This window comes from Grammomys surdaster, unplaced genomic scaffold (assembly GCF_004785775.1).
Source record: "Grammomys surdaster isolate TR1022 unplaced genomic scaffold, NIH_TR_1.0 243, whole genome shotgun sequence".
NCBI lineage: Eukaryota > Metazoa > Chordata > Mammalia > Rodentia > Muridae > Grammomys > Grammomys surdaster.
In genome coordinates, this window is record NW_021604688.1 from 1,470,063 (window position 1) to 1,542,151 (window position 72,089).

General features: G+C 43.2%; 1 protein-coding gene across 1 annotated transcript; it reads left to right on the forward strand.

Moving 5' to 3' along the window:
- The first annotated feature begins 13,203 nt into the window (after nucleotides 1–13,203).
- Nucleotides 13,204–56,739, forward strand: Dsg2 (desmoglein 2). The gene is made up of 15 exons (XM_028774846.1): nucleotides 13,204–13,263; nucleotides 27,256–27,291; nucleotides 28,614–28,748; nucleotides 33,538–33,699; nucleotides 33,831–33,975; nucleotides 35,568–35,734; nucleotides 37,882–38,019; nucleotides 38,110–38,295; nucleotides 42,389–42,654; nucleotides 44,931–45,073; nucleotides 45,349–45,576; nucleotides 47,657–47,884; nucleotides 48,677–48,798; nucleotides 50,640–50,975; nucleotides 53,634–56,739. Exons 1-15 carry the CDS (start codon nucleotides 13,204–13,206, stop codon nucleotides 54,648–54,650), a joined length of 3,369 nt encoding a protein of 1,122 aa, XP_028630679.1. The 3' UTR covers nucleotides 54,651–56,739.
- Nucleotides 56,740–72,089: the final 15,350 nt, after the last annotated feature.

Genomic DNA, 72,089 nt, shown 5'->3' on the forward strand with positions numbered 1-72,089 from the left:
CCTGAGCTTGACTCCTGGGGCCTACATGGTGGAATGAGAGAACCAGCTCCCAAAAGTTTTCCTCTGATCTCTACATGCACACTATGGAACATACATGCCCTCACAATAGATGATAGACAGACAGACAGACAGACAGACAGATGATAGATAGATAGATAGATAGATAGATAGATAGATAGATAGATAGAGCAAGCAAATAGTGTAACAATTGTTGCAATAAAACTGTCAATAAACAATCACTCTGTGAAAGTGAGACTCTCTGTAACAGTAATTAAGAAATGTACTGTAAAAGTATATGTGACTCTTTTAACAGTATGTCACTTTTTGTTTCTAGACAGTACCTCTTCCTCATTCTCCCAAGCAACGAGGAAGCATGTAGGTGTTCAGGATTGTATTGGGCAGATGTGATACCCAATGAATTCAAAGCAGAAAGCTGATAGAAACTGGATGTTTTTAATCACACACAGTGTGTTTGGATGACAAGAGTAGTCTCACAGGTAAAAGCCCAATCTGCTATGATGACATGAAAAGAGAAGCTGGCATAAGGAAGTGACAGTGTTTTTTGTGCTGTGACAGAAATCAGTAACGGTGACACAGAAGGAAGCGTGGCTTTGTCACTAAATAAATGCCATGCTATTATGTCTCCTAAGAGGTGCCAAGACATTGGCTCTTGCTTCTGGATGGATCTTGCCTTTCTCCTTCGTAAATCTGGACAATGGGGTTTAGATGAAGATAATGGAGAGAGGAAAAAAAAAAACAAGATAAAGATGCATGTGAGGTGAAGATTCTTGAAGGATGGTGGATGACTTGACCTGAACATTGGGAATCAACGCCAGAAGAGTGGCTTAGGTAAATTACACAACCATTACTAGATTCTATTCATAGCAAGTGCAAGACATAAAACTGACAAAATTGGAGATGGGGAGATGGCTCAGCTGATAAAGCTTTGTTATACTTTCTCCCCCAAACACTCAGTCTCCAAAGCCTACATAATAACTGGAGCCAGTGGAGAGACTGGTCCAGGCCGGTCCCCGGGTTCACTGTCCAGCCAGATTACCCTTACCAGTGACCCCAGGCAAATGCACCGATCCTGTGTCAAACAGTATGGATGCACCTGAGACGCTACATCCGCATTTGACTTCTAGCTTCCACACATATGCACACACTTGTGCATGTAACCTTTGAACATCACTGCACACACACACACACAGAGAGAGAGAGAGAGAGAGAGAGCGCAAAACAAGGCAAAATTGGTTTAATTTTGTGACCTCAAAGGCAAAGTCAGAGTGTGACAGGCATATGTGCCACTGTTAGCTTCACAGACATTAACAGTTAGAAAACAAAGTAAGTCAAGGAGACTCCTTACTGCTGGTTGGTTTGGGTCGGTTTTGTTTTGTTTTGTTTTGTTTTGTTTTGTTTTGTTTTGTTTTGTTTTGTTTCACATCTTCTGCCTGCTCTACAAAGAAGGAATTCCAAATCAGAAATTACATGGCTTAACATTTACTCAGGAACACAGTCTAAGATGCTTTTATGGAAGAGGGACAACTGATAAGTAAAGAAAACTAACAGTCATTTACATTTCAGGTGCCAGAATCCACAGAGCCCCCTCCACAGATCCAGGCTCTGCTGCTTTGCCTGGTTCACAATGAGCTGAGATTTGTCCACAGCCAATACGTCAGCAATGCTCAGGTTTGTGTCTTTCTTTCTCTTGAAATTTTGTGGCACAAATATAAAACAAAGAAATATAGATATAGTGGTAGTATGAATTAAAATCAAGACAACAGCATTGGGGGGAAATGTACCAATGTTGCAGTCACCAGAACAGGATCTAAAGACACTGCTGAGAGTTACCTGTGACTGCAGAAGACCCATATTCTAATTAACATCTTAAAGTGAACCTTGAACTGTAATCACAGATAAAGAGACTTGGAAAAGCAGACTCTCCCAGGTTACACAACAAAGCAGAACAAATACATAAGTATATCTAAAGTATACTCCCTCTAGTTACTACTCCAGATATGCTCGTCATTGGTCACTTTAAGACTTGAGCAACACCTGAAAAAATTAGAAAGTGTGTAGAGAAAATAAGTAAGAAAGATTAGAACTATACGCATACAGCCTAGAGATTAAAGCATCTGGGACTGTTAGCACAGTTCGGTCACCATAGCTACTCCAGTGGTTGAGGCAGGACGACTGCCAGCTCAAAACCAGCCTGAACAACTTAGTGAAAGCCTGTCTCAAAGTAAGCACTAAACCTCTCTGAGGGAACATCTCAGTGATAGAGTAGTGGCTTCATCTGGGAAAGGTCCTAGGGTCAATTGCAATTATTAAAAAACTAAAACAAAAAAAAATGTTTTAAAGTGTAGGCCATAATGGCTCACATTATAATCCTAGCACTCAGAAGACTGAGGCCAGAGATCAGGCATGATTGTTGAAGCCAGTCTGGGCTATATAACAAAACTGTATATTAAACACACACATGCATAATATAACATAATCATAGATATACAGATAAATAGCTAGGTGGACAGTAGCTTGGTAGATGATAGACAGGAAGACAGACACACACACACACACAGACACACAGAGAGACAGACAGAGACAGACAGATGATACAAAAATGATAGGAGATAGATGATTGGTACATAAATGATGGATGGATAGATGGGTGGGTGGATGGATGGATGGATGGATGGATGGATAAATTAATAGAAAGTAGATAGATAGGCAGTCATATGGGGGAAGATAGGGGCTTTTAAATTGCAGAACCAAGTCTTTAAGCTAAACTTGACCACAGTCCTTGTTGATAGATATCATAAGCACCAAAACAAAGTACTTGGAAGTCACAGACTCTTTTCCAGGTAAGAATCATCTAGATAACTAGTGACAGACCACATGGAAGAGCTTGAGCGTAGTGGTGTAATGTTCTCTATGTAAAGACGATATCCTCAAGAGAATCCTCTCAACCTAAGTCCCATGAGAAACGGCACATTCAACAGCTACATCTGCCTTACTCCTTGAAGTCACCTCCATTTTACTTTTATTCTGGCCAAATTTTCTCATCATATTCTCAGTCTTACACCTCACAAAACTATGACTTTACGGTGCACGGAATCTGTCATTATCAACTGAGTAAACATGAATTGTATGTTTACATACACAGTGTATGAATACATTGTGAATACAAGGTTCAGTCTTCTTGCCAATCTGATTGGATTTACAGTCACCAAAAAAACGTATCTGAGGGTGTTTCCAGAAAGTTTCAACTAAGGAAGGAAAACACACCCGAGATGGGTGGCGTCATCACATGGGATGGGACCCCAGATTGAGGCAAATGAAGAAGAGTGAGCTTACAACAGCCCTCATCTCTGTCGGACTCCTGGCTAAAGATGTGATATGCACAGCCGCCTCAAGATCCATCTGGCTACTGTGATTTGCCACGGTGATAACTACTCTCAAACTGTGGGGGAAAGTATACCCTTCCCTCCTTAAGTTGCTATTGTCAAGAACTCTGCACAGCAGTGAGAAAAGGAACTGATGGAAACAGAGTATCAAAAAATAACATAAACAAAACACCAACACTGAATGAGTCTATAGAAGCCTCAAGACTTCTCAAAGAGGACTTCTAAACCTTCCTAAATTATAAAAACCAAAAGAACAATTTTATACTTACTTAAATGGCATGATGACATGGTCTCCAGTCCTGTTTCTAAAACTGAAAAGACACAAAATGCAAGAGAGAGATAAAAAAATATAAACAAAGTATAATCTTGACTTCTGTCATATTGTCTCATGTTAACTGACCTGTACTGAAGTATGATTCATGTGATCCAACCTCCAGGGCAAAACACAGGCTTATACACACACAAACACATGCACACACACACATGGCCCTGCCTCAAATAACCTTATCTTGAAGTAGCTAAAACAAATCTTTTCACTGTCAAACCCATGGGCCAGACAGTAATGTTCAGCATGTACCTACTGTTTCTAAATTCAAGAAGTTTGCTTTCTAGTCTTGATAATGAAAAATAAGAATGGTCTAGATTTTTCCACATAACTCCATTTAAATAGCTATAATCAAGAATCTTTGTTTGACCAGACTTTATGCTTAACAAAGAAGACATTCTCCAGTTCCTTTAAAAACTATCAATTTTAATCTATCAGGTTCTAAAGTATGTTCTCTTTGCATCTTCCTTCTTCCTCTTCTTCTTCACAACTCCCATAAACTCTTCCAGATTTTTTCCTCAGAAGCTACTTCCTGACTATAAGGTAATATCTAAGTTATTTCTAAGGTTTTATTTTTATTCTAATTATGTATCTGTGTGTACATACATGCACATGAGTACTGTGCCATCAGAAGCCAGAAGTGCTGTCCAATTCCCTGCAACTATGGCTACAGGCAGTCATGGGCTCCCCATCGTAGGTGCTGGGAACTAAACAGGGGTCCTCTACAGGAGCAGCAAGTGCTTCTAAACACAGCAATTTTTACACCCCCTAAACTGACTTTAAAAACAAAACAAACAAAACTCCTTTCAGATCTAAGACAATCTTAGATCCCGGGAACTGTGCTCTTTTATGCTGGTCTTTGAGTAGTCTCTCTATGAAGCAAACAATGATTATGTTGCCAAAGTAACAGCAGACTTTATCAGCCAAAGCTCTCCCAGGGCTTCCCCAACACGCCAAAACCTACAATGACCGTCTTTGCCAATAGCCAAAGATCTCTCCACTATAATAGAAAGCCATAAGGATAGGAGACAGTGAGTTGCTAAGCAAAGAAAATGCACTAAATTTTTCAGAAAGTCAAATTTCTATGGGAAGAATTAGAAGAAAAGTCTGAACTCTTATCTCATCTACCAATCAATAAGAAATAACTATGTTTTAATGATTAACAAAAGTTAAACTTAAAAAAGTTTCATTCTGTTTCTGTCCATGTGTGTTCTGAGTTTCTCATTAAAAACAGTTTAGACTCCGGAAACAACCTACTAGCACTCAAAATCACAGCAAGTTGTTTAAGCTCTGTGGATATAATAACCAATAGCAATAATAACCATCTCTACCTCAGCAGATCCCTATAGTCGTAAAATAGATTTGGGACATAGTAAGTACTTAGACAATATTGTATTTGCATATTCAATATTTTAAATGAACTCTAAGGCCTGTAGACTGCCTACCCTACAGATTTCTAACCATTGATCCACAGCCTTTGGTTTGGTTGGCTGTTTTTTGTTTTTCAAAACAGGGTTTCTCTGTGTAGCTCTGGCTGTCCCAGAACTTGATCTGTAGGCCAGGTTGATGTCATAGAGATCCACCTGCCTCTGTTGCCCAAGTGCTGAGATTAAAGCCAAGTGCCGCCGCCACCACCACCACCCAGCCATGGATTATATATCATATATATGGGTGTGTGTGTGTGTATGTATGTGTTTTCAAAATAAGACTGAGGGACAACTTGCTGGTCAATGGCTGATTTAAGAACTGGTCATCCTCAGATACATATTGAATTTGAGTCCAATCTGAGCTACAAAAGATCCTGCCTCAAAATAAAATCCTATGCTGGGAGTGATGGCTACACCTTTGATTGAGTGCTCAGGAGGCAGAGACAGGTGATCTCTGTGAGTTGGAGACAAGGCTGATCTATGTAGCTTACACAGTTTCAGGATAGCCAGGGCTATATAGTAGAGTATTTCAAAAATTAAAAACAAAAGAACAAATAAAGCATATACTTGATATCTGTCCGTATAGGATCACCACTATGTAAAAAAAAAACAAAACAAAACAAAAACCACCCGTAACTTGGCTCTCATATTCTAACCAGCTGGCTAAACGCTACCAGGGTTTGGGACATAAAGACTTCACTATCTTCTGTCAGGATAAGCAGGTCATTTGGTCATTTTTGATGTCTCACCCAAATTATGGAGTGAAATCCCAAGGTGTGTATTCTAGGACAACTATGTCTTCTGTTACACACCCTTACCTTGTTCTCAAGACAGCATCTATTGAAAATCTGAGACAGGCTGACTGTCTTGCAACGCTAACCAATGGAAACGCCTCTTGTTGCTCTTAGCGACCACAGAGAAGTCCTTCACAAACAGGCTCAAGTAGATTTCAGTCTGTTCAACTCCAAGGCTTCCCTGGAGTACCACTCTGCCTAACCTGTTCACTTGATATCAATTAATTTAGATGACAGTTCTAATCCCAATGTTAAGAAATAAAAAACAGTGGCAGACTTTCTTCCTCCTACATAACCATTGGAAAATTAATCACAAGAGGGTTTTGCTGATGGGCTCAGGTTTATCGTGGCTGAATTTGCATGCAACTGCTGGGACTCGATCCAAAGGTCGGCCATCACTTAGATAATGCTTCAGCGGAAGTTAGGAGAGGCAGAGTGGTGGTGGTGGGGTTGACAAGTATGCAGAAAATTAACAGACAATTACGCAGCTAAATGACTGGGCACATTTCAGGGGATTCAGTCATGTTTGGAGTAAGCATTACATATTGTATTGAAAAATAAGCACAATATCCTCACATGTGACTGTTAAGTGCAAATCACTGAAAGCAAGCTGTCCCATTTATTTCTTTTGTATCAGACATTTTTAGAAAAGTTTCATGTATTCCAAGCTAGCTTCTCACTTTGTTCAAGGATGACCTTGAACTTCTGGTCCCCTGATGCTACCACCGAAGTGCACACCAAGGCACTGGGCTTGTGTGGTTCCAGAGATCCAACCTGGGGCTCTGTGCATGTTAGGCAAACAATCCACCAACAGCTACATCTCTGGGCCCTGAATCAAATTTTTCTTTCACTGGTTGCTTTACATTTGAATGTATTTCCTTTTAATAAAATCTCTACCTTGAGAAAGAAATAGAGGTGATGAAAACCAAACTAGCTCAAAAAAAAAAAAGCCATGACAATGCAAACAAACTTGTTTATAAACACTTAAAATGCTGGACAGGTTCTGATGTCCTCCTTAACGGTACATGAAAGGCTGGTTCTGTGGTCCCATTCCCTGTTTGTTACAGAGGTGGATTTGACTAAATTACTACTTCCCTGCTCTGAGGTTTTTCAAATACCTTTGCTTGCTGAATCGGGATAATTTGCCATTCACAATATCTAACTGGAATCAAGAATATCGTTTCCGTCAGAACAGCTCATGCACATGACCTCTGCAGCGATGCCTTCTACTGTCGTCCCTGTAGAAACACAAGCTCTTGCTTCTCAAGGACAAGATCACACAGAGGCTCCACACACATTTTCTGGTGGAGTCCACCTCCTACCTCTACCCAAGTATGCAAGCCAGTGACATTTTTGTTTTCAGTGCCCAGACTCAAACCTGGAGCATACAAGTCACACAGTCTGGAATTGTTAGGCTCCCAGAAGAAACATCAGTGTTGCATGACCTTAGCTGCACTCAAAATATCTTAGCAAAGAGTCTAACCAACTTCTGAACTTGAGTGTCAACAAATCATTATATGAACTCAGATGGCATTAAAATTATTAAACGATCATATTCATTTTTGCGTACTTTTAAACTGTCTTTAAAGTGGATTAAAATAAGCATTTTAAGTCCTTGGGTGGATTACTTTTGAGATTCTGCATGTCTGCTGTATTGTTTTGGTTTCTTGTTTTTGTTCTTTATGTTTTGTGGTTGATGGTTGATTGATTACTTTGTATTTCATTATACTTGTTTCTGTGAAGTAAATAAAATAGCCAAGAAATGTCTTTTCTGTCCTCTAGGGGTTTCTTTCTGTGTTTCTATGGTCCCATTAGTCATCTTCAGTCAGTGTGGTTTCTGTTTGGTGCTTTCTGTAAACACTGCAGTTGGCTTCCCACAACACCCTGCACACCCTGTCACTTCACAGAAGGATTCCAGGCTCCTGTCAGCAGTCAAGGACACCGTCCTCTCATGTCATTCCTGACCGTGGCTGGTGCGTTTATCTTTCTAAGAATTCCCATAAACAATCCCAGGACAAAATGAAGGCCGCAGATTCCCCAAGAGTGGATCAACCTTCCTAGTATTCCTGTAATAAAATTCTGTTCTGCTTGGCCCCAGAGGGAAGGGGGCTTTTCCAGATTGTTCCTGTTTTCTCACTCTTTCCTCCTAGGTATTAGTTACCATTCTCTTTGCTGTAAAAAAATATCTGACAGACACAACTTAAGGGACGGATTGTTTTGGCTCACAGTGTAAGAGTGTGGTCTCTCCAGTGGGGAAGGCACTGCAGCAGGTGTGGAAGTGAGGCAGCTGGCCAGACGGTCGGTCGTCCCCAGGAGGGGAGCAGAGGTAACAGTTCAGTCCAGGACCCCAGCCTGTAAAGAGGTGCTGCTCACGTTCAGGGGGAGGCTTCCTTCCTCAGTGAAATCTTTCTGGAAACACTCATATGCACACTCAGAGGTGTGTTTCCATGGTGATACTAAGTCTTGTTAAGTGGGCAATGTCGATTAAGGGTCATATTTGGAGGACATAGAGATGCTCTCTGGTGGCCTCTATGTGTTCCAGTATCATAAGCATTTTTGAAAAAATGGAGACATCAGAGAATTTTGACAAAGGGAACTAGGTTCAATCACAACCCCTCCCCCATTTGGAGAGCTTACCCATAAGATCCAGGAAGCCAATACCCTCCTACTCTTTCCCATTTTGTCCTTACTACACACACACACACACACACACACACACACACACACACACACACACACCTTCCGCACATTTACCTAATATTTACTGAGTGAGTGGGCCTATTTAATTTTTTATTAAGCTGGTTATTTTTTCATTTTTGTGGATGCATTCAATGGCTCTCATTACTGCTGACCCCTCTGGACTGTCTCCCTGCACCTCCCCTCCTCTCTATAAATCCCTTTTCCATACAGTCTGCTAGGATGTGATGACCAAGGAGAAACATGACACAGGCAGCATGAGGAGGGGCAGTGACAACTGTCAAACCATGGATCAGGGAAGGACTTCATCAAGAAGAGAAAGTATGAGAACAAAGAAAGTCAAGAATGAATAAATAAACTTTGCACAGAATTATTCAAAGGATACGGGGACACTGAGGGTGAAGCTCTGAGGTGGAGCACAGGGGCCACGTTTGTGGTGGCAGAGCCACAGGCAGACCATGGACAATGGATCACCGTGACATAACGCTCTCATAACACTCAGTGGAAGTCAAGGTCAGCCAAATGCTTTCCGGTATGACTCAGTGGGAGGGAGTGCCAGACTGGGAGGGTACCAACACCTTGCTGGGCTTTCCCAGGCCTTTTTCAACACCTCAAAACAACAGGGTCACATTTGGATCACAGTGGAAACTCTACTCTGACCCAAGAGTAGACTCTGCCCCTCCACACACACCCCACTGCACAAACCCCTCTTTGCCTTTTTTGGTTGTTGTTGTTGTTGTTGCACTTTTTTCTATTTCTTCTCTACTTCATGACCAACATTAACAATTTTCTTAAACCATCTAAGCTCAGGGACTCTGTACCGACAGTCATGGGTCCTAGGTAGTGCAATGACTCACACAGAAGAAGGTGTGGGTAATTGTCCAGTGAGACACTGACTCATTGCGGTAGGCTATATCACTCCTCTCAAATGATAGTGTCTTCAACTGTACTCAGGGCTGTGCCTGCCTCCAGGGTACAGGGACACCCTGCTGGCTAAACCACTCTGTGATACTAACTCAGAAAGGCAAACAGTACTTGCCCAGCTTGCCATTGCAGGCTATTCCCTTAGCCTGTGTTTTCTTCTCACTCCTTAACCTGCATTTGGTTGTTGTCCAACAAACTAGAGAATCCAGATGCTTCAGGGTCCAGCTATCAATGTCTGACATGCACACCTTGGCCTCCAGTGCAGAGGACATGGCTCCTTCACCAGAACTGAGAGAAAGGGCAATTCTGTCTAACTTCTCTACCTTCCGGGTGATGAACTCTGTTCTCAGTTGGCTCCTAGACTCTTCCAGCTTCACCCTCTCCCTCCCCTCCCAGTCACACTCAGTTCCATAGATGTACTGGATACTTAGAGCTCTTAACCATCAGCCTGGACACTCCACAGCCTGACTCACACCTGCTATCTCTGTTTGGCTGCAGGGTTACTAAGGAAACACACATACACAAATCACATGCATATACATGTGAATGCATTCTCTCTCTTCCTCATCTCTCTCTCTCTCTCTCTCTCTCTCACACACACACACACACACACACACACACACACACAAGAAACACAAATCACAGACCAGCATTTCCTCACTAGATCTATCAATTCATTCACAATGAATTTTCCTCTATTATATTCATTTTTCATTTATAATTAATTCCTTCTGGTATGTAGGTTTGGTCCAACAAATGTTTATTAGTCATCCAGTATGAATCTGAGACTAGGGCTGAGCCTACTACAAATATCAAATGGTCCTTGCATGTATGCAACTTACATTCTTGAGACAGAGCAATGGGTACAGCAGTTGACCTGGATGAAATCACAGGACTTGCTACTGCATACAAGGCATGGGATTCCTTGTGATTACAACCACCGAGGACATGGAAAGACCTGAAAACGGGACCTTAAGGATGATACCTTGGGTCCGGCTTGGGTGGCCAAGTGACAAGGCCACCATTCGCTATGGCATGCATGTGACATGTGAGGAATGAACACACTTGCTCTAGAGAAGTGGAATCAAGACAGGGAAATCCTTCTCTGTCAGTGAAATGGGGGCAGGGGGCTCAGGAGACTGAGATGGACCCCTGGGAGTTGGAATTAAAAATGGTCGTGATCCAGCATGCAGGTGCTGGGAAACAGAGGCAGGTCCTCTGCAGGAACCACAAGCAATCTTAGCCACTGAGTCATTTCTCCAACCCAACTCTAATGTATTTGAATACAGTTACTTGAACAAAATATGTTTTGAATTAATGTGTTATAGGCATCTAAAGAAAATAATGTGTGTATCCTAATCTTAAACTACTTTAGGTAGGGAGTCTGGAAAGTAAAATGTTCACATCTTATCAACATTTCCATTTATCAAAAAACCATTTTCACTGCTTCATTGGAAATGACCACACTTGGTTTTATTTGCAGAGATTTATTAAATAAGTTTAACCCCATTCCAGCATAAGGAAATAAGGGGCAACAGAGGCAGATATGAATTATCTGATTCTCAGAAAGTCCCTTCAGCTGATCCCTGTGCTTAGAGTTGGTAAAGTGGAAATTAATTATACAAGGATGAAACTTGATGGCTTCATGTGGTGAGGGTACTGACTGACACCTTTGCTCAAGTCCTGGGACAGATGCCTTATAGAAGGAATACTGCCTGAAGCTGACTTTGACGGTCCCCAGAGGCTGGTGAATAATTCAACAGAAATAAAATCTTATTAGCTATTTCTTACACTGGAAGCTACAATTATCTTCATTACGAAACAGCTCCTGCAGTTTTGATAATGAAGTATAAATACGTGTCTTCAGGGCTCAAAGGCAAGAGCACTCTTTTACACGGAACACAGAGAAAGCTTCCTGAGAAGGTTTGCAAACACACTTTGGTAAATCCTGCTGTCTTGAATAAGGAGTTCTTCCAGCATTTTGAGGAATGGGAATTACCAACAGGTTATGCTAGCACCCATATCTAGTTCAAAGGGAAGGAGTAAAATCTAAAAGACAATCTTCCCTCTGCATGGGAGTGAGCAGAGTGGGTCCATCCACTGCTGAGGACCCCAAGCAGTGTAGGTAGCCAAACCTAGTCCCCAGTTCATTTACCAACCAGCTACTATGTAAAAAACAGAGAAAGATTGCCAGTGACTAAACTCTAAATAAGAGGATATGCTTCTCAGCTCAAAGCAGACGCAGAGAGAAAAGGACTAACAACATCAGCAATGATGATGGTACTGAATTATAAAAATGTGTCAGCTTGAAATTCAGACACAACTCAGCTAGTTGAGCTAAATTTAGTGATAAATTGGTCTTGCCTGTTTCCTGTAAGCCCTCTATGGCACAGAGGGTCTTCCACTATTGTAATATCAACCTGAAATAAGCAGAAATGTTAATAGGATGTAAAATTTAAAACTTACAAAGATCACCCCCCATTAGCTAACAATTATGGAAAACACATTTCTTTAGATGCTATAATGTGTTCATTTCAAATATATTTGTGCAGATAACTAACATTAATTAGTTTTAATTCACATATGTTAAAATGTACCTGAGTGTTTTCCATAATATTTTTCTTTTTACATGCAACAAAGGACTTTTCCAACCTGGGTTAACTCCAGCGTCTGGACACCCACATTCAGTGTCTACTTTTCAAGAGTTCGTTTAAACAGGCCTGGTAACACACCTGTAATCACAGAGCTAGGCAATGAAGCAGGAGGATCTCACGTCTGAGGTCGGCCTTGGTTACCAAGAGAGACTACGTCTAAATAATAGTAACAACAACAATAACAGAGTTCAATTTAATAACGTTTACTCACTCCTGCAAAAATAGTGTTTTAATTTCAACAACTATCACTGAGTCCTTAAGTGCTGGCCACTGCTGAAAGATTCATACAAATTTTCTAATTTTATTCGTACAGTAATCCAATGTTTGGACATCTCTAACCTCTGATCTCTGACAGATCAAAAACCTGTCACCTCTTGGCCCTGCTGTGAGTCTTCTACTGTCTCCTCGCTAAGCCAGAAAAGTTACAAACCTGCTGAAAAGAGCCACAGAGAAGAGGCGAGGGGCCTTTAAAAAGACACTACTGAGGCCTCGCTCGCAACAGCAGGCCCCACGCCGCGTGGCCCGAGTGTCCCTAAGTCGTCACGTGCGCTCATTCCCGCAACACCAGCCCTTTATCACAGCAGCCTTTCCATCGCGGGCTCCCTGAGCCCCGCTCCTTAGATCCTCTGTCTTGGGGTCTGGACAGTAACTAGAAGGCTCTCCAGTCGAGGTGATCCCAGAGGAGGAAGGGACACGACGGGGCGGGGCCAGCCACCCAAGGTCCCCTGCGGGGGACGTCACCGGCCCCAGGTGCGGAGGGCGGGAACTGCCTCGAACCTCCCCGCGGAGTGAGCGCATTCCCCTCCTCCATCCAGGCTGCGGCCGAGCCCACGGCTACCCTTTCGGACCCGGCCACACCTGGAACCGCACCCCGGGCCGGGCAGAGGCGGAGAAGGGTGGCCCCGGGAGGGAACCTGGCCAGGAGGATCCGCGGGGCGCCGGCGAGGCCCGGAGGCGAGGGCGCGGCGGAACCAGGCGATGGCGCGGAGCCCGGGCGGCCGGTGCGCCCTGCTGCTACTGCTGCAGCTGCTAGCGGTGGTAAGTGCAGTGACCCCCGCGCCCCGGCCAGGAAGGCGCCGCTGTCCCCACGGCAGGGACAGCAACCTGCGGCGGGCGAGCAGGGTGGGCAGAACCCACGCGCGCGCTCACTCTATCCCCATGACCGTCACACTCAGGTCCCAATGACCTTTCTTAACTGGGATCTGTGGGTGCAGTGAGCCCCTGGCCAGGGAACCCTCTTCCGAGGGGCCCAAGGCTTTGTTCGGAGCCTTCTGAGAAACACCGAGGCACTAGGAAGCCCCACGGGCACCCTCTAGCAAGTTCGCTAAAGTTACAGCAGCCTCCAGCTCCTGTAGCTACTGATAGTCAGTGAACCGGGAAACCAGGAAGGACCCGAGTTCCTAGAGTGAACAATGACAACTAAAAACGCCTACTCTAAAAGTATTGTTTACAGAGCTTAAAGTTCTACTTCTAAGATGCTTTGGTTACCTTCCTGAGCTGTTAGTACTTCCCCGGTATTTAAATAAACGTATGTAAAATTGTTTATAATTTAGGAGGGAAATCGAAGCCACAATCAACAAAGGGATGGTCTACTTAAAGAAAGGGTTTTCCATGCTAGACACAAGGTTCAGATCAAAGGTCTAGATTTCTTTCTGTACGTTTGGTTTCTATGCTTTACTTGGATTTTAAATGGCTATGTTTGTTTGCTAACGAAATTGCATATAATTCAGGAATGCCTGTTGAGACTTACTGAGATTTGCCAACTTGGTTTTGATAAATTGTGGGATCATATCGCAGAAACTTTATAAATAGGTTCAAAGAGATTAGATACAAAATGATACCCTGTTTTCTTACATCATGATTGAAATTTAAAAGGTAAGCATATTCCCTCTATTGGGGGGGGGAGGAAGAAGAAGAGGAGGAGGGGGAGAGGGAGAGAGAGAGAGAGAGAGAGAGAGAGAGAGAGAGAGAGAGAGAGAGAGAGAGAGAGAGGAGTTAAGGTAGGAGAAAGAGAAAAGAAATGGGGACTGAGATCCTGGAGTCGGGTGGTACAGGTGGAGAAAAACAGTAAGTTTGTTTTAAAGGAAACACAGAAGAAAGATGAGTAAATTCAACCCAAAGATTTCCATTCTTTCCACAGTCAGCTTGGTAACGAGGAACTACAGGCCACTGATCCAGCCTGTTTAATGCTGTTTGGTTTTGCTTTGCCCATGTTGTTGAAGTCATTTTTCATGAGATATTTCTATGACATAATCTTGGGCTTTGTTTTTGACCTGAGGATTAACTTCATCCCCTCCTCTTGTTGCTTCCTAGCTAAGGGGAATACCAAGCCAACAGCCCTTGGCTTGCCTAGAAGGTTCAGTATAAATTCTCTCCATGTAAGAAAAGAAACTCCCTTTAATTTCCACATATATAGCAAATAAGCGAATTCATAGACTCCCGAAGGAACGGTGAGTCTGGGCTTTCCGTTTTAGCATTTTATGTGTGTTTTCTTAATTAGGCGGTGATGGGCTACTCCTCTAAAATGAAGCAGAATCCTTAGGCGATTCTCTAAGTATCTGTACAGTGCTTTTCCTGATACAGTCTGAAAGGGTGTGGTGACCTATTGAGAAGAGTAGGCATTTCAGCGTTCTGCTCCCAGTTTGTGGTTGATGGCGGTGCTTTGTGTAAAAGATGGGAAGTGGTGGGTCCTTCACAGGAAAGAATGTAAATTGTACCAGTTTGGTCAGTTCAGCCCCATGTAACAGCATTTACTCTAGCCTGTTCCAGAAGGGGGAAAAAATTCAGGACTAGAGAGCTCAGCTGCTGAAACATTTACCCTGCAGACAGGAGGACCTGAGGTCGATTCCCACAACCCACGTAAAATGTTCACGTGGAGGTGCACCCTTGTAGTCCTAGTGCTGAGGAGGCAGAGACAGGAAGAGTCCCTGGGGCTAGATGGCTGGGTGGCCTAGCCTGCTTGGCAAGCTCCAGGCTTAGGACCCTGTCTCTGGGGACAAAGTGGGCGGCGCCTAAGGAACAGTGAGTTTAACTTCTTGCCTCCATACCTGCACAAGTGTACACACAGTCACCAACGCACGTGTATGCATATGTACGTGCTTGCACGAGCGAGCAAGTGCAAGCGAGCACGCACACACAAATACACACACAGGAACACACATTAAAAGGGATTTATTTCAGAACATTATAGTTTGACTGTACATGGAGTAAAAGAGTTGAGGAAATCTACACCACTTTGAGCTGTTGGAAATTCAAAGCCACAATTCTAGCCACTGAGGGAGCTCTGCCTTACCTGTGGTCACAGGACAGGAGCCACAGTAACCCTTCCACAGTCTAGAGAGTGCTGTGACTGGAATGCATAAGAAGACTCGTCTGTACCTCACCCCTGGCCATCCATACAGATCTAGAAACTAAACACCAGAGACTGAATATGACTGACTGTGACAAAATCCCTGTGCCACAGGGAAAGTAGCGGAGACATGGGCTCCTTCAAGTGTCATGAGTATAGGTGGTGCTAACGTGCTCTCAGATCCTAAACTTCTTGAGCATGGTGGAGCCCACGAAGTTAGGATTTCAGGCTGGAGTTTTAGATTGGAGATGCTTTGTCAATAAAGTCTGCACATATGTTGGTTTTGTAAAACTGCCGAAGCCTGTGTGTCCCAAACCTTTCAGTTAAGGGTGCTCAGCTGAGAGTGGCTGAACCCACGTGTTGAGCACTGTGCCTGCAGAGGAGCTGCTAATGGTCTTGGCTTGTCCCCTCCGTAGCACACCACAAAGTAACTGTTTAATGTCTCTTACATTTATTTACCTGTCAAAATGACAAAAGGTTTTCTGAATAAAACCCGAGAGTCTTCCGTTTCAAGTGTTCTTCATCTAGATCCCTCCGCCATAAAGTCAGCCGCAGACAGAGTTCAGGTGGTTTCTAGAAATGCAGGGACTTAGACACACATGTATTCCCAAATGCAAGGACTTACGTACATGCGTCTTCTCACTATTCTCTACCTGAGATTTCCCATTTCCTTAAGTTGTGGCGGTGTGACTACATTAGCAGAACCCGTGGTATTCTCACAGTATGGGTCAATATTTTAATATATTTGGTATTTCAAAATACCATTTATTTTAAATAGACTTTAGTAGACACTAAGCATTTCAATAGCAAAATATGTGAAGTTACTGTAACATCTTTAGTTCTTAAATTCTAAAAGAACTTCAGATTATTTAATATACTTGGGCTTGTAATGCAATGCATTGTATATATTTTAAGCCATTCTAAGGATAGGTTTCTGTGGATGGTAGGAGGAAGAGAAATTTTCTGATCATATCTCAATTTTGCCTTAAATAAAAAATCAAACTTCATGTTATGGATTGAAATTCAGCCTATAGTCCTGAGGTAATATATTTAATAGATGTTCCTTTACCATCTCCCAGTTCTAGAGCTGGGATAGCCGGACGGTGGGCCCTGCTCCCTGCATCCATCCATGCCTCTCTCTAGCTTCTGACAGCTGGGAGACTGTCCCTGACACCCTGTGCACGTGTCACTCTAGTCTCCCATCTTCACATGGCAGCTTCTCTTTTGTTACCTATGGCTATCATCCCCCTCTGTGTGTCTGTGTCCTGGCTTTTGAGGACACCAGTTACACTGAGTAAGGTCCAGCCTCAGCTAGGCTTGGCTAAATCTGCAGAGACCCGTGTTTCCAATAACTTTGTTTCAGAATCATTACCTTTCAACACTTCCTCTTAGGGGATGCAGTGTAACAACTGGGCTGCACACATGACCAGCAATTAGATAATTGTGCACAGTATGCCACAAAGTTGTACAGATTTAAGAATAAAGTACAAACTGAAACTGCATGCTAAACCTTGGCACTCAGAAGAATAATCAGATATTTGTGGATTAAAGGATATCTCATGTGTTTTGGTTTCTAAAAATTAATAGATGGAAAAATAACAATTGTAACAGTTTTCTTTAGCTGTAAATTTAAGTCAAAGTACTTTACCTGAGAAATGAGGCTGTCAGTCTAAATTCTCCCTTATGGTGAGGGATTCTGAAGCTAAACTCGAGTTTTTAAGGCTGAAGTCAAAAGATACTTTTACAGAAACTCCAGTTGACCCTAGTGTAAGAATGAGATTAGTGGTCTACATTTTCCAAATCATTTGAAAGTACACACATGTCTACATGGGGGAAACACAATAGAGCCAGGCAAGGAGGTACACACCCACACTCACGGTACTTGGGAGACCAAGGAAATAGGGTCTTGAGTTCCAGGCTATCCTGAATTGTAAATTTCAGATGAGCCTGAACTACACTGCTAGAACCTGTCTATTAATTACTTAATTAATTAGCCATATTTGGATTGATACTTTTACATTTTCAAAGAGTTCTATTTATTTATGTGTATGTTCGTATGTGTAAACATGTATACCACAGTATGCATGTGAAGGTCAGAGAACCACTTCAAGCATTCTCTCCTTCTATAGTGTGTGTTCCAGGGGTCAAACTCAGAACACTAGGATTGGCACCAAATACCTAAACTACTGAGCTCTTTCTGGCCTCTGAATTAATACTTTTTTTAAAAAAGTCAAATTCTATTAAAAATTGGCATCTAAAGATTTATTTATTTTATGTGCAAGTGTTATGCCTGCGTGTACTGTAAGCACATTTCAGGCATGCAGTACTCACAGCAGCCAGAAGATAGCGTTGGGTGCTCTGGGTCTGGAGTTACAGACAACTGTGAAGCATCATGCTGTGCTCTAGGAACCAAATCCAGGTCCTCTGCAAGAGCAGCAGTGTTCTTAACCCCTGAGCCAGCTCTCCACTCCCCCAAACCTAGAGCACAAACGAGATTTAGATGTATTTTAGCCTCCCGTTAACACAGCTTTTTGTCCGTGTTTGCCACAAAGCTCAGCCTCTTTGAAGCACTTTTTAACCATATGCTCTGTCGGTGATGAAAGACATCTCCCTGTCCTTACTTAGTTCATGCTTACATTCCAGAAATATACCTTGTATGACATTAAACATTTTTACTTTAAAACTGATTGAGCTTTTTTTATAGGTAAGTTTGATAATTAGCACGCAGGAAATTGGGTTTCCAGGATGTATATCACAGTCATGATAAGAAATGCCTATAAGAAAATAAAACTAACTATGTACAACCACTTAGTGCTAGGCAGTGTGCTCAACACAAGGAGTCTGTAGCAAAGGCAGACATATCCTGCCCACAGGATGCTTACAGTCTTGTAATGGCAAAATGGAATGACTAACTTTCCACTGGCTACATAGAAGAGTAGAAATTGACAAAGTACAGAAGGAGCAACTATGCCAGCCCTGGGTGTCCCAGACACGACAGGAGAATAATGATAAACTGATGAAATGGCAGGAAGAGGAAGGGGTCTAGGAGGAGAGGACTATGCTCAGGCCTGAAGGTCCCTCGTGGGACCTAGAAGAGTCCTCGTTGTCTTAACATAGGATGTGAAGCAGAAGGATGGATAGGATGGAAGTCTTTGGCCTCCAAACTAACAGAAGAGGCCAAAAGGCTCTTTGCCAAGTGGGCGTTTTGGGGAGGCACATTGGTTAGCTTCATGCTGTGAACAACATGCCAACAGAAGCAACAGACAGAAGGAATGATTTATTGTGACTCTTGGCTCCAGAGGGTTCCACCCATCACCCCATTTTTTTCTAGCAAACAGGTTGAAAGGATAGTACTCAGTGGGTGTCTCACTGGGAGACAGCATGTGGGATTAGACGCTGGGAAGGGAGTAGGTGCTGGCAGCTGAGAGGGTACAGACCCCAGAATCATGAGTAAGAAGGTTGGGAAGCCACCTGGTGGCCAGGCTGGGTATCACTGACCTGGCACCCTCACTGTTTGTTCCCTAATCCGTTCTCCAGCATCTTAGCTTAACATAGCTGCAGTCTGAAAACCTCAGCCATCCAGACACTTGCCTGTAAACCTTAGTCCTTCTCTGCTGCCTTGTGCCATCCCCATGCCAAGGGCACTGGCAAGGATAGCCCTCCACCTATCCTTCCCATTTCGATTAGGACTGCCCACCTCTCCTTCCATTTCTCCTGGCTTATTCCTTTAATCTTCAAACTGTCTCCTGCCTCTTTTGTAATACCAGAAAATCCTTCAAAAACACAGTGGCAGATTCCTCCATTCAAAGGCTCCCTCATAATAAGCAAAGGTCCTTACCACTTTGTCTGATTTTGTGCTCACCACCATCATATGGAAGGCCTAGACGACAGACACTGTGCTGCCTGCCTTCGAAGCTCTGTGCCTTTTGATCTATGGCTTTCCTCCTTTTTCCTATCTTCTGCACCTTCTCCAAAGCCATGCCCATTGCCACCTTCTCCCTCCCAGCAGGAAGTACCTTCTGCCTCTGCAAGTTCCACAGAACCATGTTTGCAGATGATTTTCACACAATTAAGACTATCTCTCAGCTGGGCGGTGGTGGCGCACGCCTGTAATCCCAGCACTTGGGAGGCAGAGGCAGGCAGATTTCTGAGTTCGAGGCCAGCCTGGTCTACAGAGTGCGTTCCAGGACAGCCAGGGCTGTACAAGGAAACCCTGTCTCAAAAAAACAAACAAACAAACAAACAAAACAAAAAAAAAAGACTATCTCCCTCTGTGATGTGCACTTTCCCCCATAGCTCTTACTGGTTAGTCATGGTCAGTAATGGTAGAAAAACCATTGTAATTTCAAGGTATAAACAATTCATAAAATTTAAAAAACTTTCATGATCATATATCATTGTGATTGTTCCTATTATGGCTGATATGCATATCTTTCTATGCCTAACTTATAAACTACAACACTGTCAGTATGGTTATATAAATAATAATCTCATGGATACAGAGGTCAGGACCTGTCCCTCTTGGGAGGAATAAAAACTTCCTTATTATCTCCTAGCTAAGCTCTAACAGTCACTAGAGTGATGTCCTCATTGCATATGCCTAGAAACTCACTGAGTTCCTTGGACATAGAAAGTGTCCTTCCAAATGAATTCATCTCTTTCTGTGTTTGAGAAGCCAGCAAAGTCATCTGAATTGCCTTGGAGAATTTGTGAAAAAAACTGGAAATAATTATGTATGGTAAGCAAAATAGACCAACATCCAATGAAATCACATGTCTCCTCTCACACATGGAATCTCCATTTAAATGATATTTATGTGGAACACAAAAGTTTCTATAAGAGGGAGTGAAGAGGCCTAAACAAAGCAGGAAGGGAGGATGGTGGCAAGTGTGTCGTAAACACAGGGGCTGGGGCTGTATGGAGGGAAGGGAGAACAAACAAAAAGGGGCTGGGACTGGGAGGAAGGTGGGACAGAGTGAGATCATCCACATATTATAAAATAGCACATGACACCTGTTGTTTTGTGTGCTAACCAGGGGGCCTAAACACAGTGCCCAGATAGGCTGAATAGGAAATACTTGACTCCCGCACACTTCACAGTCCTGAATTATGTGTGTGCAAAGCAGTCTTTTGGTGCACTCACACTCTCCCATGATCGTGGAGCTTACAGTAGTACTGGCAAGAGAACTTGTTTGTATAACATCCCTTGTGTGCCAGTATGTGGAGCTGCATATAGGGTGCTCAGTGTCTACCACCACACATAGGCCAGTGCCTGGTGCTGCAATGAAATGTACAAGAAATTTACCTGATTTCATGCCTAGAATCCTGCAAACGTGTTCCGGCAGCCCGCCTAACCATTCGATATTGCCAGTCCACTTTTCTAGAGACAATTTTTGATCAGTTTCTGGTGCTTCCTGGAATCTGAATTTCTGGCAGGCCAGTGCCATCTAGTGGGGGGCGGGAGAAGGCTGCATTCTTAAACCCCAGTGAAGAAGATCAGCTAGTTTTTGCATTTTATTTTTTAAGTGTAATTTTCAGAGATAATTATGCTGCAATTGAAAATCAAAAAAAGATAGAAACTGCCCACAGTTCTAAAAAGTCAAATAAAATGGTGCACATATACACTTTAACTTCCAGCTTGCCTGATTTTAAAGGCGTTTATGGCTACCTTTAAAGAAATGTGGCAATAAAATGATAAAAAAAAATTTTTTTTAACTGATAAATGTCCAGAATCAGTGTAACTTCTAAACCTGAAGGAGACATATAAGCCAGAAGGAAAATACCACTTAAAGTAGTCTTGGGGCTGGAGAGAAGGCTCAGCAGTTGAGAGTGTTTATTGCTCTTGAAAAGGATCAGAGTTGGGTTGCCAGCACCCACATGGGGCAGCTCACAACTGTCTGACACCTTCTTCTGGCCTCTGTGCACGTACACACACACACACACACAAAGAGAGAGAGAGAGAGAAAGAGAGAGAGAGAGAGAGAGAGAGAGAGAGAGAGAGAGAGAGAGAGAGAGAGAGAGAGGTGGGCCCACTCACGCACGTACACACAATTTCTAAGGCAATCCTTTGGCACGTATAAGGTGAAAACCTTCCTGTATAACTCACAGTGTTTAAATTTCATCATGTAGAAGTCATGTCTGCACATAGCAATCTGCATCAAAGGGTTCATTATCTGGCTTATGAACTGCCCAGGTCCAGACTGTCATCTTTCCTCTTCCCCTGGCTACCCTAGGATTTTTAGGCAGTGCCTTTGAAACTGACCTTGAAGGCCATGGAGCATAGATATTACCTAGAAAGTGAATAGAAATACATCTTCCTGAGTCCCACTCCAGAGCATTGAGCAGAAAATGATCAGGTGAGGCCAAACCATTTCCACTGTAATTCTGGCACCACCAACATTCGATAAGCACTGTTCACATCTCTGTATGATGAAAACTGAGGTAGAAAAGATGAAACACTGTGAAGGCCAGCCTCTGCTAGCCACTGAGATGCTTCTTAGAGAATGATTTAGGGATTCTAATAAAATCGACAATGAATAAAAATTCATCTTGACCTTTTTAAGGTTTTGGTTTGTCTGTCTAGGAACTGGCATAATGACAAAGAACTTTTCAGGAAATATAAATTCCTTGCATGATAGGATAGGGGCAGGTTGGATGCAACCTAGCATGGCTCTATTCATCTTTCAAAATTCTGAATCTATAAAATGGCACCAGGCAGAAGCCTTCCTGTTGGAGCCAACTTTAATGGGTGATTCACCAGAAGTCACCATCGTCGTTACTTTGAGACTAACCTGTTATCTGAAGAGCAGGCAGGAAATTATGGCAATCATACTCTTTGTTCCTCTCCCATCAGGTATTTTCTGGGTTCAAATGCAGAGCTCATAAACGTGAAAGCAGAGTTCAGAGTCCTGCTTTCTTCTGCTACTGAGGATTTTTCAAAATTAGCAGCCATGAAGACTCCAGCCAGTCTCCAGAAGACTTAAGCCAGCTGTGAGGGCTGTGTACATATTTGGGTCATTTATAAGTTGAAGTTTTAAGTTAGATTATTCATTTATGTAATTTATTTCTTTACTTATTGACACAGGGTCTCACTGTGTAGCTTTGGCTGTCCTGGGAGTCACTATATACACCAGGCTGGCCCCAGACTCACAGATCCACCTCCCTCAACTTCCAGAGTGCTGGAATAAAAGGCATGTGCCACCATGTCTGGAGGAAATTTTTACTTATTTTTTATGATTATTATTATAAGGGAGCACACATGGAAAGGCACATGTGGAAGTCAGCAAACCACTTTATGAAGTGAGTTTTCTCCTTCCTGTTTTACGTGGTTCCAGGTATTGAATCCACTTCAGCAGGCTTGCACAACAAATACCTTTACCCACTGAGCCACCTCACTGGCCCCAAAGTTGGAATTTTTTTAACTAAGTTGTAACATTTATCTATAAAGAAAGAAATACAAAGACTAACCTTTCTCCATTTAAAAAAAAAAAAACCAAACAAAAACAAAAACCTTAAGAAGACTGTATGGCACGTTAAATTCCAGTATAAATCTGGTCCACATCAAAATTATCAGAGAAGTGCTTCAAAACCACGGGGCTCCTGTCATCACCAAGTCCCGACCTTTGCCAGCCATGTAAGACTCTATGACCAGAGAAACCCTCCCAAACCTTCTTCAGATCTATGCAGGAGCCAGATCTCCAGCTCTGAAGATACAGGCAGGAAGTCAGGACATGTGACCAGAAGAAACAAACAGGTGGCATCCAGTGATTGCATCTCATCTTATTTACTTGATAACTTAATGAACCCATTTCATTAATGGATTTGAGGGGACCCAAGGACCCTCAGTCTGATGCTTGATTTGGCCTTCTGTGTAGTCCAAAGGAGAAACAAAGAATTCTGGAGCATTTTTCATATTTAGACAGGTGGAGTGAGCGTGTTCTATAATAGTCTTATAAGTTAATAGGAGGTACTTTCCTCATTGTTAACAACACACACACACACTCCTAGGAGAACAGTCTGAGATGCCCCCACCCCCAGTGAGGAGGTCCTGGAGACAGGAGGATGACGGGTGATGTTGCATTTGCAGGCAGGTGGCAGAGGGGTGATGCTGGAGCTTGGCTCCATTCGCCTTTTATTCAGTCGGGGACCACAGCAAATGAAACACTGTTGTTCTAAATAGGGTAGATTATCCCACCCTAATTACCCAGTCTGAAACTCACAGACCTGCCCAGAGGTTTGTCTCCTAGGTGATAGATCCTGTCAACTTCACAATATTAGCCATCACAGAGAGGATCTGAATTTAAAGAACAACCTGCCATGCTGGATTAGCCCTGTATGGAACTCAGAACTCTCCCGCTGAGTATACTGCTCATCCTCTCTAGACATCTCTATGGAAGTATCACACCATCATCATGCAGTGAAGTTGAGACAGCATTGAGATTACTTCCTGTACCTCTATATTCAGTAGAAGATACTAGTCTGTGATGTCAACTCACTGTGGAATCATAGGCCCGCAGAAGGAAGTTCAAGGTCACCTGCAGTGGAGCAAGAAGATTTCAGAGAACTTGTCAGGCAGGAGGAGTGGTCAGCCAGCTAAACCCAGTCCTCCAGAGTCTCCTAGTAACAAAATAGCCTCAAAACAGGAAACGCTTTCTAATGCTTGAGAACAACAAGAATACTGTTTGCATTTTTTTTTCAGTGCTATTTGGCCTTCCTTGCTGCTAAATGTTTTGTTTTGGTTGATTGGTTTTGGCTTTTTGCTCCTTACCAGGAAGGACAATTTTTACATGAGGTACAAAATTCAACAGTAGAAACGTTTAAACTTTTATGGAGTGAGGAAACTCTTGAAGGATTTTTCTGGTTCATCTAAAAATCTTAGTTTGGCTAAATACGTAGAAGCTGAGTTTTCATGCAGGCATTGCATGTGACATTATCTGTCATTAAGTTCCTTCTAAGTAAAATGAGTCATGACTGCTCACCCGTGAGATGTCTGTTCCCATACTTGGGTATGTCTTGTTTCCATCTAATCTGTATTTTTAAGCAATCGTCTAGGGAAACAGATTTCAGTAAGTCACTAAAAACGCTCACATGATGAGTTGGGTAAAACATCACTTCCTTTTATCAAGTAAAAGTATATATGCAACTTGGCCAGAATAATATCGTCATAGTAACATGTAAGTATGCCTTTTTGCTAGGGCCAATAAGATTCTAGACAAGAATAAAACTGGGAGACTGAAGAAATGACCCAAGAGGGGAAGAGACCTAACTGCTCTGGTTCAGTTTCCAGCACTGCCTCTAACTCCAACTCCAAGGGACTCTTGACCACTTCTTCTGGCCTCCAGGCATCTACACTTGAGCATGCGAATATACATACCATACACACGCAATACATGCACAAATAAAAAATGAATATTTTTAAACATGGAAATGATAAATAGTTCATATAACTATCAAAGAGAGATTGATTGGTAGGAGGCAGGAGGAAGTATGAATTCGAGACTGTCCAGGCTGATGTAACTCCCAGACATCTTGGATGCAGGCAGTAGTCTTTTCTGTACAAAATTCCTACCAGTGAAACTTATCTCAACATGGTCACTGTGTCACTGAGAATACAAAGTTTTGTAGCACATCTTGCTTAAAGTAATATAGAAAACATAAGAAATAATGTATCTAGCTATAACATAGGCAGTAGATAATTGTCTAAGGCTGCCATAAGTTAACTTTTCTATATGCAAAGACATCATAATCAAGGCACATTATAGAAGAGAATTCACTTGGGACTCAAGGTTCGAATCCAGGAGGTGGAGTTAGCAGGTGGCAGCAACTAGAACAGCTCAATTCACAGCTCACATCACAAACCTCCATCAGGAGGCTCAGAGAGCTAACTCAAAACAGCATCTTTCTAAACCTGAAAGTCTGAGTCCCACCCCCCACCCCTGGCATACTTCCTCCACCAAGGCCACACCTCCTGATCCTGACCAAACAGCCACCAACTGGAGACCAAGTTTTCAGATGCCAGAGACATCTCATACAAACCATAGCTTTCTATCTTCCCAGGTGCTCACCTTAGAGCTACAATATCAACTGACCTTGAATTTCTTTTAGATGAGGCAAGAAGCAAAAAAAGGGGGGTGGAGGGAGTAAGTATCCACAGAGAGAGCAGACTCCATCCACAAGGAAGCCTTCAAGGTAATATAGAGGCTGTCAGCATAAATTTTCAGAGAAAGCTTGTTTCCACATCACATGGACTCTGTGGTCTGTGTTTCCTAATGTGGAAGAGGCAAACAAGGCTGCAGAAATTCAGGCTGAGGACATATTACAGAGAATTCATAATAAATGGAAAAGTGAAAACAATCCATGCAAACTACTTCCAGTTTGGAGTTAGCGGTAGAGGGTTGCAAAGCTGTAGAACTCAGTGATAGCAGGCACAGAGATGGTGCACCTTCTGGGACATGAACAACCCAAGTCTGTTTGGTTAGCCAATGCATACAGAATGAACATGTTTAATTTGCCTTAGAAAACAATGACGGAAGGTTAGCCAAATGCCCAGGATTCTCAGAGATGAGTGTGGGCGAGCAAGAGTAGCAACCAAAGTAAACAGTTGGTGGTTAAGTTAGAAAACTCCTCAGGACATGTGTTGCCTGAGGAAAGAGGAGGGAGGACTGAAGATATGGTCTCAGACAAACACATGATATCATTGTCCAATATGACTCATGGCCAGTATGTCATTCTCTGTCAGTAGTCAGCATGACTCCTGGGTTTGGAAGCTCAAGATGGTAATGGTGGGGGCACCGTGAGGGAGAGACAGAGCTACAGTGACTGTAGCTTGTAGTCTGAATGGAACACGTTTGTACGGCCCTGAGGAAAGATAGCCAGGCCCCTGTGAGCATGAGATAACTCACAGGGTGGGGAGGAAATGGCTGGAGGGAGGAGGTCTAAGGTGTCAAGAGGGAAAGGACTTCCTTTTTCATTTTTGTTTATTCATTTTGCATGTGAGTGTCAGGACAAATTTTGGGAGTCAATCCTCACTTGCTGAGGCAGTTTCTCTTATGTTTTAGGTGACAGGCCAGCATCCAGCTTCTGGGTGATTGCCCAGTGCTGCCTCCCATCTCCCTGCAGGAGTGCTGCCATTACAGATTTGCACCACAGCACAGGGTTTCAGAGTGGTCAGGTTTGCACAGCACATGCCTTTACCCCTGAGCCACATTCACAGACTTATTTGCTTGTTAAAACACTAGTTCTCAGGGCAGCAAGATGGCTCAGCAGGTAAAGGCACTTGCTATCACGTCTGACAACCTGAGATCAATCCCCAGGTCCCACATGGTGGAAAGAGTCTCTTAGGCTCTGCATCCTGTGGCACGTGCATGCCCTTCCATATATATGTATGTATACGCCATCCCGTACATATGTGTATATGCATGTGTATATATGTATATGCATGTGTATATATGTATGTGTGTACATATATATATATATATATATATATATATATATATATATATATACATTATATATATTACTAATTGTTCTCTGAAGGAGACTTTGTGGACCAAAGAAGGAGGTAGATTCTGTCCTCTGAATTTGGTTTTTGGAAGGCAGGGGAGAACATTACAACTTGTTTCCTTTCCCAAAGCCTGATGATTGTTACTCTTATTTTTAATGGCTATAATTTTGTTTTACAGGTCTGCTTGGACTTTGGAAATGGACTTCACTTTGAGGTGAGGAACTAAGAGGGATTTGGGGAACCCAGTGCCATAGTTTTCTGGTGAACAGATTAACTGTGCCTTACTTGATTGGAAATCTACACTGCCTTAAAGCTGGACCTTCCCATTCAAATAAGCACAGAGGAACACACATCAAAGAAGGCTCAGTACATACTTTATTTATAAATCAATCAATCAATCCCCTGCCAGACTTGGTACTCACATTTCTTTGGTCCTATTACTCAGGAGGCAGTGGCAGGTGGGTCTCTATCAGTTGGAGGCCGACCTGGCCAACATAGTGAGTTGAAAGCTCTTTACCAGTAAGTATGAACTTGGAAGTCGTGGAAGGTTTTCCCTGAGCCATTAATGAGGAATTAGTAAAGGATAGGACTTCTACAGCTTTACATTGTAAGTTTTAATCATCTGTTTCTTAGCATGAGAGTGAGTCAGAGAGAGAGCAAGAGAGAGGGAGGGGAAATATGATCAAAATATAGTACATGAAAATTTGTAATTGATAAAGTGTTTTCATTATGATCACATTATATTAAGAAAAAACATATAGAAACAAATTAAAATGAATAACAGCATAAATATCCCAAAATAAAACCCACGCTTACTTAGTGTAACAACACAAGTTAAAGGTAGAGGAGCCAGCCACGCAGGGCCATTGTTAGGATCCCAGTAAGCACAGCCTCACCTGCAAGGCTCTAATTTATATCAGTGGTTTCAGAAGAGTAAATCCTAAAACCCACAGGTGTATATTTTTAACCCAAAAGTCATCACAGAAAGTGAATCTAAGTCGTCAGCTAGTGAGAAAGGGAAGCCCTTGACTGGTATTGTCTCTAGCCTGTGAGAGACTAGGGCGTTTGTCTGCCTTTTGACAGCCTCACTTTGGAAATCTGTTCTATGGAGAGCTGCCACTTTAACAACTGGGAGGCCCTTCCTCATGTGTCTGTGGAGTTTAGTGGAATACATACATTTCTTTTGTAAAAGTGAAGGTTAAAAAACTTTGAAGCATCAGAGGCTGAAGAGATGGCTCAGTGGTTTAGAGCACTGGCTGTTCTTCCAGAGGATCCAGGTTCAGTCCCCACACCCACATGGCAGCTCATGACTGTAACTCCAGTTCCAGGAGACTGACACCCTTATAGTAATGCACAAAAAATAAAAATTAAATAAATATTTTTAAAGTTTCAAAATGTATCTTGTTTTGCGCTATTTTGTTTTTTTAATCAGGTTTATTTTAACTAATGCCTTAATATGTGTACTATTTTTAAGCTTAGGAAATTACAGAATGTCTCACCAAGGTATGTGATAACTAAAGATAATTCCATTAACAGGTCTTCAACACGAGAAGTGAAGGCAAACTGTTACCCAAGCGCACTCACTTGGTCCGTCAGAAGAGGGCCTGGATCACTGCCCCTGTGGCTCTTCGGGAGGGAGAAGACCTTTCCAGAAAGAACCCAATTGCCAAGGTACCAGCTCCAGAGGAATATGGTGTGTGTGATGGACAGGTGGCTAAGGCTGTGGCATACAAAAATTACTAGGTCCACTTTCCAATATAGGGAGAATCAGGTGATGTACATAGCAAGTTTTAGAATATTCAGGATGCGTTTGAAAATGACTGGAACTTACCTTTTAACAGAAAATGCAGAAGACATTTGCAATATACATGATTTTAGGATTTAACTCAGCTACAACTTGAGGAATATGACATTGGGCCAACCTTAGTCTAATAAAAAAAAAACTTACAATATTCAAAAGAGGGTAATATTAAAAACAGGCAGCCTGAGGAAGTGTGACTGTGACATGCGCCCTCCTAGGCTTGGGACAGCCCTGTGTGCCTGTCCTCTTGGGGAGTTAGTGGCTCACAGCTCTCTTCTCCCCCAGGAGGACTCCAGTTTTCAAAGTTCATGGCAGTACCAGCATGGAGTGTTCCAAATCCCAAAGTGAGGTTAGCTGTACAAACCTGGATCCGCAACTCCACCTGTCGGTCTACTTAAAACTGTTCTTTATACCCTGACCATTTCTGTGCCTAGCACTGTAATTCCATCTAAGTCAGTGGTGCGGGATTCTTGAGCGACCCTTTCACAGGCATGGCCTAAGATCATGAGAAAACACAGATATTTACATTATGATTTATAACAGTAACAAACTTACAGCTGGGAATTGGCAATGAAATAATTTTATGGTAGGGGTCACCACAACATGAGGAACTGTATTAAAGGGTCACAGCATCTTAGAGGGTAAGAAGAACAGGCCTAGGTTTTCCTTCCTTCCTTCTTTCTCTCTTTCTTTCTTCCTTTCTTTCTTTCCACTGTGTTTACTTATTATTTTCACATTGGTTTAGTGGGAAACCTTCACACTCATATCGAGGTCAGAGAACAACTGTGAGAATGTCTCTCCCTCTGCCATGTGTACTCTGGGGACTGAACTCAGGTCATTGGGCATGGCATCTTCCTAAACATCCTTTAGGTTTGAACAGCTTTACACATATCTGTAATGTTTATTTCCCTCCCCACCACCTTCTGGCTCCCTCTTCCTACATTGTCCACAGTGACTACACTGTTAGAAGAAGACACTGTCTCCTCCAACAAGCATAAACAGTCGTGAGCTCCTCAGGAAGCATGGAACTTGTGGACCCTGCTCCTATCCACAGTGGAAAGTTTAAAAAAAAAAAAAAAAACCTCCAGCAATTACTATCCATTTTACCCTGAAATACAGAACAAATCACCTATGTCTCTTCAGCGCCCATGCTTAAATCATCTCTGCCTCTCACCTGTCTTCATGATCTCATTCTTGCCAAATCCTCACCCACATGAAGCCCTTTCTCTGCAATTAGCAAGAGACACGTGGTCTGTGGAAGCTCAGGGGACTGCTGGCCTTGGCCTCTGCCCGTCCTGGATTCCCACCCCCTATTTCTCTGTCCCCTCTGTACTGGCCAGGGTTCACTCCCGCTGCCTTCTACCTTGGGAACTCGCTGTCCCCTCCTCCTGGAGTCTGTTCCCCACGGGGATTTTGGTGCATGACATCATCATATCTCTGCTCAAGTATCACCCCCTCTCCATTCTCTTTTCTCTCTGACCTTTTATCCTGTGTGAATTTGGCTTACAGCGTATTTGACTGCTAGACATTGGCCAAACACTGCTAGCTTGTTATCTGCCTCACTCATTAGCATAGAAGTTCCACATGGGGCTTCGACCTTGGGACTCAGTGCTGCTTGTGCCCTGCATGTGCAGGGGCTGTTCAGTAGACATCGTGTAAATGTCTACTCACCTGCATCCAAGGTTGATCTTCAACTTTCCGATTGTATATGTGAAGGGCTGCTATAAGGGAAATACAGCTATAGGGAAATACAGCTATAGAATCAAAGACAATAGTTTCTTTTAACTAGCACCATGTCATTTTTAGTTTTAAACATAACCACTGTCTTTCATTTTTATCTTATGTGTATGTGTGTTTTTCCCACATGAATGTGTGTTTACCACATGCATGCAGGTGCCCATGGAAGCTAGAAGAGGGCATTGGACCCCCTGGAACTAGAGTTACAGATACTTGCTAGCCACCATGTGGGTGCTCGGACCCCATCTCAGGTCCTCTGGAGGGGCAGTCAGTGCTCTTAACCACTGAGCCATCTCTCCAGCCCCAACCACACTGTTTATGGAAAACCTTCTACTTTCACCATAGCTTCACAGTGCCGCGTGTGTGCAAGCAACGGGCTGTTTTTGTTGGGCTTTGCTTGCCACTGTCTTGGCTTTGCTATCTCGGTCATCAGTTCTTTCAGTAGGTTTTCATCAAACAAACTGACCCTTAAAAGTTTAACAGGTGTTTGCTGTTCTTGTTCATTTTAATTACACGAGTCGTTAAAAGTAAAAATTTCACAAAAAGCAAGGGGTTGGAGAGGTGACTTGCTAGGTTAAAATGTGGTTCCTGCGTCTGCCCACCCGCCAAGGGAGGCCGCTGTTCTGAGAGGCAGAGGCACAGGAAGTTGTCTGTGCTCTCCCCACCCCAGGCTATGTGAAGCCGCTGGACCCTACTCAGGGGTGAGGGGACGAAGTCTGAGGTCCCAAGGGGAGCCAGAGCTAGCTTGTATGGTTCTCAGGCTCTTGGGCCCCCAGGCACCACTGGAGGGCCTCGGAAGGGCTGAGAACAAAGTGGAGAAGAGGAGGCGTATGGGCAGGATTGGCCTGCTGCCGAAGGGGAGAGGGGGAAAGAAACTCTGGTTGTGTCCGGCTGGGATGAGAGTCCTTGGCTTGGTCGCTGTTGCTCGCTTGGCTTGTTGGGTTTGGAGGTCTCCATGGCTGGGAACACAGAGAGGTCTTCTGCGGGAGATGAGATGGCGGCTCTGTAGACAAAGGCCTGCTCACTGTTCCCCGAGGCAGGTCCCAAAGGAAACAGTCCATGGCCTCAAGATGTTTATTGTCATGGCGGGAAGTAGATAAGAACTGTACCCTCTATTCTCAGAGCTGGTCCGAGGTTAAATACCTTTTGCAAGGAGAAGGGTCTGAGAAGGAATGTTTAATTGGCTACACCCCTCTGGCCTTTAGGTATCTCATTAATATAGAGATCTGTCTTGAGGCTCTGTGACCCGTAATCATGCCCTCTACCTGTGGAGGGGCATTGTCCTACGTGACTGAAAGACCCAAATCTATGGAGGGCTTTGGTCTTGTATCAGGAGCCTGGAGTCTGGGAGCCTGGCAAAACACATGCCATCCTTTAGGATCACCTGGGGCCTCTGGCAATTTTTAGTCTGTGCTCTACCAGAAACTGGGCTGCCTTTCACTGTCCTAGTGGCTCAGTTCAGGAAGAGCACATGCTGCTCTTTTAGAGGACCTGAGTTTGGTTCCCAGCACCTCACATGGCTCACAACTGCCTGTAACTGTATCTCCAGGAGACCTGACACCTCCCTCTGATGCCTCTGCACTCACATGCACAAACTCCCCCACCCCCATCCCACTATACAAAATACACCTTTAAAAATACTTTACACAGAAGGCAAAATATCGAAGGAAGTTACCCCACTTTCCAAACTCGCCCCCTAAAAGTAATACTCTCACAGCAGAAGCCATACCCCCAACCCTGGTGTATGCTGGAAAACCGCAGGAAGAACGTGTCATTAATCCTGAGGTTTTAGGATGGAGAGCTGGATGGGAAGGTAGAGATGGATGTCTTCAGTGATGTGTGACAGCAGATGACAGAGATTGAGAAGCCTGGGGAGACACACAGGGAAGTACAGTTAATGCAAACGTGGGTAGGAATAAGAAGATCACTTATGGAGAAAAAAGAGGCTGACTGGAGGGGGCGCAGCAGTTAGAAACAAAATTGATTCGCTCAAGGCAGACAAAGTGCCTAGCTGTATTCAGCCTGATCTGGGAAGATTCCTGTTCATATCTTCCAGGCAGTTGGGTGGTTTTATAAAAATTATTTTTGATTAAGTTTTTACTATATGTGTCAAATTTAAAATATACTCCCAGCTCTTGGAAGATAAATCAGGAGTTCAGGTCATACTCAGCTGCATATCAAGTTGGAGGCTAGCCTGAGCTATGTGAAATCCCATCTCATAAAACTTATTTCCCATGAGTGTAGCTCAGTAAGAGCTCTCCACTAGCATGCATAAGTCCCTGGTTTCTACACTAGTCCACCAAAGAAAAAAGAAAAAAAAATCTACTTCCCCTCCAAGACATAGCCAACTGTATCTTAATTCTACAATATTCCTAAAGGGTGAGCACTGTCCTATTCTCCATTTTACAGATAAGAAAACTGAGGCCCCTAGTGGAGGAGGACGTACTTAATCCTGCTGCAACTTAATATCCAAGGGTGGGGTGGTAGCCAAGGGAGGGACTTCTCCTTGAGGAGAAGGGGAGGGGGTAATGAAGGGAGAGATTTGTGAGTGTGGGACTGGGAAGAGAGAAGTGGGGCGGGCAGGAGGGGGAGTCCTGTGGCAAGAATATAAAGTGAATAAATAAAAAAAAGGAAAAAGGAGAAGAGAGGAGAGGAGAGGAGAGGAGAGGAGAGGAGAGGAGAGGAGAGGAGAGGAGAGGAGAGGAGAGGAGAGGAGAGGAGAGGAAACTGAGGCTCAGGGAGGCTGAGCAGCTAGCCAGTATAATACCCTTGTGTGTGCTGAAATTAGAACTTGGTTCCATGACACCAGGCCACCTGCCTCCTGTCCATACCACAGCTCCTTCAAAAGGACATTGTCATTAAATGTTTTCATATAAATTATAAAGCTTTTAACTTGAGGCATTTTTCTGTTTTTTATGTTAGATACACTCTGACCTTGCAGAAGAAAAAGGGATAAAGATCACCTACAAGTACACGGGGAAAGGAATTACACAGCCGCCATTTGGTATCTTCGTCTTCGATAGAAACACGGGAGACCTGAACGTCACCAGCATTCTTGACCGGGAAGAAACACCGTTTTTTCTGGTAAGAAGGAACAATTGTATCTTTATTTATAGTTCTTCTCTGGTGATAATGATTTGTTTTATGGTTATAAAACAATTATATAGCAATTGATTTGCTGTAGCAAATTTGTTAATGTTCATGTCACAATTTAGCTGACAGGCTATGCCTTGGACTCCAGAGGAAACAACCTGGAGAAGCCCTTAGAACTACGCATCAAAGTTCTGGACATCAATGACAACGAGCCAGTGTTCACCCAGGAGGTCTTTGTTGGGTCCATTGAGGAATTGAGTGCAGCACGTAAGAGTGTATTTCTTCTTTTAGCTCTTTGTGTTGGTGTGTGTGCACTTGTCCATGTGTGCACCACTTGCATCCAGGTGCAGATGGGGGCCAAAACAGGGCATCAGATCCCCTGAAACTAGTTACAGGCACTTGTAAGCCGCCATCTGTCAGCTCCTTGCCAGCAGGTCCAGGCAAGAGGAGAGAGATCCTGGTCCCACCAGGTCTCTCCAGGGCTGAGCGGAATGGTGAGTGTTGACAGCCCAAAAGAAACACACCAGGCCAGGAGTCTTGTCGAAGCAGGAACTCAACTTTAATGCATCAGCCTCTCACTTATATAAACTCAGAGCATAGGGAGGAGGAGTTTTGGTGGAGTGAGATGACTTAGTGGGCAGGGAAGGGTGAAGGAGAGTATGGGGTGACTGACAGGGCCAATGGCAAAGCTCTAGATCAGCAACAGTAGGGCAGAAGCAGGGCCACACATGTCTTGTTGAGTCACCCCCCGGTACAGAAGACAGGTCTCAAAACTCAAGACAGGTCTCAAAACTCGAGCCAAGTTTAGGCTCTCCCACAAGGCCAGAGAAACTCGAGCCAGGCTCGGGTTTGCCCACAAGGCCCAAACCAGGGCAGAAATGGGGTCCAACAACCACCTGATCCATGGATGCTAGGAACCAATCCTGATTCCTCTGCAAAAGTAGCCAGTGCCCTTAACCACTAAGCCATCTCTCTAAGCCAAAATAAGTTTCCTTTCTTTTCTTTTTTGGCTGTGGGGATATACAACCAGATCATTTATTCCTCATATACAGAAACACAAAATTCTATTTTTAGAAAAGGTTGTTACTCACTGGAAGTGTGACAATAATGAACCCCTTACTCCAGGCTCAGGCCTCTTTTATTACTGTAAAATGATGTCCTGAAAAATCATGATCTTTCAGAGAAGATGGTGGACTGGAACACTGTTGTGTTAAGGTCTCCATAGCAACTATTCAAGCCTGCACTATAAAGGGAAGTTGGCTGTAGACACTATGCAAAATGAACAGGGCTGTGTTCCAGTAAAACTTTATGAGCAAAAATAAGCAGCCTCCTGGTTTTGGGTTACTGTGGGGTGTCAGTGACCTCTGATTTATATTATTTTTTCTGTATGCTGACAACATTGCTCAATGCAGCAATCTAAGGCACAAAAGACAGATTTCTCTTTAATGATAATAAGAAAGTATAGCTGTACTTCTCCTAATTTGTTTGCACCTGAATAAGCATCCAGGGGCATGAGTGGTTCTCAGTCTTGGCTATTAGATCCAAACTGTGGCCCTGATATGGTGATTTTCCATTTATTTCTACTTTTTATGTTTTTCCCTACTATTTTCATGCATGGAAGCAGAGAACAACCTGTGAGGTTCAGTTCTCTTGTCCCATCCTATGGTCCCAAGGACCAATCTCAGTTCAGCAGACTTGGCAACAAGTACCTTTACCCCCTGACATCTCTTTTTTGATAGTGGTATAGTGAAATTCTGATAAGAACCTCAGATCCTTGCAGGAAACAGCTGGAAAAAAAAAAAAAACAGAAACCGATTTGTAAGAGCACTTACCTCCGATACCTTTGTTCCTAATGGCAGATACACTTGTGATGAAAATCACCGCTACGGATGCAGATGATCCCGAGACACTAAATGCTAAAGTCTCCTACAGAATTGTCTCTCAGGAGCCTGCAAATAATCCAGTGTTCTACCTAAATAAAGACACGGGGGAGATCTATACAACCAGTTTTATTTTGGACAGAGAGGTAAGTTAATGTCACCTGTCACCCTCTTTCTTAACCCTCTCTAGTTTCTCACTCCCTCAATTTTTATGTTCTAATTTTAATTTGCTCTGTATTCCTCACTCATGGAATAACTCAGACTTATCATGTAGTGATGTGATGCCCAGTATGACAGTTACTAGCAACGTATGCTATCGAGCTCTTAAAATGTGAGCAGCCTAAATAGAGGTGCATTGTGTTCATATTGAAATGGGACTAGCACCAGATTGGGAAAACTTGGCATGAAGACTACAATTTTGCCATATGACTCACACATGGAGCATGGCCCAGCCATTGGAAGACAGAAGCAGAAAACTCTCCACAAGCTCAAGGCCAGCCTGTTCTATGTAGGCAGTTCCAGGTTATCCTTAGCTACATAGTGAAACTCACTTCCAAAATAAACACCTGGCATGATAGCACAGGCTGTTAATCCCAACATTCTGGAGGCGGAGCTGCTGGACATCCATGAGATTGAGGCCAACCTGGCCTCCAAACTAGGAGTTCCAGGCCAGCCAGGGCTACATAGTGAGACTTAGTCTCAAAAACAAAAAGCAGACCTAAAAAGTTCATAATAGAGAAAAGTGTTGTTTTAAATCTTAAAAAAAAAAAGAAAGAAAGAAAGAAAAAAGAAAAGAATATTGAGAATTTGAGTAGTTTCCTAGAAAGATTATTCTCTCAAACATTGCATTTTGATTTCAATTTTTTTAGCTTTATGTATATTGATGTTTTACTTACATATGTGTCTGGCACTACATATACACCTGGTCAGAAGAGGGTGTCCGATCCCCTGGGACAGCAGTTACAAGACAGCTGTGAGCTGCTCTGTGGGTGCTGGAAATCAAACCTGAGTCCTCTGAGAAAGCTTCCGGTACTCCTAACCATTGAGCCATCTTCTCAATCCCTAATTCTAATGTTCTAATCAAAGGGGAAATAGAGAATCTTTAAGTGCCACATACACAAGAACGTTTATAGTTTAACAAGAAGTTCTATAGTTTATAGAAAGGTAATGTATTGGAGATCCTGAGGGTACTGCAGCGTTATCAGATGTAAATTTTAAGCAGGTGTGTTGTGTCATGTTTTGGAACCAGTTGTTCACACGGGAAGGACCTCAGCCAACATTCCTATTGAGGTGTTTGTGAAATTTAAGAATATGGCCAATGACACCTAACTTCTGTGGCATGCTTTCACATAAAACTGGAGTGGGAATGAATTCCTTTGAGCAAGCTGCTGCCTCTGGAGTGTGGCCATTGAGCTGATATTCATGGCTGACACTTATCGGGCACTTACCTGGAGTATCTTGTAAACAAGATACACATTGAAACCCTGTGAGGCACACCAGCTCTTACTCCCGTCTTACACTTAAGGAAACTGAGGCTCTAAGGGGTTAAGCAAGTGTCCAGCCGAGAGCTTCAGAGACACAGCTCCCATTCATACACGGAGTGGTTCTGTCCACATGGACTCTCCCTCACTGATGTGGCTGCTAAGACCCTCAAATCCCAGACACACTAGTGTAGCCCTAGCCAGGAGGGCACATATATGAAAAGGGTCCCTCTCACTACTGTCCTGCCTTGTGCTGTGCTGTGCTGTAGTTTTTATGTTTTCTCATATAGCTAAGGTAGACCAGGAACCTCTGTCTCTCCTGCTTCCTCCTCCAGAAAAGGGTACATTATTTTTGGTTTGAGATTTTTTTTAAGTGCTTTGAGTGGCATTTTTTACATTTCAGGGCATCTGTGAGACATGTTTCTAGTCTGGACCCCCAGCCAAGTCTTTCTGACTTAGCGTTTAACTTAGATAAAAAGTATAAGAGCAAAACAGAAGCAACCATGCACCTCCAGGGCAGAGCAAACTGAAGCACGCACAATCAACTCATCTCCTAAGACTATCCCCGGTGATGCAGTTGAGGGCTATCAAAATCTCCCCACGCTTGTTCTGCCCCTCTGTAAAAGCTCTGACTGTGTATAAATATAAGTAGCATCTCCACACCAGTAGTTGATGACCACAGGGTTACTTATGAACGAACTAGACTGAAATCCATTTCCTAAAGATAAAGTGAACGAAAACCCAAACAGCCTCCTCAGGAGCTATTAATATCCACCTCAGATGGGTCTTCTTCATTTTTTCTTGTTCTTCAGGAATACAGCAGCTATTCCTTGACAGTGGAAGCAAGAGATGGTAACGGGCAGATAACAGACAAACCAGTGCAACAAGCTCAAGTTCAGATTCGTATTTTGGATGTCAATGACAATATACCTGTGGTGGAAAATGAAATGGTAACTCCATTTATAGTAGATTTACTATTTCTTGAATCTCAACTAAAAATATACTATTGCATTACTAAAAGCTGTGTTTGTGTTCTGCAGTACGAGGGGACGGTGGAAGAAAACCAGGTCAATGTAGAAGTCATGCGGATCAAAGTGACCGATGCAGATGAAGTGGGCTCCGATAACTGGCTAGCAAACTTCACATTTGCGTCGGGAAATGAAGGGGGCTATTTCCACATTGAGACTGACACGCAGACTAATGAAGGGATCGTGACCCTTGTCAAGGTAAGTTGTGAGTGTCCACCACCAGGGTGGGACAGTGGCTATAGGAGAGACTAACATGTTTTGAGCGCCATACTCTCATGGGTGCTTTACACATCAACTGGTACCAACGTTGCTCAGGATCAGGAGCATCCTTCCTAGTGCAAGTCATATGGAAAGAAGCAATCACTACAGCCAGATCAGGAACTCAGATCCCAGGCACACACCTTGTATTGCACACTTCCAGGCAGCGTGAACTCGATGGGCCAGGGCTCAATCACTTGTCTCTCAGAGAAAAATCTATCATGTAAGGGCTGCAGTTTGAAAGAAACTGCTCTTCTGTGCTTCCTGGTTATCAGTGAAGGCAAACATGAATTAACTAGTCATACTGAACATATGAAATTCAGGGAATAGCTCAGTGGTAGATGGCTTGCCTAGCATTTGTGAGGCTGTGGGTTCAATCCCCAGTTAAGTTAATAAGTTAAAACTTGGTTGGATACGGTGACTTGTACCTATAATCCCAGCACTTTAAGGAAGGACTGTGGAAAGTTCAAGAGCAGCATAGGCTATACTGTAAGTTCCAGGCCAGCCTGGGTTATAAAGTAAGAACCTATCTTAGAGAGAGAGAGAAAGAGAGGGGGGGAGAGGGAGAGGGAGAGAGAGACAGAGAAAGGGAGGGAGGGAAGGAAGGAGGGAGGGAGGGAGGGAGGGAGGGAGGGAGGGAGGGAAGGAAGGAAGGAAGGAAGGAGGGAGAATGTGGATATATTCAGCTCTCAAAACCTCCACAGAGCTTTTTAAACAAAAATCCTAAAACAGCTTTGTCTGTGTAACAAAATAAGGAGTAACATTAATATACTGTAATTGACTATTATACTTACCTAGCTTTAAAATTAAAAGCAACATCTTTTAAATACTATTTCATTAAGCTGCAGATAAAAATTACCTGCAAATTTGTGTCTCTCAACTTACGTGTGTGTTTACTCATATGAATATATATATTATAGAATATGTATGGTATATATAATATATACTGGGTAAATCTAAAAGTATCATGTGAGGTTAATGCGTAAATAGAAAAAAAGCTAGCTTGAGGTTTCAGTCCTCCCCTTAATAATAAGCTACAATATGCATTTAAATGGCCTTCTTAAAAGTAAAAGAGGGCTGGAGAGATGGCTCCGAGGTTAAGAGCATTGACTGCTCTTCCAGAGGTCCTGAGTTCAATTCCCAGCAACCACATGGTGGCTCATAACCATCTGCAATGGGATTTGGTGCCCTCCTCTGGTGTGTCTAAAGACAGCTAAGTGCACCCATAGAAATAAAATAAATACATTTAAAAAAAAAAGCAAAGGTAAAAACATTATCCCAAGTTTAAAGGGAAGACAGGTTTTTATGACTTGAAGAAATTAGAAATAGGACCAGAGACCTAACAAACCCGTTATATAGAAATAAACACAATTTCAAACCGTCAGTTGTAGGTCCCACCAGTGGCAAAAGCCAATGGACCCATGTTTTAGCAGGAGCAGATGAATTATATACAGACAACCCCAGGTGGGAAAGCAGAATTCACATGCACATGGAAAGAAACAGTTGATAAATAACAGACAATCTAATCATCTACAAAAAAGAGATACAGTTACATGCACCAAGAGAGGTGTAGAGGAAAAGACTGAACTTGGCTGGAGATGATGCTCAGTCGGCAGACTGCTTGCCCGCCATGCATGGCCCAGGTCATGTGGTCAGTGCTGCCAGCACCATAGTAACCAGATGCAGTGGTGAGACACAGGAAGGAGAATCAGGAGTTGAAGGTCATCCTTGGCTACATAGTCAGTGTGAAGCTAGCCTGGGCTAAGTGAGATTCTGTGTCAAAGACCAACATGTTTTAAGTAAAATTATTATTATAGAAAAGCAACAGATTGAGAAAATTACAAATGTGATGTCTTGAAAATTGTAGAGAACCTTGGAGTCTGCTCAAGATACCACAAGTTGAAGTTCTCAGCACAAAGATTTATTTGCTCCAGGGGAACGAAGGGCAGGGAATAAGAGACAAGGACAGGAAAGAGGACTAGGGAGAAGAGGAGGGAACAAGGGAGAAGGGGTTAGGAGACAGAGGACAGCCTCTGGACAGAGAGGAGACAGACATGGCCCATAGGCAAATGTCAGTTTATAAAGGTAAAAGGGGAAATCCCATGTTAGGATTTTAATTTTAACTCCCACAGTAGGCGTTTGATTTTAATTGGACATGTTAATTAAGTGAGCCAACAGAGGTTTTGATTGCTGGACTTCAATATTTTGATAACTGGACCTTGGTAGTCAGCTTGGGCGGAGGAAATGGAAATTTCCAAGTAAAGGAATGGACCTTGGGGACTGGTGTTTGGTTCGGACAGAGACTAGGGACTAAGGTGCATGTTTTACATATCAAAGCAGACCTGGCCTCCAGGTTCTCTCAGCATCCTTTGGTGACCTACCCTGCCTTCAGCCTTGAACTTTCCAGCCCTGTGGCTGGGCTCGCCTTCCACCAGAGGCTCCTTTGTATATGATCCAGACATTTTGGCCTCTTGTAAGTGGCCCTTCTCCTCTTCCTCCTCCTCCTCCTCCTCCTCCTCCTCCTCCTCCTCCTCCTCCTCTTCCTCCTCCTCCTCCTCCTCTTCCTCCCCCTCCCCCTCCCTCTCCCCCTTCTCTTCCTCCTTCTCTTCCTTCTTCTTCTCCTTTTCTTCTTCCTCTTCATCCTTCTTTTTCATCTCTTCCTCCTCTTCCTTCCTCTTCTCTTCTGTCGCACTCTTTCTCTCTTTCTCTCTCCCTTCCCCACCCCCCTCTTGGCAGCTCCCAATGGCTTGCTTAGTCTGCTTTCTTATAGAACCCAAGACCAGTAGCCCAGGAATGGCACCACACACTGTGGACTGGGCCTCTCCCATCAATCACTAATTAAGAAAGGCTCTTTCTGCTTTCTACAGCCCAATCTCATGGACGCATTTTCTTAATTGAGGCTCCATCCTCTCAGATTACTTTAGCTTGTGTCAAGTTGACATAAACTCTCCAGCCCAGGACCATGTACTCACTCCATAGCCCCATTTATCAAAAACAAACTCATGGAATATATTATTGAATAATACTCTTCATTAAATGCCTATTAATTTCTCCTTTGAAAAAAATCACCTTTGCTTGTTAAAAATAAATATGCTTCTGAAAATAACTGTGACCTTTTACCAAAATAAACTGAAAGTACTTGCTTATTGGTCATGGTGATTCTGGCCACTTAAGGAGCATGTGAGGAGGAGAGGCAAAAAGATAATGAAATGTTCAAGGCCAGTACATCGTGAGTTCCAGGCCAAGGAAGACCTTCATGTTTTTGTCCCCAAAATAGTAATAATTATAAGGGCCAGAGGTGGTCAATGACTCAAGGAGAGTGTTTTTTTGCACGTGTGAATGCGCAGAGACTGTGACAGCATATGCAAAGACTGTGCATGCTGAAGCCAAGCAACTTCCCAACATGGAGGGGGAAAGGTCAGTACAAAGCCCTACCCCACACTGAGGAGCTATCGGCATCTGACGGCTGCTAGAAGGGGGTAAATCAATTTTCTTTAATGGTGTGATGCCTAGTATATTGACCCGGTATCGTGACCTCATGACCAGAATAGCTGAACAGCAAGCACTGGGCTCTATGGGTTGAGAGAGAGAAGAACAGAGTAAGAAGAAAGTGGGCATGCATCTGTGAGGAGTTGTGAGATGGGGTTGAAATTGGCCAAAGTGAAAAATAAAAAGAGTGTGTGTGTGTGTGTGTGTGTGTGTGTGTGTGTGTCTGTCTGTCTGTGTGTCTATGTTTTGTGCATGTGTGTGTGTGTGTCTTTTGTGTGTCTGTCTGTGTCTTGTGTGTCTATCTGTCTGTCTGTGTGTCTGCATGTCTATATCTTGTGTGTGTGTCTCTATGTGTCTATGTTTTATGTGTGTGTGTTTCTGTTTATGTCTTGTGTGCCTGTCTGTCTGTCTATGTGGTGTGTGTCTGCATGTGTGTATCCTTGTACACATCTGTCTGTGTCTGTGTGTGTGTCTTATCTGTGGGTGTCTGTGTGTGCTCATGTACTCTGGCTTCCCAGCATTAACTCTGGCTTTGTTTCTCCAGGAAGTGGACTATGAAGAAATGAAGAAGCTGGACTTGAGCATCCTTGTCACTAACAAAGCAGCTTTCCACAAGTCCATTCTGAGCAAGTACAAGGCTACGCCCATTCCCATCACTGTCAAGGTCAAGAACGTGGTTGAAGGCATTAATTTCAAGAGCAGCATAGTGTCTGTTCGAGCTAGTGAGGCAATGGATAGATCTAGCCTCAGCCGGTCAATTGGGAAATTTCAAGTTTTTGATGAAGACACTGGACAAGCAGCTAAAGTAACGTAAGACATAGTTGTGAGTGTATTTCTGGGTTTTGATTACCTTATGTGCCTGTTTTATGAAATGACTGTCTTTAAAACTCACAACAAAATCTAAGCAGCTCATTCCTTCACACCCCAGAATTACTTTGCCAAAGGTCTGAGAAACCAGTTTCTCAAAATTGAGCTTGTTGTTGAAGAGAGGAGGGAGGTGGAGGGCATCCATCCTGATAGCCATCCCTCAACTCCTCAGACCCTCAGACCCTCGACCTCTCGGCCCCTCTGCCCCTCATGTGGAGGCTGGGCTGGTTACCTCTGAGTCAGCTCTGGTAGAGAGGACTGAAAACCATCTCAGAAAATAACTGTAAAATTCCCTGACTTCCCAGCATACTAGGGGGTGAGGAAGTAGCAGATAAGATTAGCCATCTGCTCAGGATGCTGGCGCATGCTTATAATCCAGTACTGAGGAGGCTAAGGCAGGGGAATTCTGAAATCCTGGCCAACTTGAGCTACACAGTGAGACAGTGTCTCAAATAAGTGAATGAAGAGAAAGTCTTGCTACAAATGCCACTTTACAAACACAATTTTTAAAATTGTTTTACATGTTCCAATATGAAGAAGTCATTTTATGTACAAATCTATGTTGAATGTTTTGTATCTGTATTTAAGCCACTTTATTTAGTTCAAGAAGGGGTGAGCTTTTTTGTGTGTGCACTTGACTGTATGTCTGTGCACCACATGAATTCACAAGCCCACAGAGATTAGAAGAGGGTGCGGAACTCCCTGAACCTAGAGTTACAGGCAGTTGTAAGCTGACCTATGATGCTGAGAACCAAAGCCAGATCCCCTCCTAGGTCACTAAGCACTCGTAACCACTGAGCCATCTTTCCAGACCCTGTGAGCTTGGGTGTGTATTGATCACAGCAGCCATTTCTTAAAAGATTTGTTAAGAACTGAGTGGATGCTGCCAGTGTGCTAAAAGGATTTCCTTGTGTCCAGTCTACAGTGATAGTGTACACTGGCATACTTCAAAATTTTCAAAGTGAATCTCTGTCTTAGCTCTAGGGTTTCACTATGAGAAGAACCTAACACAAAGCTGATTTTATGTAGTTATTTGGGTTGAGTTATTTGGCTGCTGAGACAATAGCTTTGGAGGACTTTCTGTTCAGTGCCAAAGATGCTGTCTTGCTCATCTGTCCTTATGCCTGTGTCCCTGGGTGTTGGTGTCCCATAAAACACCCCATCTAAAACTAGGGCCCACTGTGGTAGACAGGGAAAGCCAGAGAAAGGTCCCAGCTGTCTGTTCCCATTTCTGTCTGATCCTCCATTAGTGGAATCTATCAGCCGTAGAAGAGATAACTCTTTCCTAATTTAATATTAATAAGTATCTTCCACTGTTGCCTGAAATCTCCTTGTAACCATCTTTTACTGATGCTACCTGTGGGGCCAAGCTGCTCCTCCCAGGTGGATGGTCTCTACTTTCAGCCTCCATGGCTCTCTCTGCCTGATAGGAGACCACAGGTCTCTAACTGAGACCACAGAATGAGTGATTCTGTGCAATTTCTCACTACATGGACTGAGAAGCTTGTATGTTCTGATAGCAACCTAGTTGAAAATGGCTTCCTGATTTTTTTTTTTAAAATCTTGTGGCTATTTTTATCAGGGCCTATGACTATCATCAAAATGGTATGTGTTCTTTGAACGGTGATAAGCTGTTTCTTCCTCAAAACAGTCTTATTTCCTTTCTTTAGCATGCAATTATAAAATGTTAGAAAGGGAGCACCCTTGACCATGGCTCACACATGGGCGTCTTCATAGGTTCTGGGAGACACAGCTAACTTAGATCATTTAGTGAAGTCTTCATAAGAACTCATGTGTTTGGCTTGTGTTTGTATTTTTATTTGCCAAACTCAATACTACTCACTGCAGTACTAGTAAGAGCATGTTCTCTCTGCTGTTTGATTTTCCCCACTTTCAGAGAAAAAATCCAGGAGTTCAGTGATTTCATTTTTAATAAATTCTACTTGAAAGTCATCATTCCTGACACTATACAATATTTCAAAATGTTGAATTCCTTCCATTTAAGTCAACCACTTAATTTTTCAAGTTATTTTTACATACTGGCAATATCTCAATAGACTATATAGCATAAGCCTACCCTACCTGCCTTGTGACATTCAAACCCAGTGTGTATAACAAGGCCATATGTACTGGGATAAAAGTTAAGTTTGAAAGAGGTACAGATGTTAGTTCCAATGTATCCAGAATTAAAAATGAATTTGATGTTTGCTTTGTAACAGATATGTAAAGGTGCAAGACACTGACAACTGGGTCTCTGTGGACTCCAACACTTCAGAGATTAAGCTTGTAAAGATTCCTGACTTTGAATCTAGACATGTCCAAAATGGTACCTACACTGTAAAGGTTGTGGCTATATCCAAAGGTAAGTTTAATAAACAGAGGGTTTTCTGGTTAAATGCATTTAGATTTTATCTTCCACCACCAGAAGTGTTTGTTCTGACTGTATAAATGGCTCTCTCGTCAGTGGGCCTGCACATTTTTGCTTATTTAGTGACTGATAGGAACCCGAGAGCCAGCTGTGGGAGATATCCTCTGTGCTTAGCACCCACTCCTTATCTGATTGGCTTCTGTACTGAAACTGTGTCCATGGTCAGTGATACACTCAGAAGTCTGAACTCTCTCCTGCTTGGTTTCAAGATCATCCTCAAAAAACCATCACTGGCACCGTCATTATCACTGTTGAAGACATCAATGACAATTGTCCCATACTGGTGGACTCAGTACGGAGTGTCTGTGAGGATGAACCATACGTGAACGTCACTGCAGAGGATTTGGATGGACCCCAGAACAGTGGACCATTCAGCTTCTCTATCATTGACCAGCCTCCTGGAACGGCACAGAAGTGGAAAATAATGCACCAGGAGAGTAAGTACATCAACATCTAAATAGTAAGCGTGATAGATACCTAAGAGTTTATGACAAAGGCTGACTGTTCTCTCAAATGCTATTTCCAGTATATTTTTAGGCCAAGCATAATGGCACACTATGAAAAATCCCAGTCCTGGGAGGCAGAACAGTGAGCCCTCCATGAGAGCTCTGTGAGTTCAAGGCCAGATTCATCTATATCAGGAGCCCCAGCCCCACTAGAGCTACACAGTGAGACCCTGTATCAAAAACAGTAGTCATGATGACAATGTAGACCATGTGTCTTCTCTCAAATCATACTTCAGTGCATCCCCAATGTAGTCTTTAAGAGGGAAATAAAATGAGGGTCTGAACTCTAAACCTAAAGTAGTTCCTTAGTTCCTCATATAGACCTGTGGAAAGTAAAGATGGTCTGGCTTGTCTTAAGGAGGTGGAGTTTTCTCCAAGTATCCTTTCAAGTGCTTCTGTCTTAACAAGCTGAAGAAACTAGAGCCTTACTGTGTACAGCAATTATACATTTGTGAAGTGCATTCATAACAATCCTGTTTAAAATCACATTTATTGAGCATGTACTGTGTGCCACGCCCTCTGCATACACTATCTCATTTAATCCTTGCTCAGTAACATTATTTCCTGATGGTGGACTAGGATGCTGGCCTAACTGGGTGTAACAACTTGTTGAAAGGCACAAAACTAGTTTGTGGTAGAGACAATCTGGTAAAGGGTCTGAAACACGTGCTAACCTGATGCTGGTAGACACAGTCAAATGCTTGTATCTTGACCATGTCCTCTTGATGTGATCTTTTGGGTGTACTTAGGAAAGTCTCAAATACAGAAAATTCTACCCACAAGACTATTTAGCAAGTAGTGTACATTTGAGAAAAGATTACAACACAGTTATCAGTAACTATCTATAGCTTACCTTAAAATAATTCAGAGAAAGGTTTTGTTTGGTTTTTCTGCTATTTGTTAATATTGATTGATTTGGTTTCGGTTTTTTGGTTTGTTTTTTGTTTTTTGTTGTTGTTGTTGTTGTTGTTGTTGTTGTTGTTTTAATACAGGCATACAAATGTTCTCACAATCCTACTACTTAGGAGGCAAAGGCGAGGGGATTGTTTTGAGATTAGCCTTTACTACACATCAAGTTCCAAACTAGCCTGGTCTCCATAGCAAGGCCCTGTCTCAGAGAAACAATGTCAGCAGGAAAACCCAGTGGGTAAGAGAAGGTCCTTGCTGCCAAATCTGATTAGTGATTCCGCACCCAGGACCTGCCTGTAACCTCCACAAGCTGACCATGGTGCTGGAACACACAGAGAGAGCCGAGTCCACACTAAATAAACAAATGGAACTTTCTTATTTTGCAATATGACTTCAACAATTCCTTTATTGTTTTGGGGTTGTCGTTGTCATTGTTGTTTCTATTTGCTTGGTTTTGAGACAGGATCTTCCTCTGTTGCCTGTTCAGGCCTCAAACTCTGCTGTTGTCCTGCTTCAACTTCCAGGTGCTAATGTCTTACTTTGTCTTTTTTCGTGTGTCTCTCACTGTATTAAAAATGCGTGTTTAAATAACATGAAATGCCATTACCAAACTTTTTAACAAAAGAAACAAAACAGTAGGTATATAGAGAGAAGGTACTGTCACAAAAGAAAAGACCAAAATAAAAATAAGATGGGCTTATCCTGAAAATTATCAAAATTGGGGGTAACATCAGGCAGTTTCTGCTACATTTAAAAACTACTTTGATAGCTTCTTTTTTAATAATTGGTAATACAAATGTCCATGTTATTCACAGAAATGTCATCACATTCCCACTTACTGGAACGTGTGGTGATTGTTCCTAGCATTTGGTGGACCACACCCATTAGCTAATCTAATCATCGTGAAAGTTGCGTCCAACCCCTACCCTCTGCTAGTTAATCTTTTGAAATCTGTGGACACATTTTTTGGTGAGCACAGAGAGTGAGCACCAGGAAGAGCTGGGGAGAAATGAAGCTTCCACCTAAGGCCACATTAAGACCCATTCCATAGATTAATTTCTCTTCCCTCAGTGTTTATTCTCTTGCGTCTCCTCTCTGGCAGGTACCAGTGTGCTGCTGCAGCAAAGCGAGCGGAAGCTCGGGAGGAGTGAGATTCCCTTCCTCATTTCCGACAGCCAGGGCTTCAGCTGCCCGGAGAGGCAGGTCCTGCAGCTCACCGTGTGCGAGTGTCTGAAGGGCGGGGGCTGTGCGGCTGTGCTGTACCACAACTACGTCGGCCTGGGCCCCGCCGCCATCGCGCTCATGATTCTGGCGCTGCTGCTCCTGCTCTGTAAGTCTGTGTTCCCAGGGCCTTGCGTAGTGTTAATAGGTCTTCAAAAAGGACTTGCCACGCATATGCCGCGTGGATATAAGGTTGTTTTTACAAACACAGTTTATTCCAATCCAACCGTGCTTGGCACACTCAATTCATTGCATCTCAATTCGGTGGCTGCTCGGCTTGCCTCTGGCCAGCACCCACTGCAATCAACCCTTTCCTAAGCACACACACAGACACACACAAAAGTGTGGTTTGGTTCGGTTCGGTTCAGTTCTGTTCAGTTCGATTTGTTGGGATGGGGCTGTAGAGACAAGGTTTCACTCTGTAGCTCAGACTGGCCTCAAACTCACAACAATCCTGCTTCAGCCTCCCAAACATGGGAGAATTGCTAAGTACTAGGGAGAATCACAGGCATGTGCCTCCATTCTTGGCTGCTTTTGATCACTCTGATACATATCTTTTTTCTTTTTTTTTTTTTTTAGACAGTAGACTTATCAAAAAAAAAAAAAAATGGAGACACTGGTTTAAATGATCTCATCTAGTCACAGTGTTCTGCTTGGGGGCCAGAGACAGGCTGTCTGTCATAAGGAAGACCTCTGAGCCAGAGGACTCTGTCTGCCTCTGGGCTTGGGTGTAATTCAGCTGAAGCAAGATTGGAAAGGTTGGATTAGAGTGAAAAAGACAGAAAACATAAAAATGAAGCTTCAAATATGTGAAGAGTGGCTTTGAGAACTCAGATGTGAATTCTAGTTGACGTGGGTTTAGCTACTAAATGGACCTCTGACTCCACTTTGCTTTGTACAGTGGTGCCACTCATGTTGCTGATATGCCACTGTGGAGAGGGTGCCAAAGGCTTCACCCCCATTCCTGGGACCATAGAGATGCTGCATCCTTGGAATAATGAAGGGGCACCCCCTGAAGACAAGGTCAGTTTTCAGACAGTGATGTGATCTCCTACCGGTCTGATTTTACTGGGGGACATGGGGAATTTGAACAGTCTCGCTCTGTAACTCAGACTAGGCTTGAACTCAAAGCAATCCTCCTGCCTTGAACTCCCAAGTGTAGAGATTACAGCTGTGAACCATCAGCTTCTTTTATGAGTGTCTTACTTAGAGGGTGTCAGCAAAAGTTTTTGTCATGAGAGACTGACACAGCTATTAAGTTGTGAAATATAGACATCAAGAGTTGGCACTCAGCTTTTAAAGTCCTTGGCATCTGGGAAGGGACAGTGTCTGTAGGACTGAGCCCGACATCTGTAGGATCTGACAGTGTCACAATTAAATCGAGGGGCCCAACTGGTGTCCACTGCAAAACTGACCACGTGCTTGCTGGTGAGGAAAAGGCCCAATCCCTTGCAAGGTCACAGGAGCCTGTCTTGATGTTGCAGTGTGACGATGAAGACAGAGCACTAGTCATGCACATGTCTATCCGGCAGTAGTCATCAGATCACGTACGCATGCCTTTCTTAAACAACAGGTTCAAGCAATAGCATATTCTCGTGCTTGCCAGAGCGGAGTGGAAAGGCTTTGGCTGTACTGTGGTATGTCCTGTGCTAGTGAGAACGCAGACCAGAAGTCAGAAGGTGATCCTAGCTATGTAGAGCAAAGGACAGGGAATGCACCCCATTATTAAATGGTCCTTTCAATGCCAGGTTGGATTCACTTCCATTCTCAGTATAGTCAACTGACAGAGGAAAACTCCAACTCCCAAGGTGCTTATGAAGTTATTACTACAGCCAAACAAACAAACAAAAAAAACTGACAAAGCGAATTAAGGAAGAAAAGGCTTATTGCGTGAGAGATACAATCTATCATGGAAGGAAGGCTTGGTAGCATAATTGTTAAGAAGCTGGTCACTTTACGAGAGCAGACAGGGGGTGGTGTCAGGCTATAAAACCCCTGCAGCAAGCCACTCCCTTTAGTGGAGCTCCACCTCCTAATGGTTCCACACTCTTCCAAATCATCCCACCAACTGAGGACCAAGTGGTCAAACACACGAGCCTATGCGGGCATTCCATGTTCAAAGTGCAATACAACCCTATAACCCCAGTAGTTAGGAGACTAATGGAAAACAATCACAGATTCAGACCAGTCTAGACTACACAGTGAGATTTACTCTCAAACAACTAAACAAACAGATAAAAATAACTGGGTAAATGTGGGTGGTGCTGGATCGATCAGCATGGAGGTCCTTCAGCATGGAGGTCCTTCAGCACGTGCCCCACTCTACCCTCTTCCTGCCCCTCCACAGATGTTTCCTCCCAGACACTAGCTCCTATCCTCACACTAGAGCAAGCAGCTAAGACATTATGAGCTGGCTCTGTAAGCACATATTCTACAAGGTGTAGATAGCACTTCTTGGTCCTCTTTGGTCGGAAGGCAAGAGACTCTACCTTGTAGCAGTGGAAGATTGGAAGTACACTCCTTATTTTGAATGGCTGTATGTCCAGCTGAAATTTCAGTTTTGTAACTGTCACACAAGACCCTAAAGAAGAGGCAGGTGCCATTGGTTCTGGTTAAGAGGGTAAACCAAGACCACATAACGAAATCTGGGCCTTGCGTCCTCTGGTCGTGGTCAACTCTAAAGCAGGAGGGAGAAACCCTTTACAAGGCTCCAGTAGATGTGTCCCCTCCTGGCTGTTTTCCTAATTTGCTTAGGAGGAAATAGCTCACCTCTCATTCCATCCACTTAGCTCACATCTTCCTGCTAAGTACACTGATCGTCCCTTTGTCCTTCAGATTCATTTCTGAGCTGTGTTCTCCCCTAGGTGGTGCCATCGCTTCTAGTGACTGACCATGTCGCGAGCTCAGCGAGAGGCGGCGCCGTAGGAGGCGCGATGCTCAAGGAAGGCACCGTGAAAGGCAGTAGCTCAGCTTCCGTTATCAAAGGGCAGCATGAGCTGTCTGAGGTTGACGCAAAATGGGAAGAGCACAGAAGCCTCCTCACTATTAGGGACACTCACCATGCAGGGACAGCAGGAGCCGTCGCTGTCGATGGAACCATAAGGACAACAAGAGCCACGGGGGCTTCCAGAGACGTGAGTGGGGCTCGAGGAGGAAATGTTGCCGTGAATGAGGAATTCTTAAGAAGTTACTTCACAGAGGTAAGCACTGGTTTCTATGAATGGTGAGGAGGGAGACGTTTATATCAAAATGTGAGATTCTAGATTACTAAGTGGGCTTTTGTTAGGGATACAGTTAGTGGGGAAGTTTTATGGTGTGTTTTGATTTGTTTTGTTTTCTGAGTTGTGTTTGCAGGCGATGAGAGAGTTGGGACCCATTGAAATAGCCAGTGGCAGGCTCAGTTACTCGGTGCTAACAACTGGCCCCATAGTCTGCGTAGTTCTTATCTTCATGTTTCTAACCTGTCGGTTTGCTCCTGCTCTGCTCCATGTCATATTCATTGTAAGATGCACACTGAGAGCACATTGACCCAGGGAAGCTGCCATCCTGTGGCCCAGGAGAAATGACAGTGGCAGAACCAGGCATCGGCTCGGGTGGCTACGTGTCTCCTTGCTGGGACTAAGCACCTGACAAACACATCTTTTTTTCCTCTTTTTAAAAATATTTATTTATTTTATTTATGTGAGTATATTGTAGCTGTCTTCAGACACACCAGAAGAAAGCATCAGATCCCATTACAGATGGTTGCGAGCCACCATGTGGTTGCTAGGAATTGAACTCAGGATCTCTGGAAGGGCAGCCAGTGCTCTTAACCCCTGAGCCATCTCCTCAGCCCCTGACAAACACATCTTAAGGAGGGAAGATGTATTTGGGCTCATGGTTTGAGAAGTTAATGACAGACCATCATGGTGCAGAAGGCGTGGTAATGGACACATGAGACTAGTCAAATTTGTCGTCATGCAGGAAGCAGAGAGAGATGAAAGCTGCCTCTCAGCTCGTTCCCTTTGCTCTCCTTTTTATTTGGTTGAGAACCCCAGCCCTTGGAATGGTGCACCCACACTTAGGATGATGACTCTGCCCTCCCAGTTCAAACCTCTTTGAAAACTGCCTCAAAGACACACCTAGAGGTGTTCCGCCAAGGCAATTCTAAATCCACTCAAGAGAGTAATAAAGATTAATCATCACAGGCTCTTCTAGACTCTACCCCCTTCACAACTGCATTTCCTTGGTCAAAGAAAGTCATGTGACTATGGTAAGTGACCATGGGTCCGAAAATACAGCCCCTCTGAGGAATAAACACACGAAGGAAGACAGAGATCATAGTCTAAAACACTCAGGCTAATAAATCCACTTGCATTTTTGTTTGGGGGGGGGTTGTTTGTTTTAATTGATTTTATGTGTATGGGTGTTTTGCCTGCATGTGTGTCTGAGTGCTGTGTGTCTGCATTTCCAGTAGTGGCCAGAAGAGAGGGCCAGAACCCTGGGACTGGAGGTACATGTGTTTGTGTACTGCCATCAGGGTGCTGGGAATCAAACCTGGGTCTTCTGAAGAGCAGCAACTGCTCTCGAGCACTAAGCCATAGCTCTAGCTCCACATTTTTGTAATTTATATAATAAACTTGTGACTCTGAAGGGAATTCACACACACACACACACACACATGAATCCATTAAAAAGTGACACAAAAGATGATTCTATGTCATGGCTTGAGATTAGCAATAGAAAACAGGACTAGAGATAAGCATTTCACCTAAACAAAATTTATCCCAGAATATTGTTCATTACCAGACAGAACCAAAAGTATTTATTTTATTTCAGAATGGAAACTAGTTAATTCATGTAGAAACGTAACACTCCTACAGATGTTGGTTCTTTATGACAGGAATCCAAAGCCTTAAAGCAAAAGCTGCTAGAGAAATAGACAAATCCACAGTTATAGTCAGACGTTGAAAGAAGCAGGCAGGAAATCAGCAAGGCTGTAGGAGAAACAGCAGCATTGTCAGCTGGCTGGATCTGGTTGACATGGTAGGACGCTAGGTACCACAACAATCTAAATAGGTCTGGTAGCATTGCAGGATAAGTACTTTAACTCAAAAAAGGAGCTTAAGGCTCTATATTCAATTTCCAACCCCACACATACCACAAATAAAGAGAACTGGAATTTCAAAGCTATCATAAGACTGTCCAAAGAATCAATGGCTGGAAGTAGAGACACATATATGTAATCGTAGCACATGAAAGGCTGAGGCAAGGGGATCCAGGAGTTCAAGGTTATCCTCAGCTGCATATAGAATTTGAGGCTAGCCTGGGATACATAAAATCACATCTCAAAGAGAGTAGAAGTTTTCAAGCGTATCCATTGTGTATATGGATTTCCACCAATTAGCGTTTGGCATTATTTTCCATTTGTTTTTTTCCATTTTTGTCCCTCACTCACATAAACACGTGTGTGCCTAGAATGCAGTGTGCATATTCTCTATTACACACAGTACAGCCAGCAAGATAAGAAACTTAAAGTTAGTACAATGTACATTTCTGTTTAGACACTGATCAGTTCTATAATAATGAAAGCCTTGTAAAGCAATTACGTTTTCTATTCGGTGTCTAATTGGGTTACTAAAACACTATTCACTTTTAATCTGAAGTTGTACTCCACCCTTTTTTCAATCTTTCATGTTAGTATTTTGTGAGATGACAAACCAACTATGACGTAGGATGGCTTCAATGTGCTTCTGTCATGTTTTCTCATAATTAGACTCAATTTCTTTTCAGTTTATGCATTATATCAATAAATATCAAGCCTGATGTTAAGTGAACTTGTCTGGAAATGACCTGTCTCCGTTCTTATTTTTGTTTAGAAAGCAGCTTCCTACGCTGGGGAAGATGACCTGCACATGGCCAAAGACTGCCTTCTCATTTACTCCCAGGAAGACACGGACTCTCTCCGAGGCTCCGTCGGGTGTTGCAGTTTTATCGAGGGAGAGCTGGATGATCTGTTCGTAGATGACCTGGGGCTTAAATTCAAGACCCTAGCTGAAGTTTGCTTAGGTCGAAAGATCGATATGGATATTGACCAGAGGCAAAAGCCGGTCAGAGAAGCAAGCATGAACGCAGCTCCTGGCTCACACTACGAGCAAGTGACAGCCAACTCAGAGAGCACATACTCCTCTAACAGTGGCTTCCAAGCCCCCAAACCTCTGCATGGAGCACACACAGAGAAAGTCACACAGGAAATTGTCACTGAAAGCTCTGTGTCTTCCAGGCAGAGTCAGCAGGTAGTACCGCCACCTGATCCTGTGGCTTCTGGTAATATTATAGTGACAGAAACTTCCTATGCCACAGGCTCAGCAGTGCCACCCAGCACTGTGATCCTGCCTCCTAGACAGCCACAGAGCCTTATTGTGACAGAGAGGGTGTACGCTCCAGCCTCCACCTTGGTGGGTCAGCATTATACCAATGAAGAAAATGTCCTTGTTACGGAACGAGTGATCCAACCTAATGGTGGCCTCCCTAAGCCCCTTGAGGTCACCCAGCATCTGACAGATGCACAGTATGTGATGGTGAGGGAAAGAGAGAGCGTCCTCGCTCCCAGCTTAGGCGTGCAGCCCACTGTGGCAATGCCCACTGTGGCAGCGGGAGGACAGAATGTCACCGTGACAGAGAGAATACTGACCCCTGCTTCCAGTCTGCAATCCAGTTACCAGATTCCCAGTGAAACCTCCATCAAGGCTAGGAAGACCGTGCTCTCTAGTGTGGGAGGCATGGGCTCCCTTCCCCATTTAGAAGTAGAGGAATCTGGTCATCCCAATTCTACTATAACCACATCTTCCACCAGGGTCACCAAGCATAGCACCGTGCAACATTCTTACTCTTAAAGAGAAGCCAGCTGCAGTCTGATCCAGAGCTTAACTAGCTTCCACTGGGTGTGTGTTTCCATGCCCCTGTTATATGAGCCACACAAAGACTTGCACGTTGAAAGAACTCATTGACATGCCAAAGACTCGGTGCCTCAGGTGGGGCTGTATTTCAGAAATGCTCTGTCATACTGGGGGATAGAGTTAAGATGCTGGTTCCTAAGTGCCTTTTAATGCGCTGTGCAAGCAATACTCACAAACAGGACACGTAAAATTGGCTTCCAAGAACTTGCCAAATTAAAGCACAGTTTCTACTAGTTCATCTGGTCCAGAAAGATAGGTCTGTGCACAATGCATTTGTATTCAGCAGGGTCCACCCCTTGTATTACAGAACCACACAGGTTATAGGTACCAAATAGCACATCTACCCAGGGACACATCTCCACTTTAAGCCTTCAACTTCAGTTTCTGGTTCACTTCAACACTGGGACCCTTGAATACAACCGAGACCAGAAAAAAGAATGAGAAAACACTGGAGCCCTTTTTAATTGTGTAAAGTTGACAGAATTTTACAGCATCCTCAGGATGAGAATACATATTGTGTATTTTTCTGCACATAACATGTCCTGTGAACTTAAAAAATGACTTCATGTTTCTCCTCGTTTATCAGAGGTCATGAAAATGTTGAACATTTCAAATTAGTTTTATAATCCATCATAGCCAAGTGTGGTGGTGCATGCTTTTAGTCCAGAACTCAAGAGGCAGGCAAATCTCTCCAGGATCTAGGCCAACCTAGTCTATATAAAGAGTTCAAGGACAGCCAGGGCTACATAAAAAAACCCTGTCTCAAAACAAAACAAATAAATAACAACAACAAATGCTAGTAATAATCCAGGATAAGATTCCTACTTAACTTTTCTGTAACGTGATGGTAGTCTATGAAGAAAAAGCTCATCAGATATTTGTCTCTTAGCTACAAGTCAGTGCACTTAGAGTTGGACAAATGACCAACTGGTTGAGAGCACACTGCTCTTGCCGAGAACCTTCGGTTTCTGACATCCAGGTACTTAAGCTCACAACCACCTCTAATTCCAACTCAGGGGATCTTGTGCCCTCTAATGGGCTCCAAAGACATTGCACTCACACAGTTGGGTGTAGTTTGTGAGCTGCCATTGACTGCCTTCCATCCTCAGTGCCTCTCACAGGGCCCAAGCCAGTATCTATGGGTCAAGAGAAGTTCCACAAACCACTCTTTTACAATTACTCAAATATCAAGAAGGCTCAGTAGTTCCATAGTTCTGAATTATGACCTTTACCACCTTGACAGCTAAAAGACTGGTCATGACTTGATATACATGAAGTAAACATTTTATCATAAAACCCTTGACTAACTGGCTTAATCTCATTCAACTTCCTTGTCTTGTTTCTTTGAGTAAGCTGTTGTTCGGATTGTGCAAAACACCAATGGAAAGTATTATATAATAAACCTCTGCTTTTAAAAAATAGTTTTAAAACCTATACATGTATCAGTAATAATTTATATCCATGTCTCCCATCTTTAAAAGACAATGTTGAAAACCATCATATTTCTGGATATTTTGCTAGGAAAGTGAAATTCTACACTTATATTTTTGTAGACTTTTTTAAAAATGTTGTTTACATGCATTGTGTTATGAAAAAATGTTATACGGTGCACCCTAACTGTGATGCATGAAGTGATTTTATGCATGGCTGGCTATGTGGGGCAGAGGTCACCTTATTCCTATGATCTGGAATTGTTTACTTTCTACAAAGTAAGCTTTTGGGAATTTTGCTTTAATTTTCTTTGTAACTGATGTTATTTTACAAAGTGTGCAGATGGAATTATACTACTGTGTGAAGTTATAAATATATCCCATGTGAAAAAAAAAAAAAAACACCTAAAACTCAATCTTGAGCTCCCTCTGTGGGTGGGTTTGGGGCCCCACTTCTCTTTGTGCAGGGTATGATCTTCCTTGTTCCCAAAAGGGTGATTTGCATTAGTTTTTACATTTGTTCCTTGGGAGGATTGCATTTGTGTGTGTATCTATGTAAAATATTTTAATAAAAAGGCCACTTTCCTTTAGAATGACCACTCTCCATGTCTTCCTACTGACATTTTACAGATTGTTACTGTGTGGCAAAAAGAACTTCCTGAAGGCAGATGTTTCTTGGGCTTTGTTATTTAATATGGTCTGCTTTGCTGGCCCAGCCAGCCTCTTTGAAAGAACATTGCTAAGAAGGGTAGTTACCTTGAATAGTGACATTGAATAGTTGTACATCCAGTGGTTTAAATGCTGTGCTCTTGACATGGAATGGAAATCTATCCCAATCGACCCAGGATTAACTGAAAATGTGGTAAATCAGACATGTAGTTAATATGCCCGGCCCACCTAATATTGTAATACATTTCCGAGCAAATGCATGTCACTCTGGCAGTACCCTGCAGTTGAATCCTCTAAGTTTGTGACTGGTCATATTATTTATCTAAATTAAATTTTAAGCAAGTACCATGGTTACACTTCTGTCTGGTTAGTCCAGCAGCTTTATTCTTAAGGAACTGAAGGTCACCCTGACCAGAAACTACAGGAATCTCTTATAATTTACCAGAGAAGGAGAAAGCTCCCCCATCTGACCCAAAGAGTCTCCAACGTTTAGAGAGAACTGTTTTGGTTGCCTGTTACTTTTCACAACAAAAGATATGAGTCACCGCAGCAGCAGAAGAAAGAAGCCATTATTCTATGCTGGGGCTCTAGGGAAATAGGTATTAATGAAAGGAAAAACAAGTCCATTAGCATGTATAAAGCACAAAAAAAAAAAACACTTTAGAATTGAGCAAGTAGGAAAAAAAAATGTTTAGAATTTGGATTTGTATTCTTCAGAGCAAAGTTTTAAATAAATTTAGCAAACCACTTGTTCAAAGAATAACCCATGGCATGGGGAGGGGCTAGCCTTGAATCAGGCAAAGATTAGAGAATTCCAGGGAACATGGGCAAACAGGATTTACAATCAGTAAAATGGATGCTCTTGCTTGCAGACTAGTATACAGAGAGGTATCCTGTGATTGGCTGAGGTTAAAAAAAAAAAAAGTAAGGCTTCTTTGTTTTTACTTAGTAATCAAATGTCATTTCAGTATGTAAGTACTCAACTTATGGATGCCCCTTTGAGCCAAAATTAGTTTAACTGTATAACTACTTGGGCTGACACAAAAGAAGAGCCATGTGGATTTCTGGCAGTGGTCAAGAGAAGACCACTGGGACAGATGCGGTAAAGAAGGGAAGGTCTGTCCAAAGACTGGTGAAATCAGTTCCTCCTCCAGCAACATGAGAGATGGGCCTTATCCTGCTCTTCCTGGTGGGGGACAGATGCCCTTACAAACATAATCCACCATTTCCTACAGAGTGAGTTTGAGGACAGCCATGACTATACAGAGAAACCCTGTCTCAAAAAATAAACAACAACAACAACAAAAAATGTTAAGAAAAGATTGTATTTGGGGTGTAAGATGCCTGTCTGTTCTAGGCCTGGCAGTGTTCTATGTCCCTGGGTCCATTCCTTTGACAAGTATATAACAGAAGGTTTTCTTCTGCTGTTTCTTTGGAAGTCAGATTCACCTGAGATTCCTGCACTAATTCTGCCAGTGACAGGGGTGGTAATATGTGTGCTGAAGGAAGCCACTGCGTTTCTTTTAACACCTGACTCTTCAGCACAGGGCCTGGTTATAACATGACATCCCTTTCTTTATGCCGGCCCATGTCCTACTCAAATGTTGCCTCCCGTGCCTCACAACGCTTCACATCCCTATCATGTAGCCCCACTTACTAAAATAAATTATCATTGTAGTCATTCAGAAACAAACCCAAAAGAGGGTGAGAATGGACCGTCACTGTTACCCAGATCACAAAACCCACCAACCCATGAGTGAAGTCAAAGAAATGGGACAAACATGTGTACCTGTTCAAAATCCAGATCTGCAAGACTTGATGGCATATGTGCACCACCTGTGATCCCAGGTACTCCAGAGCCATCCCTAGAAACTGGTGCTGCAAGACCAGCCAGGGTAACCAGGCAGGGAGTGAGGCTCGGAGAGCCTTGGGTCACATCTTCAAAACAAGCAGAGAAAAAAAGATAGCTGTAGAGAGAACAACTGAAAAATCCTTATTCCCTTGCTAACGCTGTCCACGACATCTTTCCCTGACACAGGAATATTCCAGTGCCATCATTATACTATCAGGACACACACCTTTGGACAAAGACTTCAGATGCTATTCAGACTTGTGACACATGAAACTCTATGCACAACTACACGTAACAGAGCACACATATGAGAAAGCCAGTGCTATTGAACTGAACCAAAAAGGTCACACTCTGTGACGTAAAACCCCCAATTCTTTGTAGGCATAATGTTTTCATACACTGTGTAAAGGTTGTGCTTGTGTTATTCAAATGCTGATTTCTTCATCCTCGTATCTTGTTTCAATCCAGATGTGGCTTTGCCACATTTATTCTTAAAGCTCCTGCCTCAAGTTTGAAAAAACATTGCTCCTCATTCATTCTCTGCCTTGTCAATAAAAGCCAATGAACCAATACAGAGCTTTAGGGCAAGAATGGGTGGGACTTACGATTCTAGGAGGGGTGGAGAAAGAGAGAGGAAAAGGGGAAGGATCCATGAGGGAAGTGCAGAAAAACAACAGGAGAAGAGAGCAGAACCAAGAAAGAATGAAAGTTTTCAAGTAAGATGGGAATATTGTCTGGAGGAAGCCTGACCAGCCTAGAGGTTTAGAATGGAGTGATGATTGCTTGGTATTTGGCTCAAGACAATTTTAATAAATCTGAGTCTCTCCGTGTGGTTATTGGGAAAATAGCTGGATAATGAATAGCCACCAGATTAATCCAGTTTACATTTATATTAAAGATAATTCTGTTTACAATTCTTTGCACGATGTGGTCGTTGAAGCTACTACACTGTCTGAGCCCACTTCCTCCGACAGAAGTAGATCCTCTCTTGATCAGTTGTCCCTACTTCTGCTGTTACTGTGTCCACACCATTCTGTGTTCCCAGACACAAGAACTTGGTACCCACTGAGCCCTAATAGCAACCAACACCAGTAGCAATGAGACCTCTATCTAAGGGAGAGGAAAAAACAGTTAAATTTTGCCAAAGGATTTCAACTGTGTTTGCGGATTATGCCTTAGCCTCTATTGTGTACAAAATGTCTTCATGTGTTTCAACACTTGCTCGGCTCACAGTGTGGGGGGTTGTGAAACCTTTGGGAAGTTGGGCCTCATGGAACAAAGTCAGTTGCTGGGCAGTGGCTCTTAGGGTGTAAAACCTGACCCAGTTTCCTGTCTCAACTTACTTCCTGACCTTCTGAGATATGAGTGAAGAAGTACCTTTTGTCAGCATAGCTAAAACTTGTGTTCATTTCCAAGCCTCCACACCTACGACCACCACTTTTACCATCATGGGCTGTAACCTCAAATCATGAGCCTCCTTAAGTTGCTTCTGCTCAAATATTTGCTCTCAGCAATAAGAAAAGAAACTGATACTTACTATAACTCAAGTGTGTTTACTTTTACAACCCCTCTGGAGTTGGACATTTCTGAATTTTGTCATGACCGACCCCACCAATGGCCACTTCTGTCATCGTCTGAGTTTTACATAGGATCCAAGAGACAACAGTAGGTTGACAGCCCTTGCGGCACTGCCATGAGAAAAGTTGGGAAATGCACAAAACAAAAAGGTTGTAAGTGCTTCCAAATATATCTTGCTAGATAAGTCCCACAGGAGTTGGGTTAGCTGTAAGCTATGAACACAGTCACCTAACATATAAATAACTCATATGAAAGAGAAAGACAGTGGCAGGACTCTGGCAGAGCTCGGTTCAATCACTGGTGGAAGAAAAGAAACAAAAACAAAAAAGAATTACCCCCAAAACACTTAGCAGTAGCAAATATAATATAGGTGCTATGCACATAGTGGCCACAGGATGGCACTGTGCATGCAGAAAAGGGGAACGTCAAACAGTAATCTAGAAGTCAGAAATCTGGTAGATTCATGAGCAACGCAAACTGGCAGAAATGGGTCCTTTCCTTCAATATGGGCCTCCCAGATAACATGAGGTGCTTTAACATTGATGGCCAGAGACATGGCCCAAAGAGTAAAACCTCTTGTCACACTAGGCTGACAATTGAATTCAAGCTTCCTTCATCAGTGGAAGGAGAGACCTAAAGGAAGCTGCCCTTTAACCTCCACACAGGCAGTCATGTGCTGCTGCACTCCCACACTTGAGTGCACACATACACACACACAGTCACTCACACACACACACACACACAGTCACTCACACACATACATCCACAATGACAACCACACATACATTTTACACACACACACATACATATACAAATTCACACAGTCACAGATACTCACACATACACTGACAGACACACACTCTCACACACTCACACATACACACACTTACACACACACATATACTCACAGACTTTTACACACACACACACACAAACATACTATGCAAAGGAAAACCATTTTAAAAACAAATTGCCTACCATTCTTGATGGTGAAATACACAATGCCTTCTGAAGGTCACTCCTGTATATTTGCTCACCTTCTAAATGTTGCCACTGAAGGAAAATTACATGGATAGACAGTCACATAACACAGCCTGGTTGGGGGCAATTTTGAGAACAGATGTTCACTTTTTCAGCACAGCTGTGTTCAGTTAAACAAACATTGGTTGGTGCCTCGCTCTGTGCAGAGTATTCATCCATGATTTAAGTGCAACCCTTGGCCCTCCTTGCCCACAGGAGAGTGGAAGCAGGAGTCATAAAGAACTCATTCTGAAAATGGAGGCCAGTGCTGAAGAAGCCACCAATGACAAGATGGAGGCTGGGGGTCACGAAGTGCTGGAGTGATCATCTGGTGGTATAAGGCCTTGGGTTCAGTATGAGGCAGAGAGGCGTGGGAAGAAGAACAAGAGGAAAAAGAGGGAAGAGAGGGAAGACAAGGCTATCAGAAGATGTTCTCTTAATTTCCCTGTCACGGCCTACCCCTCAGAAGCAGAGGGACAGAGGGTATGTCAGAGGTCTTTGTAGGAGGTGAGGGATTAGTGATAATTGGGAGGCTGCACAGGGGAGAGGGATCTGCAGGTGGGAGCTCACCACACACACACACACACATCAGGTTTTGGTGGGGACAGACGACAAAGCAGAAACTGTGAGTGAAGAAGCAGACACCAGACAGGACAGCTCCAGGGACTAGCCTGAGGCTGTGAAGCTACACTGTCTCAGCAGACAGCCTAGTGCTCAGCTCAGAAAGAGCCTTCTGCCTGCAGTGGGAGGTGGGCTGGAAGTGACAGGCTCCCAAAGCCAAGGGGAGTGGGGGTGGGGAGGGGCTGAAGGCAACGCTAACCATTGGGTGTGTTAAACATTAACACCATTTTCTCCTCTGAATCTTATTGATCTTTCCATGTATTCCCAGTGCCTCTTTTCCTTGCTCTAAAGTAAATATTAAATGTTATGTCAACAAAGTCATAAAATCAACAAAGGCAAAATATGGTTCTTGCAAACATGCATTTCCATGACTCAAATTGGAAGATATCTAGAACCAAAGAATTGTTTTTCTTGATTTATGAACGGATTTGTATGTCAAGCAAACAAAACAGCATACGGCTTAATGAACTCACACTTACAGATAAAGCAGATGGATGCCGAAAATCCGTCCGTGTGTTTATGCGCATGACAGCTCAGTGCTGTTTCGGTCTGCTTTATGAAGCTATGTGCACTTCAAGCCAAGAACTTTGTCTCTACCTACACACAACACTTTATATGAAGTATTTCTTGCTAAATGTCCTTAAACTACACAGGATAGGACCAAAACCAGCTGAGAGCATACATGTATCAGTAGACATTTTCTCGAAATAATCTTGAGAAAATTTTCATGCACATAGCAAATTTGAAAGAATTTTTAGTGAGTATCTGTACTTTCACACAAGACTCCACAGTTAACATTTTAGTTTGGAGAGGACGGCATACAGTCTTGTGTTGTCCGACTCCTGAGCCAACGGCGATCTCCAAGCTTCAGTTTCCCACGTACTTGGGCCTACTGGCCATGCCACCACGCTTAGCCTAACAGTGCACAGCCCTTGTTTGTTGAAGGCCTCTGCAACTATGCAAGTCTTTATCTATCATTCCTCCCGTGCCCTTTGTCCTTCCTTTCCTTTTTTGGCAGTAGAGTAGAGTGACAAGGTCTCACTACATACCCAGGCTGGCCTTGAATTTGTAGAGTCTCCACCTCCCTAGTTATTGGGATTATAGGCTGCACCACCACACCCAGTCTTCCTAGAATCTGAATTCTCGGAGTTTCTCCCTTAAGAAAGAAATAATTAAAGGAACAAGAAAAAAAGAGCCCAGAGTGAGAGCACTTGAGGACCACAGAAAACCATCTATCACTTGTTTCTCTCTTTGAAATTGTTAGGTTAAAGGGGTTCTTTAAATAATAATCTGTGAAGAAGTAGCTCGGCATTTGAGAGTACCTGAGTACAGTTCCTGCAGCGGCTCAGATCCCAGCATCCACATGGCAGTATATAAGCTCCAGTTCCAGGAGATCTAATGTCATCTGGCTTCCTTAGGCACCAACATGTACACTGGACACATACAACCAACCAATCAATCAGTAAGTTAATTAATTAATTAATTAGTCAATAAATTAATTAATTAATCTCAGAAAACACTCCAAGAGCCAAAAACATAGAAAAGGCTTTTTCCTCAAATACCTTCAACTATTTTTTTTTAAATCTCTCTAAACAGTGCAAGGAAGAAATTTCCATTCACTACAACAAGCTAATTTTTACCCGTCGCCTAGCAACCAAGTTACAGTGGAGGAGGTCAAAGCTGGGCTGGGCAGCATTCCACCTTAGCAGGATGGCCAGGCTTTAACAAGGCAGAGCCAACAACTCTGGGGTTTGCAGGGTCAGATTTTACAGAGGTCAGAGGTCAGGCAACATTGCTGTTAGCTCAAAAGGCTTTGTTCTTATTTTCTTTTGGAGAAAAACAAGTTTTTGTTGTTGTTGTTCACTCGGTTTGCGGAACTCTATGATCACTGGAGGGAAACAGACCGCAGGAGACCCCACTTGCCTGTCCTTGAATCTGTAATTCAACTTCTACACCTGCTTGTTCTTCAACTATCCAGGAAGCCGTACCAGCCCTGGATAAAGAAATGTCTGTGAAATGCTTTGTAGTCTCCCAAAAAAATCTTTTCAAGGTCCCAAAGAGCTAAACTGTGCTTGCAGCAAAGCCTGCCATCAACAGGCACCTGTTGTAGGGTTCCTATTGCCCTTGACAATTCAATCCTCAAGTTCTCAGTTTCTGAGAAGGCAATTCTTCTCCAAGTCTCAGTGGAATCCCACTTGCTTCTGTTTCAAGCTAGTTCCTTCTTGAGCTCTTCATAAAGGAGGCGTTTCACTCGACTTTTACAGATTTGACGTGTGATCAGTTCACACAGACTTTCTCTTCTCTGGGTTCAGTGTTTAGACCACTCTCCAGACCCACATCTAAGCATAGCGTTAAGAGCCTGTGTTCTCATAGCACGAGTCAGCATTTAAAGATGGAGCTGCACCATGAGGCTCTATGAGGTCCCATTTTCTTTTTGGAGTTTTAATCCACACTGACTTCCATGGGGCCAGGGGTACAGAAGTAACAGCATGGGTTTGCCAACTCGCAAACAAAACCAGAGGGAACACCAAGTGCTGCACCTTCATGCCCAGAGACACACCAAGCCCCCCACCCTGCATCGGAAGAAATGTCAATTTTGACGTGTGCTTCACTTCAACAAGAGGACAAAGGGTCCAAAACTGGGAGCCAGAACCATAATGTGTGTAGCATGTGTAGTTAGAGATCTGGGTAAATGGGAAATCTTCAGGTGATGTGTAGGCTGGGTTTTAACTGCTTTTCTGGCTGGTGCTTTGTAACCAGTGATGTCTGCTAATGATAACCATGGTCACCTGCTCCAGCTCAGCACCATTTTATACTCACTGCCTGAGAAAACCGAGGTTCGAGAAAGTATTTACCGTTCACCTCAGATCCAGGATTTGAGCTCATGAGATTCACTTACGAGATCCACAGTTCTACTCTCTTGAGCTTCCTGCAGGTTTGCCCAAGTCCCATGTCTTGCCCGTAGACGCTCTTAAGGTGCCCCTAGCCATGCGGGCAAGGTACTATGATGCCTATATTCATCACTCCCACACTCTCTACTTTCCTTCTCTCCTCTGGGGAGCACTGAGAACCTTCTCACTGCTGGATTCATTCTCCCTCAGATCATCTATTTCAAATCCCCAAGCTCAGGTGATATGGCTCCATTCCCACAACTCTGAACTGCAATCTTCTGAGAGTTCTAAAAATCTTTTTCCATCTTGTCTGCAGATCCTCTTAAGCCTGTAAAAGGTCCCACATGGATTCTGAGAACATGCCCCAAGTCCCTTGCAGCCATGGGGTAGATTTCAAAAATTGACAAATGCCCCCAGGTCATGGTATTGAGATTCTGACAGGACAAGGCAGCCATCAGAGATGGGGCCAAGAATGAGGTCCCAGAGAGGACCTACCTCCTCCAAACAGGCAAGTGTCAGGAGCCTTGGAAGGCAGTGACAGACCCCAGCTTACTGATCAGAAGGAGTTAGACACCTCTCTAGCAAGAGAAGAAAAGGACAAGAAGGACAGATGGACAGGGAGATTGCCTGGCCTCCCAAGAGGTTGGCATGGATATGTTCTCCTGCATTCACATGCATTTTAAGATAACAAGAGGAAGGTCCTTGATAGATGGTGAGCCAGAAATGACAACTTAGACCATGCAAAGACTTCTTTGCATGTTTTCTAGGTGAATTTAGTAGTGTCTCATTCCACCTCTGCTTCTGGTAGAAAGAAGAGGCCTGTTTTGCCTACATCGGACCAGCAGTATGGATTGTTTGGGCTTTGTGATTGCCAACTGAAGTTCCCAGAAAAATATAAAGCCCCACGTCTGTCAGAATTCCCTGACTGTGGACAATTAGAAGTGCTGCGATAGGAGCACATGATCTTGCACTATTTTTAGTACCTTAAAATTCATTCATTGCCAAACCAGGCATCTGACACAGCGCCCTTGTCAGGTAAAAGTTTAGAAATATATTCTTTTTTAAAGATTTATCTCATTTTTAGAACTGTGTGTGTGTGTGTGTGTGTGTGTGTGTGTGAAAATGAATGTACTTAACCACAGTCTAGAAAAGGGCATTGGATCCCCTGAAGCTGGACTTACAAGTCATTGTGAGCCGTTCTGGGAACTGAATCCAGGTCTTTTAGAAGAACACAGAGCTCTTAACCACTGAGCCATCTCTTCATTAAAATTATTTTGTTGGAAAAAATACACACAAAAAAAAATTATTTTGGTGGTGGCGGTAGTGGTGGGGTTTTTTGTTTTGTTTGTTTGTTTGAGTTTTTTGTGTGTTTATTTGTTTCTGACAGGGTTTCTTTCCTTTGTGTACCCTTGGCTGTCCTTGACTGAATTCTGCAGCTGAGGCTGCCCTTGAACTCACAGAGATCTGACTGTCTCTGCCTACCAAGTGCTGGGACTAAAGGTGTGTGCCACCTCCTAGCTTAGAATGTATTGTCAGGGGGCTGCTGGGGCACTGATGCTCTTTTAAGGTTTGTTTTCTGTGTCCTGTGACAGCTCATAGCTGTCCGTAACTCCAGTTCTGGGGAATCTGATGCCCTCTTCTGGCCTCCTCAGGCACCAGATAGATATCCATGCCATGCACATATATACATGAAGGCAAAACACTCATACACATAAAGTACATCTTTAAAAATCATTTAAAGTGGATTCTTACCAGACCACTTACTTCTACTGACCCTAAAACTAATAATATAATCTCAGAGATAGCACCTGAGGCCAATTGCAGAATTTCTCCCTTAGATATAACCCATGTACCTATGGTGTCTAGGAATTTGTTTGTCAAATGCTTTCCTGGATGATTTTCTTTGTTCTGTAAGTAATAAATTTTACATGGAATATGTCTTAACCTGAGTTTTGTGTCATGGACACTAATATCTGTCTCAAAATATCCTTATTCCGTTTAAGGTGAGAACTGTTTCATTAACTCTGTAAAAGTAGAGCTAAGCTCCAAGAAATGTGATGAGAGATTAGTGCTGACACCATCCAGGGAGCTGTGGAGGAAAAGGGAGTCTGGAAGGGAAGCCTCACAAAGCTTGCTGTGTACGGTCATCCTGAACCATGAGCCAGGGACCAGCATGAGTTTGCAGGGATGTAGGAAAAGCATATCAGTCACAAAGAAAGACAATGTGTTAGCGACTTCTCCATCATTGCAACAAGATGTCTGACAGAGCAACTTAAAGAAGAAGGGACTAATTGTGGCTAATAGACCAGAGGATGCAGCCCACTCTAGCAGAAAAGACGTGGCTTTGGGCAGTGTGAAGCAGGAGTATCCACACTCAGACAAGGAAGCAGAGAACCAGGTCCAGATGTGGGGCTGAACTTAACCTTCAGTGATGGCCTGAAGCAGCTAGTGATGGCCTAGGTCCTAACATCACAAAGGTTCCACAACATCCCAAAATAAGGCCACCATATGCATGACACAATTCAGGCAGAAACAGACAGCAACAGAGAAGCTTGTGTTTCTGCATGGGAAATGTCAGGCACTTCACGCTCACAGCCAAGTGTTGGCCCACATTCTAGACAAACAATCAGAGAAGAGCTGTGCAGTGAGAAGGGAGTAAGGCCAGCCTGGGACACCCAGAGGCATCCTTCATCTGTCCACCACCATCCATAGCTACAGAAATCTCCAGGGGGGGAATAGCTGTCACCTTCCTTCGATGCCTCTAATTTCTTGCTACTCTTAACTGGAAGTGAATTCTGGCGATCGTAGTTTCTAATGCATCCACACCTAGAGTGGAGAGCATCCCAGCACAGTGTTCATAAATTTCAGTCCAGCTTTAGAACAGCCTCAAAGCCATGGGACAAAGCACTCATCAAGGTACCAAAAAATACTGGTTGGATTAGGAAAAGCCATCCAAAAGGTGGACTTAGAGGATGGACTCTATACATTCTCTATGGAAAGATTAGTTTCATAGCCAGAAGATGTCATATGCTAGCTGGCATGTGACAGTTTCTCTGCTGAGCAGGTATAATTCATGATGTATAATGTTTCTGTGACTGAAATCAACACTTTTCTGCACCTTCCTGTTTATTTCTCATTTAGGATTTCCAACAATAGTTGTGAGATCAAATCTGTTCTTACAACCCAGACAGAGAGCAACTGGAAATCATATTTGCTGCTTTGTAGTTGGACTTAAGATTTCTCAAACAAGACCTTCGTGTTCAAAGCATGGAAGTGCTCTGGCCTATGCTATAATCTGTTCTCACAGACGTGAAGGACTTGGACTTGCTTCCTTTCTGGCTGATAAAAATTGAAAACGTCAGACCCTGACTGTCCTCTCCCTCCAGTCAGGAACTGCCTTGAAGCTCACTTTTACTCAGGGTAGGAGAGCTACAGAAGAATAGAGAAACTTACCTGAGTAATAGGCATTCGTGCAAAGCTTTCTCTCTGCTTTGTTTGGTTTTCTGAGACAGGGTTTCTCTGTGTAGAGTTCTGCATACTGGAACTCACTCTGTAGACCTGACTGACCTCAAACTCACAGAGATCCACCTCCCTTGGCCTTCTGTGCTGCAACTAAAGGCATGTGCCACCACTGCCTGCTCTCTCTGCTTATGACCGTAGACTCAATCAATGTGACCAGTTCTCTCAAGTTCCTGCATCTATGACTTCCCCCAAGTGATGGAATGTCACCAGAAACTGTGAGTTGAGATAAACTCTGAATCCACAGTTGCTTTTTATCAGGTACATCACCAGAGTAACAGAAATGAAACTAAAACATCGCTACTTGCCAAAAGGGAGGCGGTCTGAAAAGCACATGTATCAAGAAGAAATCAAAGTCTAGAGAGTGCAATGTCGGGTTTGTCAGAATGCTAGAACCTTCTTCTCCATCAGTCCTAGCTATATTTTTTATGTGTAGGTCATCTTTGGTTAATTAGTACAGCAGCATTGGTACCTGTCCATAAATAATGCTCTGGGTGGTTAATTTTTTATCAAGCTGCATTCTTCTGTGCTTTGCTTTAATTCCTACCTACAGGTTCCTTCCTGGAGTTCCTTCCCTGACCCCTCTGTGGTCTAGATAGAGTTTGTAAGGTGAGATAAACAGACCCTTACCTCGTTTGGGGGCAGTGTTTTTACAACAGCAGAGAAGTCTAGATAAGATATGGCACAGTGGGGTTGAAAGTATGTAAGAAAGCAGACTGAGCAAGCCATAAGGGGTGAGCATCTTCCTACATGGCCTCTGCTTCAGTTCCAGCCTTGTCTGAGTGCCTGCCCTGACTCCCTTCAATGACAGACTGTGATAAGAAAGAATAACAAACCCCCTTCTGCCCCAAGTTGCCTTTGGTCCTGGTGTTTTAACTCTAATAGAAACCCAAACTAAGACAAGTCTTTCTTTTCCTTACTTTTGAGAAAGAGGCTTCTGCTGAACTTGGGCTCACTGATTCTACCAGACCAGCTGGCCAGCAATCCCTAGGAAGCCATCTGTCTTAGCTCCCCAGCTTTTCAGTGGGTATTGACTCAGGTCTTCACACTGTGTGTGGAAAGCACCTTATCAAGTGAACTACTTCCTCAGGCCCACAGAAAACTGTTGACACAAAAAGCCATTTTATCCTACAAAAATGTTTGGAATCACTGAACCATCCTTCAAACACTGGCCTCCTCTCTGTGCCTTTAATCAGATGGATTGCTGCTCCCCACATCCGGTGTCCAGTTCTGTATTTGCAGACTCACCTAGGCTGACAAGATGTTTCTGAATTTATCAAAGCTCCGTGCTTGGGTCAAAGTTTAATGTTACTGATGCAACCACCAGCCTCCAACAGTCACCAGTAGGTGCAAACACACCCACTGGAAATGCGCTTTAATGAGTTCTTTTTTGACTGACAGCAAACAGAAAGACCTAGTTCCCATCGTCCTTCGCATGTGCAAATTACTCAGAATTCTTCTTTTGTGTGGCTGGTGATTGGGGGGGGGGGGTCCTATTACACAACGTTAATAGATACCCCAAAACTCCTTTATCCCCTTGACCTAATTTGATACCTTTAGTTCCACAAATTATCTTGCTGTATAGGTGAGTCTTGCCCTAATAAATGAGTATATCATTCGAGTGCCATAATAATTATTTATATTTCTATACACTTCAGAAACTGAGTGATAATTACTGACCAAGTAAAAAAAAGTGCAAACTCTAATAAGCTTACATAATTTATTTTGATAAGATTTGGAGTCAGGGCAGAAATAGAATAGGTCTCAGGTGATAACTGATATCCTAGCACTAGGCTGCCTGAGAGCTTCAACTTTCTCTGGTAAATAACCACTAAGAAACAACTGAATGGGAAAAAGCCTTAAGTAGAAACGGTGGTAGCTGTGCCAGGCTCTCTGTTTGCTTCTCCCTGGCTGGGCTAATATTTATCAATCACTTTGGACCATCATCTGGGCTGTGCTTCTCCATTCCTGCCTTCAAGCAGAAACTGTTCTCATCACTGTTCAACAGAGGACTCTCATCTCCCGGGCTGTGTAAGATAGCACAGTTAAAGAGCTACTACCGGACAAGCTTATAGTTAAACCAAGGTTTTTTCAAAGGCCCAAAGTCTGTATTTTCCACCAGTGGACATTTCCTTTCAGGTAAGGCATTGTTTTGTTGCCTATCAACCCTTCCTCCAGTCAGGGTAGTATGAGACAGATTCAGCTATGGTCCTCACATTAAAAAGGAGGAAGATGTTTTGAAGGCTTAAAAAGCAGTGCCACCAAATATTCAAATTGTGCCCTTACACAAGAATCCCAGATGAGTTGTAAATCAATATTGCTCAACCACCGCTACAAGACAAATAAAATCCATCCATATATGTCCCAATGATTCATATAATCTCCTTGTTAAAATGTGGCATGATGAGCAGGCAAGATGGCTCAGGGGTTAAATAGCACTAGCTGCTAAGCCCAGCCATTTGAGTTAGAGCCTCAGGATGTTTGTGGTGTGGGGAGAGAACAAAGGCATGTATGTTGTCCTCTGATCTCTATATCCATGCCATGACACATGTGAACATAAATTCAATGAATAAATAAATAAATAAATAAATAGTTTAATGTGCATGGTGGCATATGTCTATAATCCCAGAACTCTGGAGGCAGAGGACCAGGAATTCAGTCATTTTTTGATGCATAGGGATTTTGAGGCCTGTTTGGGCTACATCAGATTCTGTCTCAGAAAAAATAAAAAGTGCTTAATGAAAAGGGCACTCACTGCTTGAACACATGAACCAGAGTCCAGATCCTTAGAACCCACATAAAAGTCAGGCAGGTATATCAGAAAGAAGCCTGTAATCCCAGGATTTAGGAGGTGGAAACACAGAATCCCAAGGACAAACTTGCTAGCAAAAATAGCCAAGATTGTCAAGGTCCAGGTTCAGTGAGAAACTCTGCCTCAATAAACAAAGTGAGAAATAATGACACTTGACATCAAATTCCGCAGTCCACACAAAGATAAATACAAGTACACACACACACACACATACACACACACACACACACACACACACACACACCAGCTTTCCTAATCTCCTAACATCTTCAGGAATTTCTTGAGTGCAGGTTAGACAGCATCAGATTCAAAAGGACCCCTACAGCCATGAGTAATTTGCTTTGTCTGTCTCAATTCAGTATTCAGGCACCTAGTTCACTGAGGCATGGAGGTTCCTTACTTGCTTCTTAGATACCTAACCACATACATTTGTTTCTGAGGAGGAGGAGAGGAGGGCTAGAGAGATGGTTCAGCAGATAAAGGCACTTGCAGTCAAGCCTGAAGACTTGAGTTCAAATCCCCAGAATCACAATGGAAGAAGAGGACTGACTCCTGAACTTCTCTTCTGACATACATATGTGCTCCATGACACACACTTGAGTGTACATGTGTGAGTATGTGCACATACACACTGTCTTAATTTGGGTTTTACTGCTGTGAACAAACACCATGATCAAGGCAACTCTTAAAAAGATAACATTTAACTGGGGCTGACTTACAGGTAGAGAGGTTCGGTCGATCATCATCAAGGCAGGAGCATGGCAAAGTTCAGACAGGCATGGTGTAGGAGGAGCTGAGAGTTCTACATCTTCATTTGAAGGCCACTAGGAGAAGACTTCCAGGCAGCTAGGATGAGGGTCTTAAAGCCTATGTGCACAGTGACACAACTACTCCAACAAGCCATACCTCTTGATAGTGCCACATCCTGGGCCAACCACATACAAACCATCACACACACACACACAGTAAATTTTAAAAAGAGAG

What these genes read in the sequence shown, in the direction of transcription:
- Dsg2 (XM_028774846.1), top strand. Translation starts at nt 13,204, where the DNA reads ATGGCGCGGAGCCCGGGCGGCCGGTGCGCCCTGCTGCTACTGCTGCAG. An exon ending in GGCGCTGCTGCTCCTGCTCT is followed by an intron (nt 47,885 to 48,676) that starts GTAAGTCTGTGT and finishes TGCTTTGTACAG; the next exon opens with TGGTGCCACTCATGTTGCTG. An exon ending in TAAGAAGTTACTTCACAGAG is followed by an intron (nt 50,976 to 53,633) that starts GTAAGCACTGGT and finishes ATTTTTGTTTAG; the next exon opens with AAAGCAGCTTCCTACGCTGG.